Source organism: Mus caroli, unplaced genomic scaffold (assembly GCF_978045245.1).
Source record: "Mus caroli unplaced genomic scaffold, Mus_caroli_1 scaffold_11, whole genome shotgun sequence".
In the NCBI taxonomy this organism is placed as follows: Eukaryota; Metazoa; Chordata; class Mammalia; order Rodentia; family Muridae; genus Mus; species Mus caroli.
The window spans coordinates 57,785,322-57,857,410 of NW_028227266.1; the positions used below are offsets into that span (position 1 = coordinate 57,785,322).

The following is a 72,089-nucleotide window of genomic DNA, read 5'->3' on the forward strand; positions in this document are numbered from 1 at the left end:
TCCTATTTTTAGTAGATGTCAAATTGTAATAAGAAAAACAATCATGTATACACATGTACTAAGTTATTTACTTAGGAAGAGAATGAAATGCAATTGTACCAACTTATCCCCTGACCTGGTAACTGTGGGGAATGTTGTAGGAGAACTTTTTCCCCCCAAATGTGCTCCTTTTTATAGTTAAATTCTTGTAATTTTTACTAAAAAGATAACAGATGAAGCTGGAGCAATGGTACCATGATTAAGAGCACTTGCTGCTCTTCAAAAGAACCAGGTTTGATTCCATTGGTGGTTTGCCATTTTGCTGACACAGCTTATATCAGACTACACTATCTCTCTGATAAGGGTTGTGGACCCTACACTGTCACATGGCAGAGAACCTTTATAACCATCTGTTCACAACCATCTGTAACTCTAGTTCTAGAGGACTTTACACTGTTTGCTGGCCTCTGTGGACTCCTGCACACATGTGCTGCTGTGGTGGTTTGAATATGCTTGGCCCCTGGTATATGGCACTATTAGGAAGTCTGGACTTGTTGGAATAGATGAGGCCTTGTTGGAGGAAGTGTGTCACTGTGTAGACATGGTTTGAGGTCTACTACTTCTCAAGTTCTGCCCAGTGTTTTAGAGATGCTCCTCTTGGCTTGCTGTGGAAGACAGCCAGTTTTTGGCTGCCTACAGATCAAGTTGTGGAACCCTCCATTCTAATAGCACCATATCTGCCTGGATGCTGCCCTGCATCCCACCACTATGATAATGGACTCAACCTCTGAAAGTGTAAGCCAGCCCCAATTAAATGGTGTCCTTTATAAGAGTTGCCTTGGTCGTGGTGTCTCTTCACAGCAATAAAACCCTAACTAAGACACATGCACATACATATACTCAAGTACAGATACACACCAAATAAATATTTTCAAAGGTAGCTGACTTATCATTTATGAAAAATGTGTATTTCCTGTAAGTGTTGTCTTTGTGCTCTCCTGCAGTATTCTATGATTTGGATGGGATGAGCAGGTTTTTGAGGCTTTGCTGTGCTAGAAACTTCCTATGTCAATCATAGGAACATTGAGGTCACCCGAGTTTTAAAACATGAAATTTAGTGTAGGTAATTTGAGCATGGAGCACCCCTTTTTTAACATAACATTTTTTTTTTTGATTCTCTGTGACTTTCACTTCCTGCTCTTTGATGACATTCACTTCCCAGTCCCTCCATGTCTTCCTTCCTGCCAAGAAAATTAAATATAAATATAATAATAATGAAAAGCAAGTCCAATTTTTGTCATTTATAAACTCACTGGAGCATGGTCAACTCTGATGGCAAGCCCCGTATCTAGAACTGAGTCACCCCCCCCTACCCATCCCAGAAGCTATGAATTGTGGTCAGCTACACTTCAGCATTCTCATCACCCTTCTTAAAAGAGTTCCATTCTGTTGCTTCCTGTCTAGGCTGTTAGTTTTGGGTAAGTGTTGAGGTTGGGGTGAGGGCAGGGGTTGTCAGAGAAGCTCCCATATCCCTCCTCAACTGTGCATCTGTGGTCATCCATATCACTTCCTAGGAACCTCTTTCTTCACAGCCAGGGGGCACACAGATCATGGGCCATGGATGCACTCATTAAAGGGGACTCATAAGGACAGGTTGTTACTAAGTTTCTTTGCCCTATGACAGTGTAGCATCCAGAACCCTTAACAGGGTGATAGGGTGGTCTGATTTGGGTTGAATCAGGGAGTGTGAAAAATAGTTCTGTCACAGAGTATCCAAGTTCAGACAGATGTTTTTACATCAAAATCATATGACTAATACAGAATCTTTGTCTTGACTAGTCTTTCTCATCCTAATTATAATTACATAAGTACTAAAAGAGGAAGTAAACCATTTAGAATTGGAACTCCCTGTGTTCAGGACCTAAGAGTTTCTTTTCTCTAAATTGTAGGTGCAGCCAAACAAGAAACGATATCGTATGTATTGTGGAGCTGTTTCCTTAAGACCTATTTAAGATAAGAGTTGTATAAGCATTGAACATCTTTTGTCAGGTGTCTGTTTCTATCATCAGCTGGCAGGGACCATAAAGACTTTCATTTAAAGAAACCCCCATCCTCCCCAGTCCAACCTACAAAGTGATATCCTAAGTAACAAATTGTGAGCATGTGTACTCTGCATGCATTTAGTTGTGATAACCATAGTTTGAAATCTTAAGCACCAGAATGTATCTATATCTATATGTCTTCTAGATAGAAATCCAAATTTTTTGAAACCAATTTCTTTTCTTTTATCATTTCTTTTCTTTCTTCTCTTTTCTTGCTTCTCTTTCTGTCTCTTTCCTTCTTTCTTTCTTTCTCTCTCTCTCTCTCTCTTACTTTTTCTTTCTTTTTAAAGATTTATTTGCTTGTCCTATGTATGTGAGTACACTGTAGCTGTCTCCCGACACACCAGAAGAAGGCAACAGATCCTATTACAGATAGATGTGACCCACCATGTGATTGCTAGGAATTGAAATGAGGACCTATAAAAGAGCAGTCAGTGCTCTTAACTGCTGAGCCATTTCTCCAGTCCCTAAACCCGATTTCCAACATCAATTTTCTCAATAAAGAAAGTACACACTTTCCCTACGTTAGTTCAGATCTCATCACAGCCTTGCATGCTGGCTCTATTTGTTTGTGTATTGCTCCATAGAAGTGACCAAGACACAGAGGTAAGTGAGTTGTCTACTTTCATAGGCCAAGATCACCATTGTGTACACAACATGGGCTCCAGTATCAGTATATGAAATCAAACTTCCACTGACTGCCTTATCATGATTCCATCAGTCAATATAGATGAATTTCAGCCATTAGATGCACCTGGATCAAGTCCAATATGCAGAGATAGAAAAACATAACAAAATCCCACTTAAGCATCCATTTGCCTGGGTGCAGACTTTGCACAAGTGTGAGAGACAGAGAGAACCCACATATGCTGGAAAACAGCTTTTATGGTAAAGTGCATACTTGGGATGTAGGAGGCCCTCAGTGTGAGCTTCAGTGCCACATGAATGAGTTGCAGTACTCATGCCCATTATCTCAGCACCCCAGAGGCAGAAGCAGGGGATCTGGACTCCATGTTTATTTGCAATGCTACAGTTTCTGGGCATCATGGGCTGTCCAATAGTCCATGCCTAACAACAACAAGAACAACAAGAACAACAAGAAAATAGGAAACAAAAATGACAAACAGGGAATGAATGAGCTGACCTGCCTAGTGAGAGCATTCAATGTAAGAATGGAAGATCTAGCAAAGAAGGCAAACTGCATGTGTGTCCCATCTTAATTTCATTTGTTGTAACATCACAGTAAGAACTGGTGACAGACTGTAGGTTGTCATCATGAGCTCAAAGCATCACACAGTTTAAAGCCCAACTCCAATCAATGCAGTTGGAAATGTAGTCACAAGAATTCTTTTAACTGGCCCCATTTAAAGACCAGCTAGACTCTGCTTTAAACATATTTTCTTTTACTGTTAGTCAGACTCCATGTTGATTAGCAAGTAAGAGCAGAGGAATCTCATCCATCCAGTATATGTACCCAGCACTGAAGACATGGCTGCATGTCATACCAAGGTGTGTCTGCATGTCCAGGCATCAGCAAAGGAGGCTTTGAGTTCAGGGGAAGCAAGGGAAGTTCTACCCCTGGGTAGAGAGTGAATGGAAACTCATCTTGTATAGTAGAAGCTGGACTTTACTGAAGAAGAAGTGACCAGGGCATGTGCATACTCAGTGTGAGTGCAGCCACAGCCCTTGCTCTTGGTAGGCCTGACCTGGCTATAGAATAGTTGCTAAGGTAATGATCCCTGAGAGGCAGAATGCACACACTCAGTTTATTGAGCAACAGTTGTCGAGGCATCTTGTCTTGTCAGTTTATGTTGAGGGTTTATTTAGAGTGAATCAGTTAAAAGATAGTGCTATTTCCCTGCCAACCACCAAGTGATAATCTGGTGTCTGAGTCGTTGTGGTAGATATGATCCCAAAGCACTGATAGGCAGCTTGAGGCTGGTGGTGGTGGGAGGTGCACTTATACCCACAAGGCCCCTGGATTGCTTCTTTTGCAAACTCATATTCGGTGTCAGGGATTCAAAAGTAGAACATCCCTCCACATCTTACTTTTTACTTCTGTCAGGCAATAAAGCAAGTGCTCCAGTAGCTTCCAGTGAAATGTAAGCAATGTAATATAATTTTCTTCTGCTAGGGCCCACTGCAGGTAATACTATATGTTCTCCATGATCTGGGAAACATCATGCTGAGTTAAAAATGAGAAGCAAGCAATCACTGTCCTTTTGGCTCAAGGCCACGCAACCAAGCCTTCTGCATGCACCCTGTCTAAACTCGCTGCTGGGTCTTGTCTGTTCGTTTCCCATACTTAACAAATGTCATGAGATTTCTGTGTTGCCAGTGCTTTTAATTAAACCTCTATTATTAGGTATTTTCAGACTCATAAGGCTTATGAAGTGTCCTTCATTTCCAGTGCCCTAGTGCAAAGCTTAAAGGAAGAAGGAATTGTCTAAACCTCATTGCATCCATGTGGTTGTTAAAGTGCTCTAGATACTGGTCATCTGGGTTATACAGTGTTGCCACACTGATTCATGCTGCTTTTCTCCTGGTCCTGACATTACCTATATTGACCATGTGATGTCTACACCAAATGTACACTGATCTCTGTGATGATCCAGAAGGAAGCAATGAGATAAAATATTTAAACTCAGAGCAATGCTTAGCTGCCCTCTGTTATTTTTATGCCATTAAGGTTGAACTTCATTGTTGGGTCTTCATTTCTTTTTCAGGTAAGAAAAAAAGAATGTTGAGGGATGTCCAGCCCTCAGGAGGCAGTGCAGAATTTATAAAGGGGCCTGATGGAGATATAGGAAACTCTAGCAGCAGCAGCAGTGAAGGTACGGTGAAACTCAGTAGCCAGGGAGTTATTTGCTGCCATTGTAAATGGTGTCGGATCCCATCTGTAAAATGATAATACCCATGGGTATTTTCTTTTTAACATGCTTAGAAACACTCATGGAGGGATAGCTGACAGCGTGAAGGTAGTGGTAGGAGATGGCTACATAGCTGAGCTGACAAAGGTCTCTCATTCCTGTTTTTATTTTATTTTTTTTGTAACTGTTTTCATTTCTGGGATTGAGAAGTAGAACATTCATACTCATCTGTTCTTTTCCCCTCTGCATGACATAAACGTAGCAACTAGCATGATATCTGCAGGTTCAAAGTAAGAGATGTAGTGTTCATGAATGTAAAATACCTTGGGTAGGTAAAGAATGCTAAGAAACAACCTCTTGAGACACAAAATCCAACAGTGGATCAAGCTACTGCTGTCTAGTGGATTCCCCTGGCACTTCCCAAACCCTATAGAGCACTTTTGTGGGATGAGTGACTGTAAAGAAAAGACTGACATGATTTGCTTTTGTAGATTCATCAAGCTTAGTGTGAGTTGTTGAGGAACTGTGGCTTCATAGTGCCAAGAATGGAGAAGTGAGGAGCTGCACAAAGTTCACAGAGGTCTGACTCTTATATCGAGTTGCATGCTGGCCGTCCTGCACGCTCAGTTCACAGGGCTCCTCTGTTGATTCTGTGTCATCTCCATGAATAGAGACCTTTCCTACAGTGACCATGTCATACCTGCCATTAGGGTACACAGATGTCTGAGATGGTTCAGGAATAATGCCCGAATCAGAAGGATGTGATTGGAAATAAGTAATGAGATGTATGGTAACATACAGCTTGATCTTTAATTTACTTGTTTGTCTGCTATGCAGCTGACCTCCTTTTGTTGTGCTTGCATTCCAGAACATTCTCTGGCAAGAAGAGCAGTATATAGAAACAGGAGACTGCGTACTCAGAGCATAATATCAGAGTTAACGAGAGTATGTACAGCAGAGAAGTCCCGCGGCACTGCTGATGGTACTGTGGCCACTTGATAATTACTTTGAGTAACCAAATTGTAGTTGTAGATTATGTTGTCATTTCTGTATAAAAAGAATTAAGATTCCTCACACTGTTTTTTCATAGTGACATATTAATCTCCCTAATTCACCAGTAAAACTACAACCAAAAAATGTAAAAATCACATAAAAGTAAACTTCTCTTTCGGTTCTCAGTGAATGATATAACCCAAAAGAAGTTGAGTTTGTTCTCATGTGAGGCAGGGTGGCTTCACAAACTACTAGGATCACCAAGGTGTGGGTCATTTACTGCCTCCATTTGCTTTCTTCCAGATATTCATATGTTCAAAGAAAACACTGAAGATGACTTGGGTAGGGAGAACAGCCTTCAAATCAATGATCTTGGGAGTGGGAGATAATGGCATTCCTGGTGAGATTCAACTCTTCACTGATTTTCTTCCAGATGTAAGTTCTTTTCATAACGCCAGCATCGAGAATGACTCGTCAGGAGAGAGCAGCCTTGGAAGCAGTTATGCTGGTAGTAGTGGTAGGTAATGGCAGTCCTGGCCAAATCCAATGGGAGGGTCTAGGATCATTTGGGTTTTTCCTATTCCTTCTCTTTGGGTATCTACAGATGACTGTCAGTTTGAAGTGTCTTCCAACTGGTTAAGAAGCAATGATAAAACTCTATTATTGAATCATTATAGTTAATTCACCTCCTTATTATGAGGAAATTCCTAAGAAGAAGCATTTTAGTTGACAATGACTTTTATTGTGGCATATAGTTAAAGAGATGATCTCACTGTGGTGGAGAAGATATGGCAGCTGGCAGGGAAGGTATCCTAGCCAGTTCAGGGGCTAGTCAGTCACATCACATTCACAGTCAAGAGGTAGTGAGTTAAGAGAAATGAGACTGGGCTCTAAAGCCTAAAATGTCCTCAGTGACTCACTTTTTTCAGGGAAGATCTACCTATGCTGGAGCCAACCCTTCACAAGAGGCACTGCCAGCTGAGGACCAAGTGTTTGAACACTTGAGGCTATGTGGAACATTTCCCACTCAACCCAAATCACACAGTATAGTTTAAGGCCTTGTGTAAATGGATCCTCTCTTGCCACATAATCTGGACAGAAGGTAGAAAGACAAGGGCCCAGTTTCTTATTTTTTCCCTGCTACAAAGGAAGATAATATACTCCAAGGACAGAGGCATGACCATGACATTTGTCCCAGACTTTAATATAGGTTGTCATTATTTAGGTGTCCTTTCCTGTGTCTTATGTTTTCTCTAGGGATTCTCTGTGTTCTGCCTTTATCAAAGGTACACTGTTCTACTTTGCTTCCCGTTGCTCTGAGACACACAAGAACAAGAGAAACTTGGGGAAGAAAAGATTTATTTCATTGTATTTTAATGTCTTAGACCATCATTGAGACGAGTTAAGGCAGGAACCTTGAGACAGGAAGGTAAACAGAGATCATGGGCAACACTCCTTTCCGACTTGATCTCTGGCTTGCTAAGACACCTTTAATATACTTCTAAAGCCATGCTATTCAAGAATAGCATGCCACTCACATTTGGCTAGGACCTCCTATATCAAGTAGCAATCAAGACAAGCCCCACACAGATTTCTACAGGCCAATCTGATGGAGACAGTTCTCCAATTTAGGCTCCTTCTTTTCAGGTGAGTGAGGCTGACAGTGAAGATTAACCAATACAAGTCACCACTTACAACTTGATACCCAAACACATTGCTGTTAAATTCAAATCATAATCTTCTCTTTCTTGCTTGTCCCCAAGATCTCACATTAATATCATATTACAAAAATTCCCATGGTCTTCAAATAATTCTAACCACTTGAAAGCTCTTGTTCTTCTTAGAAATCCAAAGCCCTTTAGCCATAAGCTCTTCTTTTCTATGTAAAAGAGGTCATATACCTTGTTTTGCTTAGAACGAAGAAACTTAGAATAAAAACACAATATAATCCCCAGAGTCTAAGACACATGCAATGCTCAATATGTATAACTCACTCATCTCCTGAATCCTGGGTAAGTTGTCCCTCTGTGGTTCTATGAGCAGTAGCAGGTCTTGTCTTGTAGACAAGAGAGCTCCACTTCACACCTGATAGTAATCCCAGTAGAGTCTCTGCTGCTGTATGAAACAACTCAGGCCTACACTGTCGGCCCTTCAGCAGGATCTTATAACCTGTAGCCCACCTAGGAAGCTCTGAGGACTCAATGGCTGAAGGCGAGTTCCAGATGCTTCCACAATCCTCAAAATAAACTAGTCAGTTGGATCGCAACAACATAGAGTTTTTCCTGCCACCCATTTCTGTATTAGTTTCTTTTTGGTTTCAATAACAAAACAGCAGCCGCAAAAGGAACTTATGGAAAAAAAGAATGCATCTTGTCTTGCAGTTCCATAGGTAGAACCTTTAATGGTAGGACAATCTGGGGATCAGAAAAGCCAGAACAGGAAGTTGAGAGATCAATTCTTCAACCAGATGTAGAAATTAGAACAGGCCTGCAAGTGGGGGTGAGGCTATCCACTTTTAAAACATACTCCCATTGATGCAGTTTGGTCAGGAAGACTTCCAGACCGTAACATGCTATAACCTTCCTAAAATCCCACCTTCAACTGGGGACCCAAATGTTTAAATACATCTGCTTTTGAGATGCATTTCCTATGGAAACCACCATATTCTGCTGCTGTCCCCACTTTTCCATGGAAAAGTGATGTTGAAGAAGGCATGAAAGTCCCGAGATTCTACTGATGGTATTGAGGGGACCCATTGTTTACATTTTGTGTTAATAATAGTTGTATATTTTCTGGTATCTCCTCTGTGAATAAGATGAAGATATCTTGAAAATTCTTTTGATATGCGAAGTGTTAATTTCCCTAACTTACATGGAGAAGTACAAACATGGGACTTAAAACATTAAAATTACTATTGTGGTGCTCACTGAATGATAAAACCAAAAGGAAAGCTGAAATTGATATTTTGCAATGCATGTGTAATCCACTACAGGTACCAATATGTGACTCACTCTCTCCACTTACTATCTTCTAGATACTGATGATATGGTCGGCAGGGATGCTCCCACCAGCCCAAGTGAAACATCTTTGGACAGCCAAATTTGGGAGAAATATTATAGTGGTAAGTAATGACATTCCTGGTCATCTCAGATGGTCTAGGCACAGTCATGTTATTCTTTCTCCATGGCTTATAGTCAATTTAAGAGTCTTCCAAATAGGCAGAACCAATGATGAGGGTGTGTTGCTAAATCATTCTTTATGCTCTTCTCAATGCTTTGACCAAATATTTTATTATTCATTCTTATTCTTTCACCCTTTGTAATTAGAAAGTGTACTCTTTAGACAAAGAAATGGCCATGCCATCTAGTCCAGAGTTTAATGTAGTTTGTAACTGTCATCTAATAGCTGAGCCAAACTTGTTTCCTTCCCATGTTTCTGTCCTGCTGGTGTATTCATTAATAAGTATTTTTAGTTATTTTCTGTGTCCTACATCTTGTCAAAGGTACCTGTTAGACTTTGCTTTCCGCTAGTATGATAAACATATTGACTAAAAGTACCTTTTAGGAAGAGGCTCATTTCATCTTTGAGTTACAGGACACTACCAAGGAAAGTGAAGTCAGGGGCTCAAACAGCAAGCTGGAGGCAGGAACATAAGCAGAGGTCATGAAGGAATGCTGCTTACTGAGTTGCTTTCTCTGGGTTGCTCAGTCACTATTCTTACAGAAGACTGCTACATCTGCCTAAGGATTAACACTACCCATAGTGCTCTGGACCCTCCAATGTCAAGTAGCAATAAAGAATTTGCCCATAGTCATATTCACAAGCCAATCTGCTGGAAGCAACTCCTCAGGTTTGATTCCATCTTCCTAGGTGTGGGAGTAGATGATGAGGATTAAATGGCACTGTTCATATCAAAATGACACAGAAGCATGCCACTGTTGAATCATCGCCCTGCCTGGCTTTCTATGTAGTCTCATGTTGATATAAAATAGTGTACAGTGTTAAAAGTCCCCAGTCTTCAAATAATGCCAACCATTTAAAAATTCAAGTTGTCCTAAAACTTCCAATCTCTTAACTTCAGTTTCCTGGGAAAACTCAACTTTTAAATGCTCCTAGTTCAAAGAAGCAATAAGAAGGCCACAGCGAAAAGAAAGGAAAACAAAACAAAACTCACAAGAAAATAATACCAGAAGGTCAATATCCAACATGGAGGAAGTACTCCTCCTCTTCTGCTTTTAAAAGCTTTCAGAGTTGTGTTTCGCAGACAAACACCCACAGCACATGTGCCTCCTATTGGAGGCTCATGCCAGCTCCACTCCAAGTTCACTGCTTTCGGTATCCTGTCATCTCCAATATACAGAGGTCTCCCTGGAATTAGCTTGGATTTTCCCCCCATGGCCTTGCTTAGCCTCTCTTTAGGGACTCTGACCCACCCACTTCGTGCCACACCACAGCTTCTTTCCATGTGTGCTTCAATCCTGAAGCGTTTATGCTACCACAGCAAGTAGCACATTAGAAACTGACACATTACCAAGTTTCGGTGCCACTCGAGATTCATGCTTGGCCTCTCTGAGCCAGTGCTTCTGTGTGCTGACTTCAAGGACAAACTTCTTGGAAGATTTCACCTCAGGGTCCATGCTGGTTCTCTATTCATCTGATTTCCCAGCCCTGGCTACCCAAGAGCTATTATCCCTGTAAAGCACAGGGCTCTCTTCCAGAGTCCTAACCCAAACTTCATTCAAGTAGCTCCAAGGAGACTTTGCTGCTCTCTGAAACCCCACAAACCAAGATTTCTTCCTTGTCTTTCTTTTAGCATTATTTTCCAACATCCTACTCATGAGCTTATTCCATTTTAAACACTCAATGGTTCTTTCATGTCAAAGTTCTACATATCCATAATCCTCCATCAAGGAACATGGTCAGGTCTGTCTGTCACATCCATGCCCCAGCTTTCTGGTACCAATTTCTGCTTGGTTCTTTTTTGTTACTGTCATAAAATATCACAATCAAAAACAGAAGAAAAAACCCGTTTTGGCTTTTGTTCCAGTGCTACAGTCTATTTGGGGGGAGGCTTGGAGTAGATGGGGCAGAAAAACAAGCCAAGATCCCATTTTCAACTACATCCAGAAAGCAGAAAAGATTGGATGGAACTGGGGTGAGGCTACAACAAAGTTCAGACCTAATGATGTACTTCGCCAAGTAAGGCTTCAAGTCCACCAAGTACCACCACCTATGGAATCGAATATAGAAATGCATGAACTTTGAGTGACATTTGTTATCCAAAGCACTGTATTCTACCCTTGGCCCATAAGAATGTAAATAGGCATTGAGACATAAGCATGCCAGGGTTAATCAAAGTCATGCCTGTTTTTCTCCAAGATCCCATTTTGGTGTAATATAAAATAGTGTACAATGTTAAAAGTCCCACAGTTTTCAAATAGTGCCAGCCACTTAAAAGTTCAACTTCTCTTTCAAAGTCCATAGAAGCAGTAAGCGGCTTCAGTAGAAGGACATGGACACAGGCATCTGATAGAGAATAGAGCAGCAAAGTCATGCAGCACCACTAATGCATGGGGATGCTGTAGTCAGTTTGTTATTAATAGTGCTTGTGATTATACAACAATTTTGTGAAAAGAATGTGAAAATAATCTTGCAGGTTATTTCTGGCTTACCTTTACAAGTTCAGCTGCACAATGTAAAAGTGTTTAAACTCTTAGTTTAGTTTTGATTGCATGATATGAACAAAGGAGAGCTGACGTGGTTCTTGTGTGAGGCAGTGTGGCTTTTCCTACTATAGGCACCTACCATAGACTCTCTCCACTGGCTGTCTCCCAGATTCCATATGGAAGAGCCTGAAAATTGCTTATGGATGGAGACTAGCCTTCAAGGAAATGACCATGGTAGGGGTAGATATTGGCCTTCGTAGTCAGATCCAGTGAGAAGGTCTGGGTGAAGTAGGGCTATTTCTTTGCTTGAGTGGTTGAGGCAGAGAGAATGGCAATTAAAGGTCTTCCAAGTGGGCAGAGGTGGTGACTGAACCATGGCATATTAGTTGATTTCCTGTTGCTGCCAAACTACCTGACTGAAAGCTTGGTAAGATTCCTGCTTATAGTACAAGGGGATCAGTGCACCACAGTGGAAAAGAGACACAAGGGGCTTTAGCAACTATAGCAGCTCCTTTTGAAATGTAATACTATTAGTCTTTTCAACTTTGTATATATTTATTTTTTTATTTTATTTTATCCAGGGAGCAATGCCATTTTATTTTAGTTTTGATTTTTTTGATTAGATATTTTCTTCATTTACATTTCAAATGCTATCCTGAAAGTTCCCTATACCCTGCCGCCCTCCCCACCCTGCTCCCCAATACATCCACTCCTGCTTCTTGGTCCTGGCATTCCCCTGTACTGAGGCATATGATCTTCAGAAGACCAAGGGCCTCTCCTCCCATTGATGTCCAACTAGGCCATCTTCTGATACATATGCAACTAGAGACACAGTTCTATGGGGTACTGGTTAGTTCATATTGTTGATCCTCCCATAGTGTTGCAGACCCCTTTAGCTCCTTGGGTACTTTCTCTAGCTCCTTGATTAGGGGCCCTGTGTTCCATCCAATAGATGACTGTGAGCCTCCACTTCTGTATCTGCCAGGCACTGGCATAGCCTCACAAGAGACAGCTATATCAGGGTCATGCCAGTAGTATCTTGCTGGCATATCCAACAGTGTCTGTGTTTGGTGGTTGATTATGGTATGGGTCCTCAGATGGGGCAGTCTCTGCATGGTCCTTTCTTCCTGCTCAGCTCCAAACTTTGTCTCTGTAACTCCTTACATGGATATTTTGTTCCTCATTCTAAGGAGGGATGAAGTATCCACACTTTGTTCTTCCTTCCTCTTCAGTTTCATTTGTTTTGCAAATTGTATATTGGGTATTCTAAGTTTCCGGGCTAATATCCACTTATCAGTGAGTGCATATCATGTGAGTTCTTTTGTGATTGGGTTACCTCACTCAGGATGATATCCTCCAGATCCATCCCTTTGCCTAAGAATTTCATGAATTCATTGTTTTTAATAGCTTAGTAGTACTCCATTGTGTAAATATACCACATTTTCTGTATCTATTCCTCTGTTGAGGGACATCGGGTTCTTTCCAGCTTCTGGCTATTATAAGTGAGGCTGCTGTGAACATAGTGGAGCATGTGTTCTTATTACCAGTTGGAACATCTTCTGGGTATATGCCCAGAGGAGGTATTGCTGGATCTTCTGGTAGCACTATGTCCAATTTTCTGAGGAACCGCCAAACTGATTTCCAGAGTGGTTGTACAAGCTTGCAATCCCACCAAGCAATGGAGGAGTGTTCCTCTTTCTCCACATCGTTGCCAGCATTTGCTGTCACTTGAAATTTTGATCTTAGCCATTCTGACTAGTGTGAGGTGGAATCTCAGGCTTGTTTTGATTTGCATTTCCCTGATGATTAAGGATGTTGAACATTGTCTCAGGTGCTTCTCAGCTATTATGTATTACTTCAGTTTCATGGCATCAAATACACTGTGCTAACCTCTGATATCATCAGCCATGGAATTGGTGCACATCCATACAGGCACTCCAGGCACTCAGATAGACATTCAAACAAAACAAAAGAAAACAAAGCCAAACAAAAACAAAAACAAACAAAACAAAAATTTAACCAATATGACTACCTGTCTTGATTTGCAGATTTCATGTAATCCATGAAGGAGAAATGAAATTCTATAAAGTTGTCTTCTGGACCTACATAATACATAGCATGAAGAAGCACACACTGCATTTACACAAACACACAATACAATATTAAGGTCACACATCATTAAAAATTATATACATTTAATGCATGTGGGATCTAGATGCTGGACAATGGAGTTAAAATAGGTCTGACTGATACCTAGAAGGAAGTACCAGCTGTCCTGATGTCAAAGTATTTTGAAGAAGTAGCAGAAACCTATCATTAACATTTATTTCATTGTCTCCTCAATAAAATGTTTTCAGGTAGATTCAGATTCACATTATATATAAGGGCAAAACTTAGGTTCTATTTCTCCAGTTCTTCTCTTAAAATTGTTTTCCAGCCAAGAGGGTGATTTTGCATCAGCGTGACCATATTTATTAATGAACTATGTTCATTCAGCCTGAATGTTTAGACTAAATCCAAAGAATTCTGTCAACATCAAGCCAAGAGCCCCTGTTATGCACTAAGTGGTATTACTATGCAATAGCTAGAGCTATTTTGTGTTCTTCTAGTGGTGTCTGTCGACCGCCAGGTGAACCTTCCCCAAGTCATAGAGACACGTACATCTCTAATGAAGGTAAAATACCTTTTCCCTTTTCCCAAGACACAGAAAGGCAAGGTTTAGGATTCCTTTATATTCTATTTTATGCCAGCAGAGTGATGAATCAGGTAACATACACTGTAGGTATTCAAGAATAATTTCAGTAAGAGGAGGATCTGGAACAGGACCCTGTCATTCTTAATGAAGGACTATATACAAAAATGTCAGTGCCACCTTCTACAGATTGTTTTCAGGGAGCCTTTCTTATGACAGAAGGTTTTTTGTTTAGATTAAAACTAGAGCTGTTTTCACTCTAAAGTTGGCCCATATTACCTGTTAAAAGTTTGTTTCTCTCAAAGTATCCTCTTAACTTTCTTCAGGAGATTTCTAAGACTAAGGCAGTTGGAAAGTATTTCCCCAAAGATTGATGTGGTAAAAGATTTTTACGTCCATGATAAGGATATCGAGGCACTGAGATTTTAAAGCATGAGGTTAGGGTAAATAATCCAGACACAGAGGCACCCCTTAATAAACAGGTATTCATCTTCCAAGAGCAGGCTCTCATAATAGTTCTCTGCTGTATCCCAACAAATCTTTAAGAATCTCCTAGTATAGGACAATGAGGTAAGATTGTCTGATATGGGCTAAATGGGCTGCAGTGTGAAAAATCCTATTTTTATTTAAACTGTACCCATCCTCAGGTGCTTTGTCATAGTATCACACAATGAGACTAATATAGAATCTTTCACTTGGCTACTCTTCCCAGTCCTGTCTACCACTGCTCGAAGTGTCTACAAGAAACATAGACAAACATAACTCAATATGATCTGATCCTAAGAGATTTTTCTCTAAATTGCAGATTCAGTCCAGGAAGCAGAGAGTCCGTATGTATTCTAGAATGTCTTTCTTAAGACACATTGTAGATATGAATTAAGCACTTACTAGACCATTTTCTGAGTGACCTGATAGCCACGAGAAGGGCAAGCATAATTTAGAACACCTGGTCATTTCTTTTAGTAGCCTTTGGATTTTGTATCACAGATTTTGTATCACATTTCTGTCATTTCTTTTAGTAGCCTTTGGATTTTGTATCACAGATCATATTTGCATATGTGTCCTTCCCAAAAATACCTTCATTTTCCAGTCAATTTTGTCAAATAAGTTAATGAAAAAAATTGAGGGTTCACACTTTCCCCACATTAGTTGTACCTCACCACAGATATTCTCGATTTCGTTTCTCAGCATGTATCCTGTTAAAGAAGGACCTACCAGGACATGGGGGCATGTGACCAAGAGTGGTAGCTAGTGAGCACAAGAACAAAATGTTTTTCCAGAAGGGAGGTGTAAAACTGACTTTCCACACTATAAACTGTGCCTTTGATTCTATCAAGGTTTGGGTAGAAATTATGGAGAAACCCTAGCTTTCCTGAATAATTCCAACACACAGTGAACTCTGAACAGTACCTTAGCTGTCTTGGCTGTCAAATCTGAAAGAACATCCATCCATTCATTGTGCTGGAGATACAAGTTTAAAAGCTAGAGAACGCCCAGGTAGGCCCAGTGTGTTTATCTTACAAAAAACTGGGCTACCATGCAGAAGGCATTGGGTTAAATCCTTAGCACTGCATAGCTGGGGAGTTGGTGCACAGTCTTGTAATCCTAGCTCTGTAGTGAGTAATGCATGGTGATCAGTCTGAGGCATTTCCTGGTCAATCCTGGTTGTGCCAGGAAACCCTGTCTGGGAACAGTAAAACAGCCACCAGAAACAAAACAACCCAGAAAAATAAAAGCCTTTCTGCTTCTTGTCAAATTGATTTTGACAATGGGAGACTCTACACCAGAAATCATGGTGGGCAGGTGTGGTGAGTGGGTTTTTACTTTAACATGGCTTATTCTAGACAAATGCTTTAGTGCTATAGATGCTATTAATGTAATTCCAAAAGCCACACATTTCAGACTCATGTCCACTACGTAATAAATATGGTCTCATTATTTGGACCGTACTTCTTTTCATGATGAGTTATACTTTATGCCTGAAGGCTACTTCGCCTCACTGCTGCTATTCCCATCTTGGCTATTATGAGTGTATAGGGAGCCAGTACACTCAGTAGATGTATACATTCACCATCAAATAATGTGATTTCATGTCACTATTTTTTTATATGCCTTGTGACTGTGGGCACATATCTAAGTTGACATCCACTACAGATTGTTGTGGTTAAAGGCAGATAGGAATGTGTGTCTTGTTCAGGATTGAAGTAAGGATAGTAGAGTTTGTAGTTTAGAAACTGAACTTTGTTGAGGAAGAATGCAGATGAGAGGTGCATACTCAGACTTAGTGAAGGCTCTGACCTTCTCTGGGACACTTCTTCATTATGTCTTCACAGACAGTGTGGATGGCAGTAGTCATCTAGAAAGTGATGTACACAGACACATCCATTAAATCACCAAATCACCAGAGTTCTTGTGTTGTTCATTGAGTTTGAAGGCTTATCCAGAATATATCAACTCAAGGGAAATGCTCTCCCCTGACACTATAATATAACAGCTGTGTTAGAATGGCTGGAGTCAGATTCATTGTGGGGTCATTGGATGGTAAGCATGGATTGCAAAAGGAGGCATTGGATCTATCCAAAGTCTGTCTTATCACTTCTCTTGGAGAAAATTGTTAGTATTTAAATTAGGAACTGAAAAAAAAGTAGAACATCTATTCCTCTTCTGAGTTTTTTCTTCAGGGTAGTTATTTCACAGTGGAATGAAGACAGCCTCCTGCCTACTTCTCTATTTGAATGTGATATTATACAGTCTTCACAGGTTATAAAACATCATGGTTAGGTGAAGAATGAAAAGAACAGCCACTGCCTACTGGTCTGAAGCTGGACCCAACCACTGCTGCCCTGCTGACTCTTCAGGCATTGAGCAGATACCAGAGAGCACTCCTTTAGGCCTAGTGGTGTTTTTTCTGGCTTTATGTTCATTTACTTTCTAAGATTCATCAGGCTAAATGTAAGTGCTTGGGCTATAGTGGTCATAGCACCAACAATGCTGTACCCAGAAGTTGTGTAAGTCTCACTAGGTTTACATGGATCTAAATGGATACCTCACACACTGTGTCCCATTGGTACTCTGTAAATACTATGTCATTCCCATGAACTGAGACCTTACCATGCCATACTTGTGTTAAATGTACACCGATATTGTGATATTCTGAAAGTAACACTATTTCAGAAAAGTATGCTTGAAAGTCACTATTGAGATCACATGGTATCCACATACCAGTTGTTAGATTTTCTTGGTTTTGTTTGTTTGGTTTTTTTAAATTCCATTGATCTGACCCTTATTTGTTCTGAATGCATTCCAGTTAATGCTATATTGCGAAGGCTTCGTCTTAGGCCCACTGAGTCCTCCAATATGGTTCTTGAAAGATCAATTGCGGACATCGCAAGAAAGGACTGTGCAATTAATAAAGGTATGGTTGATATTCAATACTTGGTGTGAAGTACGTGCAATACTAATGCTAAGATGGAAGAGGAGACTCTGAGAGCCCCACCAATATGTAAGGAAGTGTAGACTCCTGGAGAGTAAGAGAACAGGAGAAATCATCTTCTTCAAAGATGAACTCCTCCCTCCTACCCCTGACCTCATTGTCGGATAATGAGCGATCAGCTCTGAAAATCATATCCATACAAGTAGCATCACATACACTGAACAGTTTGTATTTACATCCACCTCACAAAAGGATGACCCAGGAAAGGAAAACTAGCAGGAGTGAAAAAGTGTGTGATGGTTATTTTTAAAATGTAAAAATGTCAGTATCTTGCACTCATCAATAATGTATTGTGGATCAAAGGTGAATAATTTAGTGTCATTACATCTTGTGCCTGATAGTACATTAAATTTCTTGAACAATGTGTACATGTCAAGATCCAAATTCTATATGCTATAGTATTTATAGTCTATGTAGAAATATGATAATGTGGCTAGCTGTATATTTCTTACAGTTCGTGGGACCTGAGTGAGAGTTCTCAGATCAATATGAAGGTGAAGGACAGAATCAACTCCACAACTTGTCCTTGACCCCAGACAGAAGCTACATAGCATGCATTCTTATATATACACTTTGGATGTGTATCTCCACACACAGTAATAAATGAGCAAAGTAAAAACATAAGATGATGGTAAATGATGACAGAATCTGTGTATTTTGTTCTGTAGAGGTCGGAAGAGGTTAGGGGAGATCTAGAAGGACTTGAAAGCTTCCAGAAAGGTGATAATAATCTGTCATTCAACACAAGCTTTACTTAGTGTTGACTGTATCCAAGGTGGATTATGTGCCAGGGCTTTTAGAGTCATCTTATTTAGGAGAACAACATTTCTTCTGGAGATCTTGCACTGCTCTCCTTTTTCCAGGCTGTGAGTATGGTTTTATAGAGCTTCAACCATGTTTGTTAATTATACACACTGAGGCAAGACATACAGACTATATCCAGATGTCACTGTCTCTGCCAACATGAAAACCCCTACCCATGACAAGTGATGTCATGAGCTGAAAGTTCTTTCTGCCCCCTAGATTTGAATGGGGAGGAGCAAATGGAGGCAACACCACTGGATACTAAGGTCAGATGGCTTTTCCTTTTTCTTAGAAAGATTACTTTCATGAGACAACTTCTAGTTTAGATGAAATCATGTATAAGAGGCTGACAGGTTATTGTATGGGGAAAGGTCCAGTTTCTTCTGCAACTGTCCTCTTGTCCTTCTGCTGGGTGTCTTTTAAGATTAATACAGGTGGAGTGAGTTTCCGGAATATTGATGTGGCAGAAGATTCTGAGGTCCATTAAAGGACAGCGAGGCAGTTAGAACTTTCAAGGATGAAGTTAGAGTAGATAATTGGGCTGCAGAGGCACTCCTTAGAAGGGATTCATCTCAGAGCACCAGGTTGTCATAATGTTTCCTTGCCATGTTCCAAAGTAGCTTTGAGGGAATTCTTAGCAGGGGAAAAGGGGATGGGTTTGCCTGACCTGGGCTAAATGGGCAAAAGTGTAAAAAACTACTTATTTTCTGCACACAGTACTCTGCCTCAGGTGTTTTCTAAGAGTATCAAGCAAAAGACTAATATAGAACTTTTGACTTTGCTATTCTTTCCAGTCCTGTTTACCACTTCCCTGAGACACTAGGAAAACCAAAAACCTGTGCAAACATCTCATTATGATCTCGGCCTAAGTGTGTTTTCTCTAAATTTCAGGTCCAGACAAGGAAGAACCGATTCTGTACGTATTCTGGAGTGCCTTTCTCAGGACATACTGTAGATAAGATATGTGCTCTTACTCATTGTCTTTGTCAAGTTCTCCACTCTGTATTTCCTTATAAACAGATTTATTTCCATTTTCGAGAAATAATCTTGTTTCCCTTTCCCATTTCCTTTAATCTCTCCCTCAACCTCCAACCGATCCAACTTAGTGCGCTTTTCAATCATTCCTTGGAAAACAGACAGGCAGGAAAAAAAGAATAAAAATAAATAAAACAAAGAAAAAGCATGAGAAATACACACACAACTGCTGAAACACAGAATGAGAAACCATAACATACAAAATATACAAAAAGATTATTAAGATAGAACAAAACAACATGAGACCAAAAAATCTACAAAAATGTCAGTGAGTTATTAATTTTTTTGTTTTTTAGTGTGTGTGCATATGTGTGTGTGTGTGTGTGTGTGTGTGTGTTTGTGTGTGTGTGTGTGTTGGATCTATTGTTGGGCACAGGGCATATCCGAAGTGTGGTTTATATATCCAGTGAGACTCCGTTGCAGAAAGCTAATTTTTCCCTTGTAAGTGGTTGCAGTTGCAGATAGCTTCTTGGTTAGTAACTGGAGCCCATGTCCACTTCCCCTCTAGACCCAGGGACTTGTCTGGTTTGAACCTGTGGATGCTGCCACCATGTCTGTGGGGTCCTATTGGCTTCTTATTCTTTTCAAAGCAACCTAATAGCAATAAGATTGTGAAGTTAGGTAAAACAACAACAGATACACATCCTGGTCATGTGTATGTTGTTCCTGCATTCACCTTAGTGGCCTTGAGATTTCCTGTATCAGAAAATGTCTTTATGTGTTTTCTCCCAAAAGATATGCCAATTACTCCTGCCAATTTTGTCAATGAAAATATCAGAGACTATGCTTTACCTGCATTACTTAGTTAAAAGCTCATCATAGCCATGTATGGTGGGTTCATTTCTCTGTATACCCTGCTATAGAATCACCACCCAGGACAGGAGGTGAGTGTCCAGTACAAGAGCAAAATGTGTTCTCAGTTACTTGGTATAAACGTGACATTTTTAGTCAGAAACTCAACTTATCTCCTCATGGAGACATGAGCTGTTATATTTCAAGGATCCATTCAGATTTCCAGCCCGTACCCAGAAATAATCCCACCTATAGAAAACATGAGCAGTTCCTTGTCTGTTTCAGTGATCAAAACCCACAGGTAGGAGCTGGGGATCAGGTGACAGTCATTCACAACTGTGAATGATGGAAAGCTATGGTGTGCAGGTTTTGTGGTTTTGTTTGTGTTTTTGCTATGTTATTGGAATACCAGACTTTCACTCAGGGCCCTCTGGGTTTGATATTCAATAGTGCATAATGTGGACTGGATGTTCATAGGTTTATTCACCTCCCACTCTAGCAGGGGATCTGGGATTATCAGGAAGTCAATCTCATTTTCAGATACTGTCCTTTCCCAGCCAGGCAAGCCCCAAGACAATACCTGAGAGACCTACTCACTATGGTCCCTTACACTACTTCTTTGGGAGGAATGGTGACGTTTTGTAGGAGGATTTGAAAAGTGGGGCATCCATGTTTGTTTGTTTGTTTATTATGAGCTACTTTGTCACAGAGACATTAACTTCTCAGGTAATGTCTACAGTGCCTTCATGTTATAACTCATGTCATAGAAGGAGGTGTTGAGTGCTTTCCACTCTACTGATGCCTTTCTTCTGTGAAGATAATACTTCTATGTCTGTGAACTATAAAGTGTTACATTGTGTAAATAATGAGAGACACAAGCATAGCTCCTTTCCAGAAGCCAACCAAATACAGTCTGTGGTTCTAACCATCACCATCCAGCTGATTTTCTGGTATCCCCAAACACAAGAGAACACCTTTGTGGTGCCAGTGTTTGCTGTTAGGGACTTTTTCTTCATTTGCCTTTTTAGCTTCCTTAGAGTTAATATGCATTCCTAGGAAGCTGCATTGTTATATTTACAGAGTGTAGAACTGAGCAATTGCACAGAAATCAGTGTGTTCACATGGCTCTGAGAGTGATGGGGATGTAGGCTATCTCACACATTCACACTGCTCTGTTGATACCTGTCTCTCATCCATGTGAGTTGAGACCTCCCCTACACTGACCATGCCACATCTCTATTAAGTGGACACTGACTTCCATAACTTTCCAGAGGTGACATTCTGAATCAGACGAGCATGCCTGCAAATCAGTAATGAGATCAAACGTTAAAGACAGAACAATTTTTTGTTTCTTGTTTGTCTCTAGTAAATCCCATGGACCTAAGGAAATTAGGTCCTTAACTAATTTCTGTTGTTTGTGCATTCCAGTTGCTGCTATGATGAGAAATCTTGGAATTAGCTGCTCTGTCATCAACTGCATAAGACCTGTAACATCGACTGTGATTTTAGCAGAAGAGGCCCATGGCCCTAAACACGGTACTGTGTAAATTTAATCATTACATTTATTATCAATAGTTGTGGATGATATTGTATCCCCACTATAAAAAGAATGAAGGTAACTTGTAGTAGTTTTAGTATGGAAGTTGTTCATGTACCTAGCCCACCAGTAGAAGTACAACCACAGAACTCAAAACCACATTTAGATATCTCTTTTGGTTCTGATTACATGATAAGGAACCAAAGGAAAGCCGAGATGGTTCTTGCGTGAGACATTGTGGGTTCATCTGTGATCTGTGTGAGTCACTCTGTCCCCTGGCTCTCTTTCAGACATAAGTGGCAGTGATACCAACTCCAATTTGTCTAGTCATGACGTCCTGAAAAGCAAAAACCAGGTTTATGGTAGGACATGGCACTGGTTGGATGCTGAGTGAGGGCCTTCCAGACAGACAGACAGATAGACAGACACCATGATGTAACTCTCAGGGGATCATTCTGTTTTGTTGTTTTCCTCCTTGCTGTGCACTAAGAAGAAGTACTGACAGAAGGAAGTGTTTTCTGTCATGTTTGAATCCCTGGCACTCGCAAGGATGGCTGGGAGGCCTTGTTTGTACAAGACCACTTTGTCTAGTTGCATCCACACTGAGGAGGAAACCTAATAAGCAGAAGTTGGCCCAGGCTCCAGAACCTGAAGTTTTGTCCCTTGTACTCTTAACCACTGATCCATCCCTTCAGCCAAGGATGCTCCTTGGAACTCGCTAACTCAGCACAGGCCCCACACCCTAAAGCTTCAGCACTCTCCTGGGGTAGCGTTTCATGCAGACCCAAACCAGAACACACAGAGATTGCCCATGTCATGCCCTATAAGATAGAGACAAGGTAGAAATCCAAGGACCCACTTTCTTTTATTGCCTTTCTGTCACCCTTTTTCCACAAAGGAAGAAAGCAAATTCCAAGTAAAAAGAAATGACTATGTTGTATGGTCAAGTGGTTTTCTGTGTGTGTGTATGTTAGTAAACCAAAACCCATTTTCTCTGCCTCCTTGTCCTCCAATTGCTTTCATTAATGATTATTTTAGTTCTTTCTATCACGCCCCAATTATGGGAATCATGCTTAGGGAATAGGGACTCTATTTTGACAAAGCTCAAATCAGAATGAACATATTTCACACAAGGAAACTTTTTGGAATCTTACAAAAATATTGTCTAGGGACTGGTAAATAGGATGGAAAGACTTATTTGTTGTATAGAAACTCAATCAACAATAAAAGAATATTGATTCATATATCCCTTTTACTATGTTTTTGAGGGCTAAGGGCATCTCATTTGAAAAAATTCTTGCTTTGCAAACCTTCAACAATTGGCTCACATCTAGAGGGAATAGCCCTCATATCTGTGAGGCCTTAATAATGTAAGATGGAAAATTTTCTTTGCCTTACAATACTGGAAATCATAATATACCATGTCAATCCATTGTATGTTCTGAGGTTCATTTCATTCAAAACGAAATCTATGGACCTTAGTTAGGCAAGTGCACCCTTCTGTGGAACAGTGTTGGACTGACTATTAAGAATAGATACTCTTGCCAATGCAGGAGTTATTTTTAAACTTTTATCCAATTCTGCCAAACCTGAATCTGTCTGAAAGTAAAATTAATATTTTCCAGGAAAAGCAGAGATAACTGGTAGAATACCAATCACTGCAGTGCTCTGTCAGAGTACCGACACCCCACTCCTGTGCTCATTAGATCTCACACTAACAGGACAGACACATGTCCTTCAGTTGTGACAGGTGTGCCCCTCATGGAGTCAGCCAGAGATAGTGAGGCACATATCTGAGCTCCTGAAGCTCTTAGGTGAAGTAGCCAACCTGGGAATCAGTATGTGACTCTTAATTCTCAGGTTCTAAACTTGACCTGTGCTCATAATTCAGGCCTTGTGGTCTTTAGCCACTATACCAGATAGATCATCTATCTTATGAGTAAATTTCTGCAGTCTATAGAAATACACATGATAAGGTGAATCCAAAGCAACCTAGCCCAGGGCATATTTTGCTACTGAAATGTCGCATTTCACCATTGTCCTGATGTTCAAATCCCATAGGAATATCCAAATGAGATAGGGATTATGAAGTCTCACCATTTGTGATGCTCACACTGAGTCCTGGGTCACTCCTTTCCCATGCTCTAAAGCTATTTAAGAATGGAGACACCCTTTAGTAATATTCAAAGTCAGAGTAACTGTGACCTTACAAGAGCTCTGTAGCTCTGTGAACTGAATACTCTGGGAGAGTGGCAGTATAATAATAAATAGGTAGTTCAGTGTTAAATGATGGCTCTCCCTTGTGGAGAGTCTCATGGGGAGCTCCCTTATCAATCCTCAGTGGCCCATGGGTGCCACATCACCATACTTCCTCCATTTAGTGTGAGTTGGCTGGATGAACCTGGGCAGCTGCTTCACACAATGAATAGAAGTCATGGCACGGTAAAGGGAAACCAGAGGGAGAAATAAATGATATGCTATGTAGCTAGATTCAGTATGTAATGATATCAGTATGTTGCACCACTCAATAAGACATTGTGGATCAAGGAATGAATACTTGAGTATCATTACATCTCCTGGATGATATATTCATATACCTTGAACAATAGTGTGCGAAAATTACCATCCTATTTGCCAATCCTAGGTTGGCAAGATGGCTGAAACTGGGTAAACATGCTTGCTTTCTAACATTCATGACCTCAGTTTGATTCCAAAAACCCATATAAAAATTGAAGAAAAGAAACAACTCCCCAAAGTTCGTCTCTGACTCACACACATTCTATGATATGTAGATACATACACATCATATGCACACATATGCATAATAATAATAATAATATTAATAATAATAATGAGAATGTAATTTTTCAAAAAGTTTTGCTTATTTTATACATGGATACAGGATATATTAATATTGGTCTGTGATGATTAAAATACATTTTGTGAATACCGAGAAAGTATTGTCATTTTTCTTTTTTTTTTTTTTTTTTTTTCTTTTTTTTTTTTTGTTTTTTCGAGACAGGGTTTCTCTGTGTAGCCCTGGCTGTCCTGGCACTCACTTTGTAGACCAGGCTGGCCTCGAACTCAGAAATCCGCCTGCCTCTGCCTCCCGAGTGCTGGGACTAAAGGCGTGCGCCACCACGCCCGGCGTCATTTTTCTTGACTTAAAAATGGTCTGAAGAAGTAATTGAAATCTGTAATTTAACATAATATTTATTACAGTGTTTAGCAAATTATCCTAGGTTTTTTTTTTTCCACCAATGCCAAAAGCAGCTTGGGATGGAAAGGGTTTATTTAGCTCACACTTCTAGATCACAGTTCATCATACAGGAAACTCATGGCTGGTGCTCAAACAGGAATCAATAGGCAGAAACTGAGGCAGGGACCTAGGAAGACCATGCTTACTTGCTTGCTTTTCCACACGACCAAAGGAGTCTTTAGAAACTGTTGGTTCTATCCAGTCGGACGACCACTATATTTATCTCCAAGCCTGCTAGAGAAATTCATTTTTACAAATTCTCTTTCTCTAAGCCACTTGTGGTACTACAATGTTTGTTGTGTTACACACACACACACACACACACACACATGGCAATGGCAGCATCTGCAGGGCACATCCACATGGTGGCAATGGAGAAGCCATGCCTCCATCACACTGCAAAATACCTTCCTCCTGCCATCTGTCTTTTCATCTAGGCTGCTATCAGAGCAGGCATTCTCATAATGCCGGGTGGATCTTCTGGCATTAAATAAGGCAATCAAGACAATTCTCTAGGTGAGGCTTGCTATTTATGTGATTCTAATTTGTGACAAACAGGCATTAAAATCTACCTTAATACCAAATGTCAACTACCAATTTGATATTGCTTTTATTTCCATTGTTTAGGACAGCCATAGATCTTCCAGTATAGATCACAGCCATAGTCCAGTATACATATCAGTATAAGAACCCTTGACCATGACAAGTGCTGTCATGAGGTGAAAGTTCTTTTCCTTCCTGTAGAAATGGACGATGAACAAACGAAGGCTTCAGGAAGACAGGTAACACCACCATTTACTGAGGTAAGATGGCTTTCTTTTTCCTCAGACAGAGAGGTTACTCTCATGATACTTTAGTTTTGTGACTATCCCATCTCAGTAATAAAACCACTCACACACTATGGGTATTAAGTATTTACATAGGAAGAAGAACTAAGTCACCCATGATATGACACAGCATGATAGGGAAGTATAAGTCATGTCAGGTGCCATAGTTCATGTCAGGGAGGTCTCCTGCCAACTATTTCCCGTTTAGATGAACATAGGTATAAGAAGCTGACAGCCTATTGTATGGGGAAAGTTCCTGTTTCTTCTGCTCTGCAACTGTTGTCTTGCCTTTCTGCTGGGCGTCTTCTAAGATTAACACAGTTGGAGGAGTTTCCACAAATATTGATGTGGCAGAAGATTCTGAGGTCCATTAAAGAACATTGAGGCAGTGAGACTTTCAAGTATAAAGTAGGAGTAGATAATTGGGCTGCAGAGGCACTCCTTATAAGGGATTCATCTCAGAGCACCAGGTTGTCATAATGTTTCCCTCTCATGTTTCCCATGTTTCAAAGTAGCTTTGAGGGAATTCTTAGCAGGGGAAAAGAGGATAGGTTTGCCTGACCTGGGCTAAATGGGCAAAAGTGTAAAGAATTACTTATTTTCTTGATACAGTACCCAACCTCAGGTGTTTCATAAGACTATCATAAAACAGACTAATATAGAATCTATGACATGGCTATTCTTTCCAGTCCTGCTTACCACTTCCCAGAGACACTGGAAAATCAAAGACCTGTGCAAACATAACTGATTATGATCGGGCTCTAAGAGTGTTTTCTCTAAATTTCAGGTCCGGTCACAGAGGTGGAGATGCTGTATGTATTGTGGAATTACTTTCTTAGGACACACTTTAGATAAGAACAGTGTACACACTTGTCTTTGTCTTGTTTTCCACTATTTCAAAGATGTCTTCTGGCAATAAGATTGTGAATTTAGCTTAAAACCACCAATGATACCCCAAGAGAGTCATCATGGTCATTTGTATGTCATTCCCTCATTTACCCTAGTTGCTGTGACATTTGAATTATGTGTTTTCTTCCCAAAGATAACCCAATTGCTCAACCAAATTTTCAGCCAATTTTGTAAATGAACAAAAATGAGAGACCATGCTTTACCTATATTACTTAGTTGAACTCATCATAGCTTGTTTGGTGGAGTCATTTGTCAGCATACCCTGGTACAGAAGAACCAACCATGATTCAGGCATAAAGGTGACATTCCTAGATATAACTTCCATTTATCAAGTCATCAAGACAGGGGTATCCAATATAGAAGAGTCCTACCTCTTCATAAAAAAACCCAAACAAGTCTAGGCTATGCAGAGCTCAAGGAACCCCACAGCTGCTCCAGTGGTAGAGCCCAAAGGTAGTTTCTATGTATCAGGCTGCAGATATTTATGGCTGAAAAAGACAGAGGACGCTCAGGTGTGCTGGGTTTTCTCTTTGTTTTGTTTTGTTTTGTTTTGTTTTGTTTTGTTTTCAGCTCATTTAGTTGAATACCAGACTGTCATGAGCAAGATTTGATGCTCAATTTTGGAGAAACAAGGGTGTTGGCATGTAGGTTTGTAGTCCTACTGTACTAGAAGGGATGTGAGGTAGTAGATTTTACTGTCATCTTCAGCCTTGGTCATTTTCTGATCAGTCTGGGCTGTGCCATGAGACAATGCCCGAAAACGTTAATTATTATTACGACACCACCAGCATCAAAATCAATATCATCAACATCACCAAATGAAGACAAAAACCCCACCTGTTCCTAGCCATATCATTCTGACAATATTATCCTCAACATCAGCAAACTCAGTGAATGCATATCATAATTTGGTTTTCTTTCAACATATCTGAATCCCAAAGAATTGGTGAAGTGCTTTAACATAACTACAAACTATTCCCATGACTCCAAACCCTACACACTGGTGTAGGGATGCTATCCACTAAGAACTCCAGTCAACACTGGTCTCAGTCATTCTTTTAACTTTTCCAGATGAATTAGACTCTGTCCCTCAAAAGCACTTGTGCTCACTTCTGGCCAGTTCCCATACTGAATGATGACTGAGAACTCAGAGAGTCTATGCACTCAGTGGATTATCCAGTCAGCACTGGATATGGTCATTTCTAAAATGACTGTGGTTCAGGGTGTATCTGTGTGTACAGGTGATAGCCCAGGAAGGTTTTAGTTCAGGAGGCAGTCTGTGTGTACCCTGCCATTGTACTGCATGTGGCCACAAGAGTTTTCCTGTGCTAACTGGACTGTGAAGAGGAAGCAGTGACTAGATGTCATAGTTAGGGGGTCTATTGTTGCCATAAAATATCATGACAAAAAAGCAAGTTGGGGAGCAAAGGGTTTATTTGAATTACTCTTCCAGATCATAGTCTATTATTGGAGGAAGTCAGGACAGGAAATCAGGCAGGGCTGGAACATGGAGGCAGGAGTTGATACAGAGGCTGCTTACTGGCTTGCTCAGCCTGCTTCCTTATAGAACCTAGGTGGACCAGGCCAGGGATGTCACCACACACCATGACTGGGCCCTCAGCACCCACCATGTCTAACCTCCCCATGCCCCACTGATCATTAATTGAGGAAATGTCTTACAGCTGGATCTCATGGAGGCATTTTCTCAACAGAGTCTTCTTCTCTGATGATTCTAACTTGTGTCAAATTGATGTCCAAAACCAGAGAAGAGCAAACTTAGGTTTAGTGAAGCTTCTGCTCCTTGTTTGTTTTGTTTAGGTGTCACAGACAGTTTGGAGTGCAGTTGTCACCAGAGTGTGTGAGCACAGGCACAGTTCATTAAATCCTCTGTTTGGTGATGTGGAGGTGTAAGCACGGTGTGACAGCTGAAGGGAAGGGACTTTGTTTACACCCCTCTCATGATACCTAAAATAACTTGGAACATGAGTCTAGTCACTGAGAGAGAGCTGATGGCATGTGGGTGGTGGGGAGGCGTGCCACAGTTTTCCACTCACCAAAGTCACTTACATTGATTCTTTAGGAGGAATTAGTCTCTGTTGTTGTCAGTGAGTTAAAAATACAGTGTCCATCCCTATTTTATTGTTTCATTGGTTTGGGAATTTGGTCTCATGGACATAAAGGTAATAATACAGTGTCCTCAGATTAAAACTCTTAGGTACAGAAAGCCTCCATCACTGAAGGCGGTAGTACTTGTTGTGCATGAGATAAAAGACAATGGTTAGCTAAACAATGAAAAGAAACAACCATTGTCCACTGTTCTGAGGCCATGCAACACTGATCTGTTGATCCAGTCTGGGATTTCTATCTGATTCTTCTAGTATCCAGAAAATACCATAGAGCACTTGTGTAGACCTAGTATTATTCTTTAAGGGTCTCAATTTACTTACATTTTTAGACTCACTAACCATACTGTGAGTGCTTCAGGAAATTGTAGTGTCAGAGTGTTAAGAATGCAGAACTGTGGAACAGCCCCCATTTCACTGTGTTCACATGACTCCTAAAGAGAGTTGTATGCTGATCTCCCTGCTACACTACCGTTCTGTCAACATTACCTTGTGCACATGAATCGAGAGCTTATCCATGTAAGGACTGACCAGTCCTACGTACAGTAAATGATCATTGGTGCCTGCCATCTTCAAGAATTCTGAATCAGATAAGTTCGGTGTTTAAGCACAGCTATTATTAAAAGTTAGGGTTCCTATTTTTTTAATGTAGTTCAGCTGACCTAGCTTTTTGTTGTTGCTGCAAATGCATTTCAGTTTCTGCCATCATGAGAAGACTGGGTTGTGAAAATATACATTCCCAGAAAGAACCTGACACAAAACCCCTCCATTCCGAGGAAAAGGCACGCAGCACTAAAGGTACAGTGGAAGTTCAATCCTTAGTTTGAGTTATTCCTGTGAGTTGTAGGTTTATACTGCATCACCTCTGGGAAAAGAATGTGGCTGTTTTGCAGTATTTTTAAAATGACAAATTTGTCCTCCCAGTACATCTGTAGAACTGCAATCCATGTCTATTGTGGTTCTCACTAGATGACAAATGTTGTTTTCTGAGGCCGAGTGGCATCCCCTACTATAGGCAGTTATGTGTGAGTCAATCTCTCCACTGACCTTCCCGATATCTATGGCGTGGAGCACAACACTGAGGACACTATTTCTAGTGAGAGAAGTAAGCATTCATGCAAGCAGTGGCATTTCTGGTCAGATTCCATGACAGAGTCTAGGAGTAATTGTGTTGATTCTCCTGCTGGGGAGGCAGAGAAAGCCAATTCAGGAGACTCAACAGTGGGCAAAAGATGATAAGAACTTATCATGCAATCATCCTATTTCAGTAGCTTTTAGTTTTTGAGATAATAACCTGACATGAAGCATTTTAATGCAGGAAATGTTTACTCTGGCTTCCAATTCAAGAGGATAATTCTATTATGGTGAGGAAGATATGGACATGCCCCAGAAGTGTGTTAGGAAACTTCAGTCTTCAACAGGGGCCAAATCACCGCACTCCCTCCCTTTAATATCAGTTTTCTGGTCTGAACCTGGACAGATGCTTTACACAGTGAATACAATTGATGCCACTGGGAAAACTTTAAGTGTCTCCACCAAATAAGCTATTACTATACAACAAAGTGCAAATAATTTGGCATCATTACATCCTGTGTTTCATAGTACTCTCCCTTTTCTAGAACAATGTTACTCTATCAGTATTGAACTTGTCTGTTTGGTCTGATGAGCTAGTTCCATTGGTAAAGGTGCTTGCCTTTTATAACTGGGACCTAATGGCCTGAGCTTGCCTCCTGGAACCTACATAGAGGTGAAAGGAGAGAGCCATCTCCTCCAAGTTGTTCTGTGACACATGGTACATGTGTGGCATGTTCTCTAACACAAATTCCATGTACATGCACAAGTATAATGACAATAATAATTGAATATAATGGAAAATTACATATCAATAATGAATGCAGTGTGCTAATCATGATCTGTGGTGGATAAAAAAATCCAGATGTCAAGAAATGTTAATTTTCTTCCCTCTAAAATGGCCTGAAGAAATGATAGAGATCTGTCACTTAATCTTAACATCATTTCAGTTTACCCAATCCAAGTTGAATTATTTTATATTACTTTGAGGGAAATTGCTGTTTTTCCTCATTGATTTTTCAGGTCTTCCTTTGCTTTTCCTTTTCCATCTGTGGGATAGTATAGGAGAAGCCTAACTTTGTTTCTTCAGTATATTCATCATGTCTAAGTGCTAGTGCAAACATATAAGTAGCTGGTTTTCTTTAACCCACAAGCTCCCAAATTATTGAGGCATGGACTATTAGATTTACTTAATAAGCTTTATGGCACAGTAATTGGGAAGTTATTAATCTAATACTCTAAGGTAATCTGGCTACCTCCCAAGCAATATGCCCAAGATACTTCCGTTTTGGTATTGATCTGGCTCTCTCTGCTCCATGTGTTTTCTCATGGTGTCTTCTGGGCTCTCTCCTAGAGACCAATTCTCTCTTCGTCTCTCTTCCACACTCTCTGCTGTGAACAGAAGTCCAGCTCTAGTCTCTCTTCTGCTCAGTTACTGGCTGATTAGGTTTTATTGGGCCAATCAATCTGAGGATAACTGGGGACCAATGTTTATGCAACATCGAGACAGGAGAGTCTTAGAATAAGTATTATAATGCCATATCCAGATTGCAAGAAGTTATAAGGGCTGAGATATCAGCATTTGAATAATACAAGGATAATCATTTTACAATGCACCATAACATTATGTGTAAAGCTAGGTATATAGGCTCAATACATATACTGTTGTCCATCTCAAGCTAAGAACCCTCGGTATATATCAAGCAGTACCATGAGCTCAGGGTCTTTTTGTGTCCTCTAGTGATCTGTGAGCAGAACCAAATGAAGGCTTCACAAGACGATGGTGGCAAATCGTCACTAGTTGTGGTAAGATGGCCTCCTCCTTTTCCTAAGATAGGAAAATTAGTTCCACGATTTCTTTATATATTTACAAATACAGCATTCAAATGATGATGCTGACAACTTAAACAGCAGACATTCCCAGGAAGTAGGGGAATTATGCCAAGTCACCCATGGCATGACACACTGTGAGAGAAGACTGTGAATTGTGTCAGATTCCACAGAGAGTGTCAGAAAGCTCTTCTTCCGGAAAACAGTTACCTGTTTAAAGTAAAAGATGTAGAAGGGCTGACAGGCATATGGTATATGAAATTTTTCTTTTTTTTCTCCATTTATTCTCTTGACTTTCCTCCAGAGATTTCTAAGGTTAGCACACTTGGAATGAGTTTCCCTAAATATTGATCTGGTAAAAGTTTCTGATGCCTATTAAGGGACAATGAGGTAGTAGGTTCTTTAAAGCACGAAGTTTGAGTAGATAACTAGAAGGAAGAACCACTCCTTGGAAGAAATTATTCTCACAAGATCAGACTGTCAACATGTTTCTCTTCCAAGTTTTAAAGTAGCTTTTGTATAGGACAAAGACATAGGTTTGCCTGATCCTGCTTGATAGCTAAAAGTGAGAAAATTCTTGTTTCATTACACAATACCTAGACTCAGGTATTTTGTGACAGCATGAAACAGAACAATACATACTTTTTGTGTAGTAGTTCTCTAGCAAAACAAGAGAACCAAAGACCTGTGCAAACATAACTCAGTATGATCTGGGCTTAAGAGTGTTTCCTCTAAATTGCAGGTCCAACCGAGGAAAAGAAGGTGTTGTAAGTATTCTGGAAGGCTTTCTCAGGACACACTGTAGATAAGAACTGTGCACTTACTCATTGTCTTTGTCTGGTTTCCAGGTGTTTTCAGAGCAACCTGCTGGCAAGGAGGATTTAGAGTAGAGTTTAGAGATCACAACTGCTGTTCTAAGTGACAAATCATGGTCATGAGTCTGTAGTTACCTCTTTCCCCTTAGTTGCCTTGGGATTTTTGTGTATAATGACATGACCATGTGTGTTTTGACTTAACTCTTTAAGCCAATTTACAGTGTCAGTTTTGTGAAGAAAAGAAATCATAGTTCGCCCATTTGCTAAGTTAATTAGTTCAGAGCTTATCCAGCCATGTATGGTAGATCAATTTCTTTTCAAGCCATGCTACAGAAGAACCAGCCAGGACAGGAAGATAAGTCACCAAGGTGGATTGCTAGGGAGTATGAGAGCTAAATATGTTCCCAGATATGTGGGCTAAAGATCACACTTCAGTCTATAACCTCTGGCTCTCATTCTATAAAGATATGTATAGAAAGTATGTAGAATTCTCAGCTTTCCCGCATATACCTAGAAGAAGCCTTACTTCCAGAGAATGTAAATAGTAATGTGGCTTTTCCAGTGGTCAAAAACTGAGGGTATCTTCTATGCTGCAGGTTATAGCAGATACCTCAGTGTCTTAGTCAGGGTTTCTATTCCTGCACAAACATCATGACCAAGAAGCAAGTTGGGGAGGAAAGGGTTTATTCAGCTTACACTTCCATACTGCTGTTCATCACCAAAGGAAGTCACAACTGGAACTCAAGCAGGTCAGAAAGCAGGAGCTGATGCAGAGGCCATGGAGGGATGTTCTTTACTGGCTTGCCTCCCCTGGCTTGCTCAGCCTGCTGTCTTATAGAACCAAGACTACCAGCCCAGAGATGGTCCCATCCACAGGGGGCCTTTCCCCCTTGATCACTAATTGCGAAAATGCCTGCCAGTTGTATCTCATGGAGGCATATCCTCAACTGAAGCTCCTTTCTCTGTGATAACTCCAGCTGTGTCAAATTGACACAAAACTAGCCAATACACTCAGGTATACTGATACAGGGTGTCTTGTCTTGTTCTGTTTTGTTGTGTTCTGTTCTGTTCTGTTTTGCTTTGCCTGTTTTGTTTTAGCTCAGCTATTGGAATACCAGGCTGTCATGTGTGAGGCCTAGGGAACACTCAACACTGCAGAAACTAGGGTGTTAGCACATAGATTTGTAATCCTAGCATTCCAGAAGGAGATTCAGGGTGGCCAAGGATTTAATGTCATCTTCAGTCTCGGGCATTTTCTGAATAGACCAGGTTGTGATACAGACCAATTACCAACTGCACAACAAAAAGAAAAAGTCAACCTCACTGTAAGTCAGAGCCCTCTAACAGTAGGAAACTGTTGGTCAGATGACATGGTGGATGTGTGCCAGGACAGGGTTTCACTTCAGCATGATTGGTTCTAGAGAGAACTGATGAAACACTTCAGCACAATGGAACCCGTTACCTTGAGACCAAAACCCACACAGCTCTGAGCTCCTGCCCACTAAGATCTCCAGTCAGCCCTGATGTTATTGATCTCGTCTCAGCCATTCTTTTGACCATAAATGTCTCAAGTGGATCTAAACCTTGTCCCCCAAAAGTACTCTCACTCAGTGATGGCCAGTCTCCATGTAGGATAGTAAGTAAGACCATGGGGAGCCCAGGCAGTCAATGAATCCACGCAGCCTGCTTTGGAGAGTCATCATTCCTAAGAAGCCCTTTTCCTTAAGGTGTGTTTATATAATGAGGCATTAGGGAAGGAGGACTTTGGTTAAAGAATGAGACTGTGTGTCTTGCTCATCAGTACAGTACAGAAAGAAGATTTTGTAGAGCCGAAACTAGACTCTGAGCAAGGAGGAAGCAAGGTTCGATGCATACTTTGAGCTACTAAAGCCACTGCCTTCTTTTGGGTATATTTAGTCGAGGCTACATAGACAGCACTGAGGGCTATTTTTACCAAGGAAGTAACAATAACCGATTAAATTAGTCCATTAAATCACCAGAATTCTTGGCTTGTCAGTTCAGATTGAGGGCCTAGGCAGGGTTTGTTGATTGAAGGGGGAAGTATCTTTTGGGGGCTCAGACATTGGGTGACAAGTAGGTTAAATTAACTTGGAGTCAGAATCATAATGAGGTCCTCCCCTAGTGTGGTTGCCTGATCTTTAGAAGTTTATACTGAGAGCCCACAGAGAGGGATAACACAGTGGTGAACAAATGCTACACATTTGAGGAACAACCTGGTTCCTCCTATCACTTCTTCAAAAGGAAATAGCTTTTGTTGAAGGCCATTCAAAATCAGGGTTGGAAAAGTGGACCGTGTATCCTTGTTTCTTTTTTCTGTCAGATAACTTGGTCCACACTAGTAAGATAAGTGTTACAGTGTCCTCAGAACAAAGTAGGAAGTAGAGATGGTCCCTTAACAACACCCTTTCCTTTTGGCCATATTATATGTTGTGCACAAACTGGAAAACATCTTGTTATGTGAAGACTAAAAAGAAACTACCTTTGCCTGCTGACCTGGCATGTGGTGTCATACAGACACTGTCTCTGAATCTAACTATGGACTCTGGCTGATTTTTCTGGTCTTTGGCCTTAGAGCTCCTTTTTCAGTGGTAGTGATTCACTTTAGTTCATGTATTCTTTCAGGCTCCTTAGGCTTAATAGGGGTGCTTAGGAAGGTGTAGGGTCATGTAGTTTCAAGAACAGAGAAGTGAGGAATTGCTCAAGTTCCACTGTGTTCACATGGCTCTTAATGTCATTTGGATGCTGCCCATCTTGCATAATCAGTAAAATGCTCTTTTGTCCATCTCATGTCATCCACATGGATTGAGATATCATCTCCACTGACCATGTTATATGGGTTTAAGGGTTCACTGATGTCCAGAAATGACATTGGGAATCAAACAAATGTGCTTGCAAGTCAGTAATGAGATCAAACGTTTAACTACAGAGCAATGGACAGCCTTCCTTTTATGTGATTCAACTAACCTGTTTTTGTTGTGAATGCATTCCAGTTTCTGCTCTCTTGAATAGACTGGGCCTCAGAAGGGCCCAGGATCATGAATACAGTGGCACACCTCTGAAAAAGAGTGTGCTTAGAGGTGAAAAGACCTGTGGCACCACAAAAGGTACTGTGAAAATTCAATAATGTTTGAATTCTTAAAATTAATCCATTAACTTTTCATGTGTTTTGCCTGCATGTATGTGTGTGTAGGGGAAAGACTCTGAGCCCTGGGTCTCTCACTCTTATATACTATCAATTCCCATCCACTCACAGCAGGCCACATCACCTCACCAGGTACGCAGCTTCAGCTAATCAGGGCAGCAGGGGCATATCTCCACCAAAATGGCTTCGCCAGTAACCTGGTACACCAGCGCAGCTCTCACGATGTTTGTGGCTTATATTCAGATGTATGAGGAAGTCAGGTGCAAGTCATAAGACTTAGCTGCAGTCTCTGGCGCCTTTGGAACTGCTGCCACACCCGCTCCCCACATCTCCCCCTTTTTTCTTTTTTGGCAGAGAGAATGTCTTAGATTGCCCCCTGCAGCAATGTCCCTTACCCATCCTTGGGAGACAAACAGCATTGGTTTGATCCCTGTCTTAGGTTGGTGACATGCCCAGGGAGTCTTATCTGTCACTGACTACTTCTCTATCATGCCAAGCCACACTTGGGGAGATTGTGTTTTGCTTGTGGCAGGTGCATCAAAAGGCCAGGATGTTGATTAATCTATGGCCAGATCTTAATTGCTGCAAGCAAGCCTCATGGGTGAAGGTAAAGGTCTGATCCCCAGTGTGCAAGCATAGGGGCCTTACACAAAACCATCCCTTGGGCTCATCACCCAGAGAGGTCTTGGCCAGCTCCCGTGTCGTTTTTCCTGGGGGAAGGAAACTAGGACACTGAACCTTCATGCAATCAGACATGCCTTCCACAGGATGCCAACAGCAAGCTATCCTCTGTGCAGTGCTTAGCCTCACAACCCATGGCATAATGCAGCATAATTTCTTTTAGAGTGGCAAACCGAATCTGAGGAGATTGTCCCGCCTCCACTGCAGCAAAAGCTTACGCTACCATGGCGAAAGTGCAGACCTGCACATGCTGCACCTAACACATGTGCCAAACACACAACACACACACTATTACAAGCATACATCCCAGGGCTCTCATCCCCGCTCATCAGCCCTGAAGCAAGGGATAGACAGTTTGTAAACAAAGTAACTTGAAAAGGCAAAGGTACAAAGCAAGGCATCCTAGTCACAACAGCCAAATGATATAACGAATTATCACTACTACAATTAACATTATTCTTCTAAACAATAAACACAAAAGGAGATCACATACAAACAGGCATAGCCAGAAAAGAAACATTCCTTCCTCCAGCAAATTGAAATACAGAAGTTTCAAACTCATTAGAACCATTCCAATAAAATTTGCATTACCCCAGGCTCCTCCTGCCACCTGGCTTAAGGGGGGAAAGATCAGTGCAACTACCATTCACCCCACATAACAACCATACATAAGGGGCACTGCCCAAGGTGGAAGGGAATCAGGAACACTCCTACAAAAAGGAAAGGGGGGCCCATCTAGGTTGAGAGGGTATAGTGCCATTGCCCTTGGATATACTGGCAGGCCACACCCCTCGAATCCAGGTAACATTAATTTTAGTAGATACAGCTGAACACAATCACTCATCTGTGAAATATTTTGAATCATCTGAAAATACAACAATCCCTTTAGCTGAAGCAACATAGAAAAAAGGCAATTGTAGTGAAGCATTAGATGTAAATAATTGAGGAAACACTTGAATGCGTCAATGACATGGGTTTCAGGAACACAGCCCCAACATAGATCTTCAGTTCTCACTAGCCGGAGCATTCCCAGCCACAGGATCATCCACGTCCTCACAGCTCCACCTGCCCTGAATTGCTCTGGTCAGCCACTCTGGGACCTGCAGCTGTTGTTGATGATCCTGAGGAAACACAAACAGACCCTCTCTCCCAAACCAATTGAGAGAGCTCCTCTCTTAACCTGATTCAGCGCCTCATTGTCTCTCTGGAGTTCTGTAACACTGTCAACACCGGTGGGCAATGATTTCCACACCCTTATGGCAATCTGATTCACCTGCTCAAGCACCTGCACTGGATATCCTGTCTGTTATTGTGCAAAGCGACCTTGACTAAGCAGCATATCTCGATCTCATGCTGGATTTCCTGCAGCAACGTTAGCCACTGCCTGTTCATTTGTAAATTCAATAAGGAAGGCTTTCTAATCTAAATACTGCCCAGGTGAAAGGCATGCCTTTACCAAGCCTGCCCAATCGGACGGCGTCATGCAGTGTCTATTCAAGGCCTCTACTTGAGCCACAGTATAGGAGGCAGTTAAGCCGTATGTCCGCACAGACTCAGCCAAATTCCTGATTACTTTGAAATCTAGAGGCTCATGATATCTCTGCCCTGCTTGGTCGATGAAAATAGGACATCCCAGCAAGGAGAATCTAACCTCTCTCCAAACCTCCAGACAGAAGGTCTGCTTATAGGCAGCTGCCAAGGAGGAATAGGGAGGGGGTGCAGAAGTCAATTTGCCTTCCTCCTCCGCCTCGGCTCTTTTGTTTTGTCCTTTCTGTCCACCGGATAACACTGTGTCTCCTTTTTCTTTTTTCTTTTTAAGCCCTTCTCCTCTTCTGATATACTTTCTTGTTGCTCTGTAAGGATTTTCTGATCTGTCTTGACTGCCTGACAATTCAAACAGTAACAGAGTCCATATATCAGAACAAACAAGACCAATATTATCAGACCTACCCACAAAGGGTCAATGGGAGAAAAAAGCATAACTACACAGCGAGGATCTGTTGATCACTACACTAAGGTTATCATAGTTCCTTAACTTGTCCCAAAACCATGAATCTTAATTTGTCCCAAAGCTGGGAACCTTAACTTGTCCCAAAGCCGGGAACCTTATCGTTACTGCCGAGAGGAAACAGGACGTCTCCCGTTTTCCTTCTGTCCCTAGGAGAGCTCTGAAATAGCTTATTTTCACTTTTCTCTTCTTATATTTCTTATTTTACTTATATTTCTGCACATGCCTTCTTTTTCATTTCTCTCTGTTTCTGATATGCTTCCCTGGTACTCCTGCAAAAGTTGCTACCCTTATCAAGGCAAGCGACAATTACCGGACCTACTGCGTAAGAAAGCATACCTCTCAGAGACTCACATTAATTTCTTTTTACTTACCGGTACCACTGTTCCCCAGCTGAAGAGTTCTGAATCCACGCAGTTGAATCCTTCTCAACAGTCTGTGTTGCGGGAACACTTCATTAACTGCTCCTTCCCCGTGATGCAGTTCTGAATCCTCCCTGTAACAGGGGGTCTTTGCTCGAGCCTGAAGATGTTACTTCCCGGGTTTCCTCACCATTTGTGTAGGCGAAAGACTCCGAGCCCTGGGTCTCTCACTCTTATATACTATCAGTTCCCATCCACTCACAGCAGGCCACATCACCTCACCAGGTACGCAGCTTCAGCTAATCAGGGCAGCAGGGGCATATCTCCACCAAAATGGCTTCGCCAGTAACCTGGTACACCTGTGCAGCTCTCACGATGTTTGTGGCTTATATTCAGATGTATGAGGAAGTCAGGTGCAAGTCATAAGACTTAGCTGCAGTCCCTGGCACCTTTGGAACTGCCGCCACACCCACTCCCCACATATGTGGGTGCACTACATGTTCTGTCCTACCAGTGGAGGGGAGAGAGGACATGAAACCCTCCCAAATTGGAGGAACAAATGGTCATGAAGAACCATGGTATTGTAGAAATAGTTAATCTCAATCCAGGACTTCTACATGGCCTTTGACCATTCAGTTCCTGGAGGAAAGAAACACAACTTTTATATTCATAATAAGCCTCGATCACCACTACATCTATGCAGATATCCACCCATCCTGCCATTAGAATCTATTTCCGCATCTATAAGCCCAAGTTATACCTTGCCATGTTCCATCTGGGCAGCTCATATCTTCAATAGTCTACCACCATGGCTGTGTTTCCATGATCTACATACCCCATGGGAGCTTCTCCCTCTCTCTACCCCTTCTTCCTGTCCTTGTGGTTCTACTCTGACCCCAAGGCTGGGGAACCCCAAGGCCTGCCTATATCAATTCTGCCCATATGTCTATAAGCTTTATCTATTGGCTATATGCTATAGTTTATAGGGTGCAGGCATCTTTACCCACCAATCAGGAACAACTTGGAGGGCAAGGTCTCATAGTGTCACTTGGGTCTATGTTCAGATTCTTTTTTTTTTTTTTTTTGGCCAATAACTATTTTTAATAGTGTTCTATAGTTCTAGATACCAAGAAAATGCAAATTAAAGCAAATCTGACAATAAATACTAAGAACCCTTATTCTCAGTTGGCAGGGGTAGAAGTTAAGAATGTAGTAAATCTTTTTGTTTAAGTTTTTGACGAATACAATCTTTTTACAATATCCGCAGAAAGCGATGTCTTGGTTTATTAATGTACATGGTGTTGCTGTTGTTTGTTGTCTCTTTTCCTCAGTTATGTCATACAGTTAGCCAAATTAAATAAGATTAGTTTTCCTCAATCTTTCATAGCTTTGCACTTCATCTTTTGGCACCCAGTTCAAGATCTTTTGACAACTATTCGTTTCACACCAAGCTAAATGTCTCCCTAAAGGCTACCAATCTAGCCTGTAGGCATATTTCTTTTTTTTTTTTTCACTGTTTTTTTTATTACATATTTTCCTCAATTACATTTCCAATGCTATCCCAAAAGTCCCCCATACCGCCCCCCACTTCCCTACCCTCCCATTCCCATTCTTTTGGCCCTGGCATTCCCCTATATTGGGGCATATAAAGTTTGCAAGTCCAATGGGCCTCTCTTTCCAGTGATGGCCGACTAGGCCATCTTTCGATACATATGCAGCTAGAGACAAGAGCTCCGGGGTACTGGTTAGTTCATCATGTTGTTCCAACTATAGGGTTGCAGATCCCTTTAGCTCCTTGGGTACTTTCTCTAGCTTCTCCATTGGGAGCCCTGTGATCCATCCAATAGCTGACTGTGAGCTGGACCTGGAGGGCATCATCTTGAGTGAGGTAACACAATCACAAAGGAACTCACACAATATGTATTCACTGATAAGTGGATATTAGCCCAAAACTTAGGATACCCAAGATATAAGATACAATTTGCTAAACGCATGAAACTCAAGAAGAATGAAGACCAAAATGTGGACACTGTGCCCCTTCTTAGAATTGGGAACAAAACACCCAGGGAAGGAGTTACAGAGACAAAGTTCGGAGCTGTGATGAAAGGATGGACCATCTATGTTCAGATTCTTATGTCCTTCAGGTAACTGGTCCTCAGAGGGCAGTATTTAGCAGTATAATACATAGCAAAAGTCCAAACTTCAACACCATGGAAGTGTTGGGAATTAAACCTTAGTCCTTTGGAAGAGCAGTGCTCTCATCTCTAGAGCCATCTCTCAAGTACCTAGTTTACTATTGACAGGAGCTGTGTAAGTAAGATTGTAGCACCTCTGTCAAAAGAATTAAGATGTTTTACAGTATTTTTAATATGGAAGGTATTACTCTGTGCCAGTAGTAGGTGGGTATTGTGGTCCTCAGTGAATGATATGACCCAAAGGATGTTGAACTTGTTTTTATGTGAGGCAGTGTGGCTTCACCTACTACAGTCACCAAGGTAAAAGTCACTCACTGTCTCCGTTGACTTTCTTCCAGACGTTGATATGTTTGAAGACAGCACTGATGATGATTTGGGTAAGAAGAACAGCCTCTAAAGCTTGACCTTGATTGTAGTAGTTACTGGTATTCATGGTCACATCCAACTCTTCCCTTCCCTTTCTTCCAGATATTGATTATTTGGATGATGACGAGGTTGAGAATGAGTTGGGTAAGGAGAACAGCCTTCAAAGAGATGGTCTTGGTAGTCCATTGCTGGCCAGATCCAGTTATCCACTGAATTTCTTCCAGAAATCCCCAACATATATGAGGATAACAGGGAGAATGACTTGGGCAGTGTCACCAGTGTGCACACCTTTGAACTTGATACTGGTAGGTAATGGTGTTCCTGGTCACATATTATGAACAGTGTCCTAGTGTGGGGTTAACTTCTTTGAACAGGCACCATGACCAGGGCAATTCTTATAAAAACAACATTTATTTAGGGCTTTCTTACAGGTTCAGAGGTTCAGTCCAGTATCATCAAGGCAAGAGCCTGGCTCTGTCCAGGCAGGCATTGTGCAGCAGGACGTGAGAGTTCTACATCTTCTCCCAGGGTAAACAGGAAAAGACTAGCTCCCTGGCAGCTAGGAAGAGGGTTTTAAAGCCCACATCTACAGTGACACTCTAACTCCAACAAGGCCACACCTACAAAGAGTGTCACTTCCTGGGCCAAACATATTCAAACCACTACAAACTGCCTAGCTATCATTAGGTCATTCCTTCTGCTTAGAGGGTAGAGGAAGAAAGAACATCAATTCAAGGGTCTTCCAAATGGACAGAAGTGATGACCAGAATCTAATACTGGATCGCTGTGTTTTAATTCTTTTCATTGCTCTGCCAAAATAAGTTGGCAAGAAACAATTAAATGGAGGAAGGATTTTTTGTGGCTTGTTGTTATAGTGAATCACTGAATCATGTTAAAGAAGACATGCAAGCTAACAGGGAAGAGGAATTTGTAGGTACAGGTTCTAGCTGGTCACATTGTAATCACAATCCATAATCAGAAGGCAGAGAGTAAACAGACGTGCAGCCTGCTTCAAAGCCTAATGGTCCTCCATAGTGGTTCACTTCATCCAAGGAGGCTCCATCTTTAAGAATTCTAAGCTCATCCCAAAAAGGCACTCCTGGCTCCATAGTACATGTTTAAACACACAAAGCTCTGAGGCATTTGACATTCAGACTAGAACCCATAATATTTAAGTCTATGGCCTTGTATGAATTAACCACATCAGGTCATGAATGTGAAATCTAAACAAAAATGACACAGTTCCTAAATTATTCTTCATCTGTTATCTTTTTACCCAGAAAGGAATATAATGCCCAAAGCAAGAAGACAATGTCATTCTTCTGTTTGATGTAATTTAGTTCCTTAAATGAAAGCTCATTTTCTCCCATGTCCTTGTGCTGACGTTTTTCAGTATTCCATACTTTAGTCATTTCTATGGGTCACGTTTTGCTGAAGCCATAAGGTATAGAGATTCCAGAGGGAAGGAATCTACATTACAAACACTGTGGGGATTTGGTCTTTATATGTAATGTCATAGCCAATGAAGGTGAAAAATGTTATGTAAAACTATTAGACATTTACCCAAAAAGCAATTGTTTCTCTCTCTCTTTATGCCCCTGTGTGTTTGTGTGGGTAGCTCAGGAGATACAGAGCTTTACTTGAAGAACAAACACTTTCCTCTGAGTTGGCTGATGGCTAAACAGAAGCTCATATTTATGAGACAATAATAATGGAAGATGGTAGAGTTTCCACGTGTAACTAAAGTAGGCATTTTAATATATAATTTCAATGGACCCAGTCTATCTGAGTTCTCACTGAAACAAAGAAATCTGTAACATATAGAATAGTGGTGACTTATGTTAGGAATAGACACCAAGTACCCACTCAGGACAAGTTAGGAACTATTTTTAAGCTTTTGTTTATAACTATCCAACACAAGTACATGTGAAATTAAAATGAGACCCTTCCCAGCCTGCAAGGTTAGGTTCCAGAAGAACAACTATTTGAGAGAGTATTATCTGGTGGGTTTGCCTGTCTACATACCCAAGTTATTTGGTCTGTGACAACACAATTTGCGAATACCTGACCTTCCTCAGCATTTACCCCACATGATTCGTGTTCACCAAGGAACAGCACTCTAGCATGTCTTCTTCAGTTAGGCATATCCCCTGGGTGGAGTCAAGGAGACACAGTGATGGATGGACTCAGGCTTGTGATTGTCTTAGGTGAAAAGGCCAAGGTGGAAGTACCACATATAGTTCCAGATTCTGTGGTTAGCATTAGCCTGTGGGCTCATTAACCACCATACAAGGGTTCTGTATTATATGTATGCTTGCAGATCTCTGAAGCCTATAGAAGTCCATGAAAAGGTAGAGTCTGAGGTAACATAGCTTAGGTAGGGATTGCTACAGGAATTCTGATTTTCAACATTGTGGTGATGTGAAAGGCATAAAGAACCAATGCTGATATGGAGTGTGGAGGCCAACATCCTGTGAGAACCAAATCACTCCTCATCCCTGCCCTAAAGCCATCTAGAAATGTGAACATCCTTTAGTGATATGTAAAGGCAGTATAGGTGTCACCTAGAAGTTGTGAGGCTGTGTGAGCTACACACAATGAGACAGAAGCAGATAACCACTCAGAGCAGGGCATAAGTGCTTAAATTGTTGTATACTGGTATTTTGAAAATTCTATGTATGTTCCATGACAGACGAAAACTGGTGTTGATATTGTGGGAACTAGTATGCCTTCACCTGGCACAGGCAGGTATGAGAGAGCTGGCCTCCATTCTTTATTTCCCATAAAGCAGTTCGAGGAGGTTGGGATATAACTACCCTTGAGAGGCAGGAAGAGATTGAGCTAAAGTCAAAGCATCCCTGTGTAATGCAGCAAGAAGGCCCAGCAACAGCCAGGTCACTCCTTGTGCTTCAGAGGCAAGGGAGCAGAGAAGGTGGTGAGATATGTGGAGGTTCGTGAGCTTTTCCTTTTCAAGGTATAACGTGAGCAGTGCAGTCTGTGCGTTCTACTGTGTCTGCTGTGTGCTCTGCCATTTAAACACAGTCTGTGCCGGCACACCCGCTTCCTCCTGTCTCCTTCGTTGTGTATCATAAAGATCTAGTCAAGTGTGTCCATAATAGTTTGACTTTGGGAAACTGACCTGTGACAGAGGGAACCCACCTAGTGGGGACACAACTCTCTCCTGGACACTTGGCACAAACCTGGAGACGTGAGTCTTACGGATTGGACCATCAGTCCAAGGCAAGGAGACCTCACTGTGCTCTGTCCATACATGGAGAAGCACATGCAGCTTTCTTTCTGTCCTTTTGGTCCTTGTAGCCCCATTTTATAAGACACACGTAGAGCCAGAGCAGAGCACTCTTGCCTTTGCTCACTGTAGCATCTGGTAGGTGAGCACAGAGCTTGCACCTCATTGACACCCAGTGCTCTGCGAACTTGAGGGGCTTGTGGAGGTTCCATGCAAGGGGGTTAGGGGATGGTCTGTTCATTGGGGAAGTCATGAGGGATATGGCCTTTGGGTCCCATTCAGCCTGTTTCTCAAATAATCTTTCTTAGGATTATAATTTTTCTTAAGTTCATAAGATGAAGAGGACTGTGGAGTCCTCCCCACAACCATAGTAGGTATTTAACAGAGCTAAAACACATGGACACTTCGCCACCACCTCTCCTTGAAACTGAGGCCACAGACTCACACATGCCGAGTCCTCAACTATCCTACCACCATCTTCTACTATCCCATTGTCGTGGCTGCCTGAGACCACTAGCTGTCCCTTGGTGTCTGTGGAGCTTCTGTGTCTTCCTCTTGAGAAAATCTCTGAGGTGTTTCTTGAGTCCTGTAGGCAGTAGTTTGTAAGCTGAGTGTGATTTCCTCCATTGTCTTCCCAGAGCCTTTGCAGTAATGTCATAGGCTTTGCTTCTCATAAAGAGTGATGACCACAATCTCTCATTGTCCATGCACTTAGTCTGTACTGTGTGTCCTGCCTAGCCCCCAGAGCCTGACAACCTGCAATCACCTTTCTCTGATTATCTCTTACTCTGAGTCTCCTCTTCCTTCTGCTTTCTTAGGCTATGGTGGCACTGGGTTCTCTGCCTGGCAGTCCAAAGAGACTCTGGGATCTTTTTCACTGGCTCCCTTGTCCTGACGTTTTGTCCCTATTCTCTTTGCTTCCTTGACCTAAAGTAAAACTCTACTCTGTGTTTCCTCAGACAGAGAAGTGAGTGTTTTATTAATAGTTCTTCACTTACCTGCTATCTGTCTGTCAGAGTACCTTGTGCCTCATGAATCATGGCCCTACCTGACTCCCTGACAAAGGTGTTCACATAGACTTGAGCCTAACAGTGTAAAGATAGAACTGAGCACTTCATAGAAATATTCCTAGGGAGACAGCCATTTGAGACTTGGTATGTCACCTCAGTTGCTCCTTTCACTGGGGAGCAGTTATGAAGTTTGCTGATGACCAGCTGTTCAAGCAGGAGAACTGCACCAAGAGGGAAGAGTTCAATTCCCTGAGAATTGTAATTCCCAGCTTGAGAATAGACCCAGAGAAAGAATCAAAACCAGCAGAAATGTTCCCCATACATGGGGAGAGCAGGAAAGAAGACATCTTGATCCATCCAGGGCACTGTGAGAAAACCTTGGTCACAAACTCATCTCTGTCTCTTCTGCTTCCCGTTTCAGATTCATATTCTGAGGAGATAAAGACTGTTCCCGTTGGGCCTCCAAACAGGAGGACAAGGATGTGGAGAAGAGACCGTTCCTAACTGGGAGAGATGGCCTAGCCTGTAAAGGCCAGGGTCACAAAAATATTATCGGAAGTGACTGTTCATCATGTATTTCCTAGGATCCTGGAAGTGGCACCAGTATTTTTCTTTTTTTTTTTTTTTTCCTTTTCTTTTTTTTTTTTTTTCACGGCATCCAAAATTTATTCTTTGGTTCTTGTACAGTATTTCTGGTATAATGAAATAAAGTTCCAATATTTCTTCAAGTAAGTGACCAGCACAGACTTTAAAAAAGAACATAAGTTGTGATACCTATATGCACCTAAAATGTAAAAATTTCCATTTATTTATTTATTTATTTTGTCTTGCTCACCCAGAATTATTTTAATTAGGTATTTTCTTCATTTACATTTCCAATTCTATCCCCAAATTCCCCCATACCCTCCCCACTCCCACTCCCTGGTGTACCCCTGTACTTAGGCATATAAAGTTTGCAAAACCAATGGGCCTCTCTTTCCAAAGATGGCTGACTAGGCCATCTTCTGATACATATGCAGCTAGAAACACCAGCTCTGGAAGGTGGGGGGGGGGGTACTGGTTAATTCGTATTGTTGTTCCATCTATAGGGTTGCAGACCCCTTTAGCTCCTTGGGTATTTTCTCTAGCTCCATGGCCCTGTGATCCATCCAATAGCTGATTGTGAGCATTCACTTCTATGTTTGCTAGGCCTCAGCATAGCCTCACAAGAGACAGCTATATCTGGGTCCTTTCAGCAAAATCTTGCTAGTGTATGTAATGGTGTTAGTGTTTGGAGGCTGATTATAGGATGGATCCTCGGGTATGGCAGTCTCTAGATGGTCCATCCTTTCATCTCAACTCCAAACTTTGTCTCTGTAACTCCTTCCATGGGTGTTTTGTTCCCAATATTAAGAAGGGGCAAAGTGTTCACATTTTGGTCTTTGTTCTTCTTGAGTTTCATGTGTTTTGCAGATTGTATCTTATATCTTGGGTATTCTAAATTTCTGGGCTAATATCCACTTATCAGTGAGAACATATCATTTGCGTTCTTTTGTGATCCATTTGCCTAGGAATTTCATAAATTCATTCTTTTTAATAGCTGAGTAGTACTCCATTGTGTAAATGTACCACATTTTCTGTATCCATTCCTCTGATGAGGGACATCTGGGTTCTTTCTAGCTTCTGGCTATTATAAATAAGGCTGCTATGAACATAGTGGAGCATGTGTCCGGCTTACCATTTGGAACATCTTCTGGATATATGCCCAAGAGAGGTATTGCTGGATCCTCCAGTAGTACTATGTCCGATTTTCTGAGTAACCGTCAGACTGATTTCCAGAGTGGTTGTACAAGCTTGCAATCCCACCAGCAATGGAGGAGTGTTCCTCTTTCTCCACATCCTCGCCAGCATCTGCTGTCACCTGAATTTTTGATCTTAGCCATTCTGACTGGTGTGAGGTGGAATCTCAGGGTTTTTTTGAGTTGCATTTCTCTGATGATTAAGGATGTTGAACATATTTTCAGGTGCTTCTCTGCCATTCGGTATTCCTCAGGTGAGAAATCTTTGTTCAGTTCTGAGCCCCATTTTTTAATGGGGTTATTTGATTTTCTGGAGTCCAGCTTCTTGAGCTCTTTGTATATTTTGGATATTAGTCCCCTATCTGATTTAGGATAGGTAAAGATCCTTTCCCAATCTGTTGGTGGCCTTTTTGTCTTATTGACGGTGTCATTTGCCCTACAGAAGATTTGCAATTTTATGAGGTGCCATTTGTCTATTCTCGATCTACAGCACAAGCCATTGCTGTTCTATTCAGGAATTTTTCCCCTGTGCCCATATCTTCGAGGCTTTTCCCCACTTTCTCCTCTATAAGTTTCAGTGTCTCTGGTTTTATGTGGAGTTCCTTAATCCACTTAGATTTGACCTTAGTACAAGCAGATAGGAATGGATCAATTCGCCTTCTTCTACATGATAACCACCAGTTCTGCCAGCACCATTTGTTGAAAATGCTGTCTTTCTTCTATTGGATGGTTTTAGCTCCCTTGTCAAAGATCAAGTGACCATAGGTGTATGGGTTCATATCTGGGTCTTCAGTTCTATTCCATTGGTCTACTTGTCTGTCTCTATACCAGTACCATGCAGTTTTTTTTTTTTTATCACAATTACTCTGTAGTACAGCTTTAGGTTGGGCCTGGTGATTCCCCCAGAGGTTCTTTTATCCTTGAGAAGAGTTTTTGCTATCCTAGTTTTTTTGTTATTCCAGATGAATTTGCTGATTGCCCTTTCTAATTGTTGAGAATTGAGTTGGAATTTTGATGGGGATTGCATTGAATGTGTAGATTGCTTTTGACAATATAGCCATTTTTACTATATTGATCCTGCTAATCCATGAGCATGGGAGATCTTTCCATCTTCTGAGATCTTCTTTAATTTCTTTCTTCAGAGACTTGAAATTCTTTTTTTTAAAAAATATTTTTTATTATGTATTTTCCTCAATTACATTTCTAATGCTATCCCAAAAGTCCCCCATACCCTCCCCCCCCCACCCCTCTACCCACCCATTCCCACTTTTTGGCCCTGGTGTTCCCTGTACTGGAGCATATAAAGTTGCATGTCCAATGGGCCTCTCTTTCCAGTGATGGCCGACTAGGCCATCTTTTGATACATATGCAGCTAGAGTCAAGAGCTCTGGGGTACTGGTTAGTTCATAATGTTGTTGAACCTACAGGGTTGCAGATCTCTTTAGCTCCTTGGATACTTTCTCTAGCTCCTCCATTGGGGGCCCTGTGATCCAACCAATAGCTGACTGTGAGCATCCACTTCTGTGTTTGCTAGGCCCCGGCATAGTCTCACAAGAGACAGCTATATCTGGGTCCTTTCAGCAAACACTTGCTAGTATATGCAATGGTGTCATTGTTTGGAGGCTAATTATGGGATGGATCCCTGGATATGGCAGTCTCTAGATGGTCCATCCTTTTGTCTCAACTCCAAACTTTGTCTCTGTAACTCCTTCCATGGGTGATTGTTCCCAATTCTAAGAAGGGGCAAAGTGTCCATACTTTGGTCTTTGTTCTTCTTTAGTTTCATGTGTTTTGCAAATTGTATCTTATATTTCAGGTATACTAAGTTTCTGGGCTAATATCCATTTATCAGTGAGTACATATCATTTGAGTTCTTTTGTGATTGTGTTACCTCACTCAGGATGATGCCCTCCAGGTCCAACCATTTGTCTAGGAATTTCATAAATTCATTCCTTTTAATAGTTGAGTAGTACTCCATTGTGTAAATGTACCACATTTTTTGTATCCATTCCTCTGTTGAGGGGCATCTGGGTTCTTTCCAGCTTCTGGCTATTATAAATAAGGCTGCTATGAACATAGTGGAGCATGTGTCCTGCTTACCAGTTGGAACATCTTCTGGATATATGCCCAGGAGAGGTATTGTGGGATCCTCTGGTAGTACTATGTCCAATTTTCTGAGGAACCGCCAGACTGATTTCCAGAGTGGTGGTACAAGCTTGCAATCCCACCAACAATGGAGGAGTGTTCCTCTTTCTCCACATCCTCGCCAGCATCTGCTGTCACCTGAATTTTTGATCTTAGCAATTCTGACTGGTGTGAGATGGAATCTCAGGGTTGTTTTGATTTGCATTTCTCTGATGATTAAGGATGTTGAACATTTTTTCAGGTGCTTCTCTGCCATTCGGTATTCCTCTGGTGAGAATTCTTTGTTTAGCTCTGAGCCCCATTTTTTAATGGGGTTATTTGATTTTCTGGAGTCCACCTTCTTGAGTTCTTTATATATATTGGATATTTGTGGGCAGCCATATGTGCTGTTGCAGGGTGGCGCTGGCTACTGCTGGCCACCACACATACATAGGCAGTAAAGGTTCTTTTGCCAAGATGAGGTTTTGAGAATTAACCAGAATTAACCAATCGGATGAGAGACAAGTTAACCAATCAGATGAGAGAGACATTAACCAATCAGATGAGAGACAAGTTAACCAATCAGATGTAGGCATGCAAATGAGGTGGTAAGCATAACCCAAGCACAACCAATCCGGGTGTGAGACATGCCTCTCCTAGGCCTATATAAGCAGCACCAGTTCTGGGCTTGGGGTCTCTTCGCCTCCCAATCAAGTAATCAAGCTCTCCCAATAAACGTGTGCGGAAGGACCCTGTTGTGGCGTCTGCTTTGCTGGTGAGCCAGGGTGCGCACAAGAGATATTAGTCCCCTATCTGATTTAGGATAGGTAAAGATCTTTTCCCAATCTGTTGGTGGCCTTTTTGTCTTATTGACGGTGTCTTTTGCCCTACAGAAGATTTGCAATTTTATGAGGTGCCATTTGTCGATGCTCAATCTTACAGCATAAGCCATTGCTGTTCTATTCAGGAATTTTTCCCCTGTGCCCATATCTTCGAGGCTTTCCCACACTTTCTCCTCTATAAGTTTCAGTGTCTCTGGTTTTATGTGGAGTTCCTTGATCCACTTAGATTTGACCATAGTACAAGGAGATAGGAATGGATCAATTCGCATTCTTCTACATGATAACCACCAGTTCTGCCAGCACCATTTGTTGAAAATGCTGTCTTTCTTCTATTGGATGGTTTTAGCTCCCTTGTCAAAGATCAAGTGACCATAGGTGTGTGGTTCATTTCTGGGTCTTCAATTCTATTCCATTGGCCTACTTGTCTGTCATTATACCAGTACCATGCAGTTTTTATCATAATTGCTCTGTAGTAAAGCTTTAGACCAGGCATGGTGATTCCACCAGAGGTTCTTTTATCCTTGAGAAGAGTTTATGCTATCCTAGTTTTTTTTTTTTTATTCCAGATGAATTTGCAGATTGCTCTTTCTAATTCGTTGAAGAATTGAGTTGGAATTTTGATGGGGATTGCACTGAATGTGTAAATTGCTTTTGGCAAGATAGCCATTTTTACTATATTGATCCTGCCAATCCATGAGCATGGGAGATCTTTCCATCTTCTGAGATCTTCTTTAGTTTCTTTCTTCAGAGACTTGAAGTTCTTATCATACAGATCTTTCACTTCTGTAGTTAGAGTCATGCCAAGGTATTTTATATTATTTGTGACCATTGTGAAGGGTGTTTTCCTAATTTCTTTCTCAGCCTGTTTATCCTTTGTGTACAGAAAGGCCATTGACTTGTTTGAGTTAATTTTATATCCAGCTACTTCACTGAAGGTGTTTATCAGTTTTAGGAGTTCTCTGGTGGAATTTTTAGGGTTACTTATATATACTATCATATAGTCTGCAAAAAGTGATATTTTGATTTCTTCCTTTCCAATTTGTATCCCCTTGATCTCCTTTTGTTGTCGATTTTCTCTGGCTAGGACTTCAAGTACTATGTTGAATAGGTAGGGAGAAAGTGGGCAGCATTGTCTAGTCCCTGATTTTAGAGGGATTGCTTCCAGCTTCTCACCATTTACTTGGATGTTGGATACTGGTTTGCTGTAGATTGCTTTTTATCATGTTTAGGTATGGGCCTTCAATTCCTGATCTTTCCAAGACTTTTATCATGAATGGGTATTGGATTTTGTCAAATGCTTTCTCTTCATCTAACGAGATGATCATGTGGTTTTTGTCTTTGTGTTTGTTTATGTAGTGGATTATGTTGATGGATTTGCATATATTAAACCATCCCTGCCTCCCTGGAATGAAACCTACCTGGTCAGGATGGATGATTGTTTTGATGTGTTCTTGGATTCGGTGAGCGAGAATTTTATTGAGCATTTTAACATCGATATTCATAAGGGAAATTGGTCTGAAGTCCTCTATCTTAGTTGGGTCATTTTGTGGTTTTGGTATCAGAGTTATTGTGGCTTCATAAAATGAATTGGGTAGAGTACCTTCTGCTTCTATTTTGTGAAATAGTTTGTGAAGAACTGGAATTAGATCTTCTTTGAAGGTCTGATAGAACTCTGCACTAAACCCATCTGGTCCTGGGCTTTTTTTGGTTGGGAGACTATTAATGACTGTTTCTATTACTTAAGGGGATTTAGGACTGTTTAGATCATTATCCTGATCCTGATTTAACTTTGGTACCTGGTATCTGTGTAGAAACTTGTCCATTTCATCCAGGTTTTCCAGTTTTGTTGAGTATAGCCTTTTGTAGAAGGATCTGATGGTGTTTTGGATTTCTTCAGGATCTGTTGTTATGTCTCCCTTTTCATTTCTGATTTTGTTAATTAGGATGCTGTCCTTGTGCCCTCTAGTGATTCTGGCTAAGGGTTTATCTATCTTGTTGATTTTCTCAAGAACCAGCTCCTTGTTTGGTTGATTCTTTGAATAGTTCTTCTTGTTTCCACTTGGTTGAATTCGCCCCTGAGTTTGATTATTTCCTGCCATCTACTCCTTTTGGTTGAATTTGCTTCCTTTTGTTCTAGAGCTTTTAGGTGTGTTGTCAAGCTGCTAGTGTGTGCTCTCTCTACTTTCTATTTGGAGGCACTCAGAGCTATGAGTTTTCCTCTTAAAAATGCTTTCATTGTGTCCCATAAGTTTGGATATATTGTGGCTACATTTTCATTGAACTCTAAAAAGTCTTTAATATCTTTCTTTATTCCTTCCTTGACCAAGGTATCATTGAGAAGAATGTTGTTGTTTCCACGTGAATGTTGGCTTTCTAATATGTATGTTGTTTTTGAAGATCAGCCTTAGTCCATGATGATCTGATAGGATGCATGGGACAATTTCAATATTTTTGTATCTGTTGAGGACTGTTTTGTTACCAATTATATGGTCAATTTTGGAAAAGGTACCATGAGGTGCTGAGAAGAAGATATATCCTTTTGTTTTAGGATAAAATGTTGTGTAGATATCTGTTAAATCCATTTGTTTCATAACTTCTGTTAGTTTCATCGTGTCCCTGTTTAGTTTCTTTTTCCATGATTTGTCCATTGATGAAAGTGGTGTGTTGAAGTCTCCCACTATTATTGTGTGAGGTGCAATGTGTGCTTTGAGCTTTACTAAAGTTTCTTTAATGAATGTGGCTGCCCTTGTATTTGGAGCATAGATATTCAGAATTGAGAGTTCCTCTTGGAAGATTTTACCTTTGATTTGTATGAAGTGTCCCTCCTTGTCTTTTTTGATAACTTTGGGGTGGAAGTCGATTTTATTAGATATCAGAATGGCTACTCCAGATTGTTTCTTCAGACCATTTGCTTGGAAAATTATTTTCCAGCCTTTCATTCTGAGGTAGTGTGTGTCTTTTTCCCTGAGATGGGTTTCAGCAAAATGTTGGGTGCTGTTTTTGTAGCCAGTCTGTTATTCTAGGTCTTTATTGGGGAATTGAGTCCATTGATACTAAGATTCCTAGGCAAATGGTTGGACCTGGAGGGCATTATCCTGAGTGAGGTAACCCAATCACAGAAGAACTCAAATGATATGCACTCACTGATAAGTGGATATTAGCCCAGAAACTTAGAATACCCAAGATATAAGTTACAATTTGCAAAACACATGAAACTCAAGAAGATCAAGACCAAAATGTGGACACTTTGCCCCTTCTTAGAATTGGGAACAAAACACTCATGGAAGGAGTTACAAAGTCTAGAGCTGTGACGAAAGGATGGACCATCTAGAGACTGCCATATCCGGGGATCCATCCCATAATCAGCTTCCAAACACTGACACCATTGCATACACTAGCAAGATTTTGCTGAAAGGACCCAGATATAGCTGTCTCTTGTGAGACTATGCCGGGGCCTAGCAAACACAGAAGTGGATGCTCACAGTCACCTATTGGATGGATCACAGGGCTCCCAATGGAGGAGCTAGAGAAAGTACCCAAGGATCTAAAGGGGTCTGCAACCCTATAGGTGGAACAACATTATGATCTAACCAATACCCCGGAGCTCTTGACTCTAGCTGCATATGTATCAAAAGATGGCCTGGTTGGCCATCACTGGAAAGAGAGGCCCATTGGACTTGCAAACTTTATATGCCCCATTACAGGGGAACGCCTGGGCCAAAAAGTGGGAGTGGGTGGGTAGGGGAGTGGGGGGGAGGGTATGGGGGACTTTTGGGATAGCATTGGAAATGTAATTGAGGAAAATACCTAATTAAAGAAAAAAAACAAAGAGGCGAATTGGACATGCAAACTTTATATGCCCAGTACAGGGGAACGCCTGGGCCAAAAAGTGGGAGTGGGTGGATAGGGGAGTGTGGGGGAGGGTATGGGGAACTTTTGGGATAGCATTGGAAATGTAATTGAGGAAAATACCTAATAAAAATATTAAATAAAATAAAATAAAATAAATCAGAAAAAAAGAATAGTAATTGTTGCTTTCCATTATTTTTGTCGTTAGAGTTGGCATTCTGTTCTTGTGGCTGTCTTCTTTTAGGTTTGTTGAAGGATTACTTTCTTGCTTTTCCTAGGGCGTGATTTCCATCCTTGTATTGTTTTTTTTCTGTTATTATCCTTTGAAGGGCTGGATTCATGCAAAGATAATGTGTGAATTTGGTTTTATCATGGAATACTTTGGTTTCTCCATCTACGGTAATTGTAAGTTTGGTTGGGTATAGTAGCCTGGGCTGGCATTTGTGTTCTCTTAGTGTCTGTATAACATCTGTCCAGGATCTTCTGGCTTTCATAGTCTCTGGTGAAAAGTCTGGTGTAATTCTGATAGGCCTGCCTTCATATGTTACTTAACCCTTTTCCCTTACTGCTTTTAATATTCTATCTTTATTTAGTGCATTTGTTGTTCTGATTATTATGTGTCAGGAGGAATTTCTTTTCTGGTTCAGTCTATTTGGAGTTCTGTAGGTTTCTTGTATGTTCATCAGCATCTCTTTCTATAGGTTTGGGAAGTTTTCTTCTATAATTTTGTTGAAGATATTTGTTGGCCCTTTGAGTTGAAAATCTTAATTCTCATCTACTCCTATTATCCATAGGTTTGGTCTTCTCATTGTGTCCTGGATTTCCTGTATATTTTGAGTTAGGATCTTTTTGCATTTTGCATTTTCTTTGATTTTTGTGCAGATGTTCTCTATGGAATCTTATGCACCTGAGATTCTCTCTTCCATCTCTTGTATTCTGTTGCTGATGCTCACATCTATGGTTCCAGATTTCTTTCCTAGGTTTTCTATCTCCAGCGTTGCCTCACTTTGGGTTTTATTTATTGTGTCTACTTCCCTTTTTAGATCTAGTATGCTTTTGTTCATTTCCATCATCTGTTTGGATGTGTTTTACTGTTTTTCTATAAGGACTTGCAACTCTTTAGCAGTGTTCTCCTGTATTTTTAAGTGAGTTATTACAGACCTTCTTGATGTCCTCTACCATCATCATGAGATATGCTTTTAAATCTGGATCTAGCTTTTCGGGTGTGTTGGGTAATCTCTGGAGTTAGTTATTATAGTTGTCTCTGGTTAGAGATTGTTCCTCTCATGATTCTGTTAGCCTCTATCAGAAGACCTGGGAGAGTAACTCTCTCCTCTGAATTTCAGTGGTCAGAGCACTCTCTGCACGCAAGCTCTCCTCTTACAGGGTAGCTGCACAGATATCTGGCGTTCGGACCTCCCTCCTGGCCGAAGATGAAGGCCTGAAACAGGACCTGTCCCAGAAGCTGTGTTACTTCGGCCTGCCACAGAAGCTGTTAGCTTCTGTAGTCCACACTCTCACCTGTACAGACTAGTCTCGGGGGATCTGGGAACCAAGATTGCTCCCCCAGGTGCTCCAGCAAAGCCCTCCCGGGCAGGGCAGACACCTCTCCTCTGGCAGGGAAGGTGCCCGGATGTCTGGAGCCCGAAACAGGGTCTATCTCAGAAGCTGTCCTCTAGAGACCTTAAGGGTGTCCGCTGACTCTGCGCCCAGGTAACTCATTGCTGGTGCTGACCGGAAGGGACTTGTGACCCTGGTCAGGCCGGGTTTCCTGCTTTCCTAATGCTGTCTCAGGTCCCGCGTGATTGGATTGGAACAGAAGTTGTGTTCTACTCACCGGTGGTCCTAAGATTGCATGAAGAGTCCTCTGGGGGATCTTCGGGGTGTCCACCAACTCCCCGCCCAAGGTGACCCGGTGCTGGAGCTGACTGGAAGGGCCAGTATTTTTCATTATCAAACGTTAATCTCACCTTGCTCTCTCATAGCCCGTCAGTCCACATGATGAGATATTCCTGTTTTGAGAACTATTAGGTAATGAGTCACTCACACACCTTTGTGATACCATGTATGGCTTGCTGTTAATAGAGAAACTGCAGCATAGCTTGAGACAGTTGGGTTGTAGAACTGTTTGTACATCAGGACTGCCAGCATTTGGAGCTACCTGGAAAGCTGCTGTCCCAGATGCAGTGTTTCACATGCACAGAACAGTGCACCTCTCCCATTCACAATATATGTGTGCCCAGGCTCCAGATAGAAAACAATCACCTCTTTTCCATGCTGCCAACAATTACTGGGTACCAATTCTGGCACAAGCACCGTGTGCAGCTTGTCTACCACCCTGGTGGAAGAAAAAGCTTCAGAAATGCACTCTGCATACTGCATGGCACACATATGAAGCTGCTGCCATGCTGCTAAACAGCTTCCTTGACCTTCTGGGCATGAAATGGAAGGACTGTTTGCCAGCAGCTTGGTAAGCATGGGGCATCCCTATAGCCACTCGAGATATTTATGAAGTTATGGGTAACAAGTGTGTGGGCTGTGTGGATGAATAAAATTTAGGAGGGCTGCTTGACTCTATGACCTTAAACTGGGTAAAGGTGGGGTTTCCCAGGACATTATGGCTCCCCTCACCCTCGAGACTTGGTAACATCAAGTGTAAATTCTCTCCTGGAGTCCTACTTCCTGAACTTAATACCTTCTGTCTTATGTAGGTGTCTTTATGGCCCTCGGCCAGGCTGTTTTCTGCATCTGAAATTTTCACTTCCATGTTTCCCTGCTTCTTAGTTTTAGTCCCAAATAACTCATTGCATGCTGGCTCTTGGTTTCAGGGCCTCCCACTGTGTCCTCATCACTGTCCACAGGCCTCAGCTTACTTTCTGCCTGTGGTCTTTCCAATCCTGGGGCAGCATCCCTGTTCACCTCTGCTTACCTAGGATGTGGCAGAGCTCCACCCTCCTTCCCACACATAGCTGAAGTTTGAATGTACATTTCTCTGTCTCTTTACTCTTGTATGCATGGGAATGATGCCCTGAGGAGTATGTTTCTCTTTTCCTTTCAATGATGCACTGTTGTGGCTTTCTGGCTCGGCTTTTCTCCTTCTCCTTAGACAACAGTGTCTCACTAAATAACTCAAATCAGCCTGAAACTCATGCTGTTCCTCCTCCCCAGGACTTGGTAAGCATGGGGCATCCCTGTACTGACAGATGTGTGTCATGAAATTCAGCCTTGTAGCTTACTTTTTTCATATTTTTTGTTTTAATCTTTTATTATTTAATATTATTGGAATATTCTATGGTGGGGAATCTCATGCCACCTCAATTACCTAACTAGGAATTAGTAAGGTGGTTTGGTCCTTTCCGTTTGGGGGAATTGGTTGTATGACCCTTAGCCTATGGACTTTGTTGCCTGCAGCCCCACATTACAACCATCTAGACTCTGACTAACCGTTCCCAGCATGATGTAATCCAGTACCCTTCCCAACTGGATGCTTTGAGATGGGTTTCTTGTAGTTCAGAATGTAGAACTTCTCAGGTAAAGTACTAGCATGGAACTTGAGGTCAGGCTCTCCCATATTGCTGGTCCCACATTTTCATTTGGGTGAAGCTGAAATGCCAGCATTAGTGTTCTACTGAGTGTGGGTAGCTCATGGTCACCTGGGGACTCAGCTGATCTCATCTTTATGGCCTTACTCTCTGGGACCTGGAGAGGTCAGGTCCCTTTCCTTGGGCTGCCTGCTCACTGGGAATCTGAGCCTGAGTGTTGAGTTGCCTGCCTGTGTTTGGATTTGAAGACCATATTCCCTGCCTGGCTTACGGATGTGTCTAGAGTGTTGCCCTTCACCTCTTCTGAATCTCTGTGCTTCCCTTCCTGCCTTCTGACACGTCCTCTATTCTAGAACAGTTTTGGTGCCAATGTCTTCATTGTGCTTGCTCCTTGCCCAGGGTTTCATGTCAGGACGATGATGGATGGCTTCCAGAGTATGACTGTCGTCTTTCTCCATGTCTCATTTTAACCTACTGGGTGGTAGGGCATTGGAGCCAGCCATTGCTTCTTGGTTTTCAGGACTCTGTTCCTCTTGCTACCATTCCCAAGCAGCTTACCCTGAGTTGTTTCCTTATCAGATGGAGCTTGGTGGCCCTTGGAAAGGAGTGTGTCTTTTCAGCAAGCTCCCAATGAGGAGCCTCTCTGTTCCCATGTGAGGAAAGGCTGTCTGTGATGGTGCGGTATTGTGGGTGTCATCTGATGGTTTTGAGTAAGCAGAGCTACCTTGCTTGGGGGCTTTGAGCTGGAACTTTGACATGTAAAGATTCTGATAACTCTGTTCCTTTTCTAGGTGTCTATGACATTGAAGACAGAATGTCCTCATCAGAAAACAATATTACAGATGAGCCAGAAAGCCACACTCTGGCTCAGAAGATGCCAACACTGAAAACTGGAAGGCAGGATGAAGAAAGAATCGACTACTTTCCTGGAGAAAACAGTGAAGCACCGGGGTATGGGTTACATGTTCCCTCACCTCCCTCTTCCAGCACCAGCCTGAGTGCTCCCATACTGAAGGTTCACCAGCAGTGCTTGTTGGAGCTTACTGGGCCAGTGCCTCAGCACCATCTGTTTGGTGCCAGGAGGCTTCAGGACCACACTGGCCTTCCCCTCAGTTTCAGCTCCTCAGCATCCAGAGCCACCTTTAGTGTGGCTGCTCCAGAGCTGTAGTAGATCCTGGATTTATGCCCTTGAATCTGTGTTTAGAGCACCTATGCTTTTTATTATTTTTCAAATAAAAGTAAATTTATTTAAAACTTGGCCAAAGTTAGAGACAGAAACATTCTTAGCCTCTCTCTTGCCTTCTTTGTAGTTGTGTAACAACGCCAGGTAAGCTATCTACCTCGATGTTCAGCTCATATGTATTGGTTTCTTTTTTTTCTGTAATATTTATATAATATGGGAATTTCACATCATGACCCCCAAGCACCCTCACATTCCAGTACTTCCAGGTCCACCACTCCTCTTGGGACTTTCCCCTCATCCCGCACCCAAAAAAAGTAGAAAAATTCACAATTTGTGTTCCCCATATATTCACTAAAGCATGGTCAAACTCCCCGTGGTCACCTCCTTAAGGAAAACTCAGTCCTCTCCTACTCGAACCCTGACCAGGAACCATAAAATGACAATTACCCCTTAGAAATTCTTAAGTGAAATTCAAAGCAATTGCCTTGCACTAAATATTTCCCTCAAATGAAACACATATCTGTCCAAAAAGTCAAATGTAATGAGAGCTTCCTCCCCTATTTTTGGCAATTCACATTTATGGCCCCCTGCCACTTTCCCTGGTCCATCTTTGGCTCTAAAGTCAGTAGTTGTTAGACAGAGTATCTTTCCTACTTTGTTCCCTATAGCCATAGGGTGTCCTATGTAATCTACACATCCCAGCAGATCTGATATTATTAATGACACACCTTATATACTCAAACATACCTCAGAAGGTATAGTATTTGGAAGAAGATAAAGTGTATGGTAGTCTTAATTGTGAGCCTTATATTCAAGCTGTAGCTCCCTCCCTAGGCTCCTCCCTTTAGCCCTGTGCTTTTATTAAGCCCCAAGAATCTAATCCTATAGCTTTTAAACACAGGTGCTTGAAGCTTTAGTGAATCTAATTAGCAGGAAAATAGGTGATAAAGAAGGCGGTAGAAGATGACAAAAGATGGCAATAAGAGAACAAAGAAAGAAAGCGATACAATGTAGCTTAAGCAAGACATCTCATCCTCAGTAGTAATTACTAATCACACTTGATATATAACTGACCAGAGTGTGCTGTGTATAGTGTGTGCATGCATGCCTGGGTGTGTTTGCATGTGTGTGTGTGTGTGTGTGTGTGTGTGTGTGTGCTCCATTGATGATGCTGTAGCAAAAAACCTGAGCCAGGAATATGTTTTTATATTTATAAAGGACTGAAATGTATGTCTTGTAGTTCTGGAAGAAGAGCAGTCTAAAGTTAAGGGTGCCAGCAGAATTAGTATCCAGGGAGGACTGTTCTGCCTCCAAGATGGCACAATGCGGGAGAGCCAGGCATGCTGAGTCCTCACAGGTACACAATAGCTTTCACTGGGCAGAACCTCAAGACTCAATACCTTATAAAGTGCCACCTTTTAAAACACAATGCTGCTTAGGGAATTGAATTTCCATGTGAATTTGGGAAGGGGAGGGACATTTGAGCCATTTCAGACAGATAAGCCTCATACTAAAATAGATGACAGCTGGTGATAACAGGATGTTAGGAAGCTAGTATCCATGCAGGGGAACATGGACCAGACTGACCTGAGAGGCCTAGAAACACTCCGCCCATTCTCAGTACATGTCCACATTGCTTTTGAAAACAATTCTTATTTATTCTCTTTGAAAATTTCATAGGTGCATGTTATGTATTTTGATCGTATTCATCCCCTGTTATCTTATGACCTTACTACTTCCTGTGGACCTCCTCTTTTCCCAACGTAGTCGTCCTCCTTTCGTGTTTTCTTCTTCTTTTTTAAATAACCCATTGAGCTGAGTTAGGACTGCTTGACTGCATGTGTGGAGGGTAATTTATTTCATCATGAACAATTTAGCAATACAATTTACCTTACACTTCTCAAGGCAAAATGGCTCTTAACCCCCAACAGCCATTAACAGTCAATAGCTCCCCACCTGGAGGGAAAGGATTCATGCCCTCCTCAGGCTGGGAAATATCCACATTTCATCCCTGAACATCTCTGTACAAACTCAATTTTGCTTAACACATTTCTCCTCACCTTCTGTCTTCCCCATTGTGGTTTTCTGGTTCTTACCACAAATACTATTACAACTGGATCTATCTGGTTGGTTTTGTTTGTTTGTTTGTGTTTTGTTTCTCAGCCCCGGGGATTGGATTGAGAGCCTTATGTGCTCGCCAGGAGAGCATTCTGTCCTTGAATTGTACCTCCAGTCATTTCTGATTTGTTTTGTTTTTGATTTTGAGAGAGTTTTGCTAAATTGTCCAGGCTGATCTCGAACTGGATTTATGGCAGAGCTAGGTCTTGGTCTTTTGAGTCTGGACGCACCTGAACTCTGGGAGTGTGTCATCTATTTTAGAATTGCACAGAACACTTTTAGATTGCTCCAAAAGTATGACTTCCCGTCTTTACTCAGAGTTTACTTATCAAGTGAGAGCTATCTCACCTGTCCTGACTAAACACACTCTCACCTGCTCTCCACTTAATAGGAGAGAGGCATCAGAACTGGAAGTGGAAATATGGAAAGTACATTATACCAGGGGGCTGGACCTCAGAATCTTGTTGTTCATGCCTTCCTTTATTTCTCATTGCATAAATCAATGGGACTATTATGATATTGTATTGTGCTCACACACTGTCAATTAATCATGTCCAGATACTGTTCTTCTATCCTCAAAACTATTCAGTAACCATCTCCTCCAAATCGTAACCTACCTTCCAAGAAGGAAGGAGACTCCAAGGACTCAGGAAGCTGGGAAGCAATTTCAAGGCCCCTCCTCGAGGTTATATGATAACAGCAGTTGCTGGAGGAGAGGAGACTGGGAGGGCAGAAGCTCCCACGGATGCAACTTTTGTGAGTTGTCCCCATGTTGGGTAGAATTTTTGGTTACCTGTGCTCCTGTAAGTAAGCCTAAGAAATGATGTGCATCACCAAGCTGGACTCAGAAGGAGTTGTTTCTTAGGTCTCACATTGGTGCTCTGGCTGGAATGTATAGAGATCTGCTCATGTCTCCCCAGGAAAGCTCACATAGCATCCACCATTTCCACACCTTTCTCAGATCTAGCAATTGCTTTTCTACTTTTAGTCAGATCCTTCATTTTTCCTTTTTATAGTTTCCACATGTAAGGAAGAATACATGAAATTTGTTAATCTGTATGTCTGGCTTATTTCACTTAAGACAACTCCCACCATCTCATCCTATTTGCTAAATATGATAAGATTTTATTTTTCTTTATGGATGACTAATACTCAACTCCCTCAATTTTATTTATCCATTCATCTGCTGACCAACACAAGGCTAATTTCCACAATAGCACCTTACTAAACATGGACTCCCAAGTATATTCTATTGTATTTTTACTTCATTTTTTTTTATGTATGGCCAGCAGTGAACAGCTGGACAATATGGTAGTTTTTAGGGTTTTTTTGGGGGGAGGGGGACATTCATGCTGCTTTTCAAAGTGGTTAGACTAATTTATACTCATTGTCTACATCCTCCCCAGTATTAATTAATTAATTAGCTAATTAATTACTAATAGCTATTCTTAAGTGTGGTGAGACCTTATCTCATCCTGAATTATAGTTTTTAGTACTTTTAAAACGTTTATTTTTATTATATATATATGAATGTTTTGCCTATATGCATGTATCTGTCTAATGCCCACAGAAGCCAGAAGGCAGCATTGGATCCCCTGGAAATTGAGTTACAGATGATCGTGAGCCAACTTGTGGGTGCTAGGGGACATGAGAATTCTACATCTTCATCTGAAGGCCAGTAGGAGAAGACTAGCTCCCACGTGGTTGGGAGGAGGGGCTCATTGCCCACTTCCCCTCTGACATACTTCCTCCAACAAGGCCACACCTACTTTAACAGGGCTACACCCACTCCAACAAGGCCATACCTACTCCAACAATGCCACATCCACTTAAGTCCACATCCACTCAAGGCCACACCTATGAATAGTGCCACTCCCTGGGTCAAGCAGATTTAAACCACCACAAGTGGGCTAGGGGAGGGAAAGGGTAGGTATTATTTGTCACCACATTTCTGTTTGAAATATTGAGGTTTTAGAATTTGACAATAGTAGCATACCACAGAGCAATGAGAGTGTGCTTATTGCCTCCAAAACTGTGCACATAAGATAGTTAAAGTTCTTTATGCATCTTTAAGCACAATAAGAAAATTAAATTAAAAATTAATTTGAAAATTTAAACAACTAGGGGTGGAGAGATGGCTCAGTGTTTGGGAGCACTTGCTGTTCTTACAGAGAACCTGGGTTCCATTCCTGGTACCCAAATAGAGGCTCACAACTGTCTGTAACTCCAGTTTCAGGAGATTCAGTGCCCTCTTCTGGCTTCCATGGACACAGGCAAGCATATCGTAAACTTATATACATTCATGCAAGACACCTATACATATGAAATAAAGATAAGTAATTCTGTTTTAAAAAAATAGTAAAGAGGAGTAAGTTGTTCAGTGGGTTTAATACACACACACACACACATATGTTTCCTTTACTGGTTACCTCTGGCTGCTATAAGAAGTTAAAAGAAGGTTACTACCTTAAACTGCATGGTGTGTGTGTGTAGATGGGGTGGGGATGTGGAGTATATAGCAAACTTCAACTTCGGGCACACTAGGCTGAAGTGTCTTGTTATTAAGCCTCACTCCCAGATCTTTGTTCTGTTTTGCTTTGTTTTTTCATTATTATTTACATTCATTTCATGTCTCCTGTTTGCACACTCATTACTGAACACAATTAGAATGCAAACAAATGTACAAACACCATAATGAGCAGTATCAGCTAAAAGAACTAGTGGTATCTAAGCAGATTAATGGAAGCAGTGAGGAAAATGACGGTACAGGATTGTAGCCTGCACATTTTCCTTCTTTATCAAAAGAAAATGCTCAGAGGCACCATAATGGTAACACTTAGAGGAAACACCTAAGGTGGAGTACTTGACCACTATGAGGTCAGTCTGTCATGAGAGTTGTGTGGGAAGTCAGTAGTGCAGGCAGTATTTTGGCCAACCTCTGCTCGTGTCAGCTGAACATCCCCTGTAAAGAAAAGCAAAAGGAAACAAAGCCACACATTGACCTTTTATGTAAGCTTGGTGCAAGCTCTGCATTGTTTTGATTTCATGGTTCAAAAAGTTATTCGTGTTAAAAGTTGAGGTTGTATAATGTTAAATTTTCTAAAGGATGCATGTGTCTTTGTAGGTGAATAATTTTTCACTGTAGTTAATAATCACATTCATGTTTACCTATTTGCTGTATTTGTCTATATTATCCTAGGTGACTTGAGGAGACATTATGGGAAATGGTAGAGCAAAATCCTCAAATGAGGAGGCTCATAAAATCCAGTCCCTCTCAAAGGCATCAAGAATCAAAGGGCACTAACTTGCCTCAGTGACAGGTGACAGTAATACTTACATCCTAACAGGATTGTCTTCTGCTGATGTCAGTCCCTTAGTTACCTACTCTTACCTTCTTCTTCTAAAATGGCAACAACCACACTAGAGATATGTAACAGTACCAAGTGTTTCTGCTTCAGAGTTGTGCAAAAACTGTCCCGATCTTGCCCAAGTGACTAAGTATCTGAATGGTTACCCATGGGCAGCATTAAGCCTGATATCTACATTGCATATGAAGAAATGAAATTCAGCTCAGTTATGAAGAGTAATGTTACCAAGAGGGTCATACACCGAGTAATCGGCCAAGTTCCATCCTTTAGTGACTTCAATAAAATGTCACTAACCACTTACCCCTAAGCCTCCATTTTCCTTAACAATGCCATAGAACAGTGTTAGTGTCTCATGATTACAAATTAAGCCAATTTTCTATCTCAATACAGCTGTATGTGCATCAAGCAGTGTTTTATTCTGGTACGAACACTTTAAAGCCTTCATGTCATAATTTGGTAATTAACACCACCATGAAACACAATGCTTTGCTAGACATATAAATTGTATTTGCATTACAATTATAAAACCTGGCTTTTGCTGGTAACCTTAACAGTCACAGATGGTTCAACCAGCTCCCAACAAGGTTGTTCAGTGGTCCTTACTCTGCAGCATTCATGGGCCTACACCATAGTGTGGACAGCAACTTTCAAGTCTGCTGTCTGGTGCGAGTGGTCATTATTTGTCTCTCTCAGTGCATCACCATCCACCATCAGCTTCCCCCAACGTCAGTTGGTGCCATGCTCGTCTGCTGCATGGATGGACTGTGGGACTTCTGAACAGGAAGCAGTTTTGGAAAGCAGAGCACTGCTGCACTGGTGTGGTGAATGTTTCAGCCCATCCTTTTCTACCTCAGGAAGGGTGTTCACAGCTGGGAAGTGGGCGTGGCAACCCCTGGAATGGTGACTACAGGAAATTCTCATACTTTCTAAGTAAGAAGAATGACTGCAGTGGGAGACTGCTACAGATTGCAAGTTGTCACTCAGGGATGGCACATCAAACTCACTTAAGTGTGTGCTTTGTGGCTGTAACAACTGTCATCCATGTCCTCTCCGGTCTCATTGATCTTCATGTTACCCTTTTCCCTCAGTTTACCACTTTTTGACTTTTTTCCTCTTGTTGCTTCCTTGGACCACTCGGTAGCACTGGATTTACCTTCAGGCAAGCCACTGTATGACCTGCCCATGTGGCCTTGGGCAGCACCACTGTCATCCACACTGCTGCTTCCATGGCTGTGTTGGAACTTGAATGGCTTTGATTCAATATCCACTTGCACTTCCATACTGTTCCCTTCTCTGTCCAGAGGGATGTAGGAGTTCAGAATGGATCCTGCCATTGCTTTGGTGCTGCCGTTATTACAAATTCTTCCCAAACTCACTGTGCCAGATTCTCTACTGAGACTACACCTTTCTTTCTGTAACTCTGCTTAAACTTGCAAATTGCTGAAACAGTTCATCATGGCACTTCCTGACAGACTGCCTTTGATACTAGCTCCAGCTAAGGCTATGGTACTGACTGTCTCACTCAGGTTGTTGCCAATAGTGCCTATTCCATCCATGTGGCTTCCACTTGCACTCAAACTGCCAGTCAGGCCGCTGACACTTCCCTCTCCTATGCTAGTGTTGTGCTTTGCTTCTGCTACTGATGTTGTATCTGTGGCTGTGTTAGTCTCACCTACGTTTATGTCATTCTCATCATCAAACTCAATCCTTACTCCTTTCCCATTTCCTGCAGACACTCCACAATCTCTGTTTCTGCAGAGGGAAATTGGGACCACACCATAGACATAAGCTAGCATGGTAGGAACACCAATGCCTATAATCACTGCAGCTACCACTGGAGAGACGATTACAGACAGGGCAACACCACTTGCTATAGCCAGATTCCACTTGTGTTTTGAAACATCTCTGCCTTCATAGCAATCATGAATCTTGAGGCCCACATACACAGGAATGCCAATGATCATGGCAGGAAGGGCAATGCTGGCTATGAGAGCAATCCCTACGGGAGCACCAACAAGGGTTCCCAGCTGCCACAGGATTTTCTACTTTCGGCTCCAGGGTTTCTTCCCCCGTAAACTACAACCCGAGGGACTTAGATAATGTAAATTGGAGATTTCTTTCATGCACAACCAACAAAACTCACAACCACACACAGCATATGTCATATGATTGCAACTCCCATCCTCAATCTTGATTATATAAGCAGCACATTGTGGACATGGCTTTATGTCATCAGCTGCTGCTCTAGGTTCCTGTCTGTAACTAATAGGTGAAAAGCGTATAGTTCTTAAGCATAAACGCTGGGCTCTTTCCCAGAGAGCAGCCTCACAGGTCTGTTTGGGATGCCAGATCTGTTCACAGTGGTAGCAAAACTCTGTTCCACAGCCTTTTCGCCCACAAGTTAATTGTGGACACCGGGCACATCCAAATGCTATCACAGCGTATCCACAGTCTGCAGCCGGACACCACCTACAGTCAGGATCTGCAACGAGCCACTGTCGAAGCATAAATTCTTCATATTTTCCCATGAAGACATCATCACTTAATATCAAGCGAATGTCATGGGGATTAAACCGTTCCTTGCATTCTGGACAACTGATGTTAACTCGACTTTCAGAGATTTCTATCCTTAGGTATTGTCGTAAGCAATCCACACAAGATCTAAGATGACATGTCATGATATCAGGAAATCTGTCTTGAGAAAGCCATAAAAGGCACAAAGGACAGTCCTTAAAGTCTCCAGTTTGTTTGCTGATGGAAGTCAGTCCATTGTCAGAAGAGGTATTTGTTGAGAAAATGGAGTTCTTATGAGCACACATTTCAGAATGTATCCTCTCAATACTTGCCATTGCTTCCACCCCACCACTGAGCTCCCTTGATTTTCGTTTGCTGTCCATCTTCCTCCGAAAAAGAGAGCCTATTGAAATTCTTCTCTGTTTGGGTGCCTTTTTGACAGAAGGCAAGCTCACAGATGAAGCAGGTTGAAGATCTCTCTCTGAACCCATTTGCTGATATAAACTCATGTCTAAAATGCTCATCAGAACTGAGTCAGAGTCATTTTAAAACTAAAACTTATTTCTTGTTCTTGCATTCAGATGAAGTCATGATGTAAAAAAGATCCCATTGGCTTCTTCAGAGAACTTGAAAAAGTTCAAGAGAAGACTCATTCGTCTTCAGGGGCATTGGGCGAGCAGGTCCATCCTGCGGAAGCAGAAAAGGAGGAAGAACTGAGGAGGACAGGCCTTCAGCATGCCCCGCGCGGAACCTTCTCAGCTAGGGCGAGAGCTACTGGTGAACGGTTGCCAGTGAACAAGAGAGGGAGAGCGAGCAGCTGCTTTCCGGAACTCCACTCAGTGACTCCTTCGGGATTGACCTTCGCAGCCCGGAACCAACACAGGAAGTGCCAGTCTCCAGATCTCTGTTTTTATAGTCCTAGATTTGAGAAGTCTGAATCAATTTCCCTGAGTCAGAATTAGCAATTCGGCAAGGCTGTATCCCCTCTGGTAGCTTTCGGGAAGAATCTGTCTTCCTGTGGTTTACAGCTTCCAGAGATTCATTTCTCATAGCCCTGTGTGACTAAGAACCATTCCTCAGTATTTCATGCATGCAATATTGATTCTTACTTCAACTCTCACCATTGATTGAGTTAAAAAAAAATCCTATTTTCTGTATCAATCTCCCCTTGCCTTCTGCTAGACTCACAGTTAAGCATTATGTAGAGAATCATGAATTTCTACTGTCTTACATTGTAACATTCACAGGTTCTAGGGACTGGGATACCTTTGGAGGTCATTATTCAGCCAACTACCATTCTTTTCTGTCTCGGCTATTTTCAGTTCTTACCATTTTTAAAGGCCCTTTTGGCCTCTAAACCAATGCTGTACAGTGGAACTATAACATTAAGTCTATGTGTGCGATTTTAATTTATCCAGGAGCCATAATAATAAGGTAGAAAGATGCTGAGTCAGTGAACAGTGAGGTTGATCCCTAGCACGTAAGTTAAAAATGGAGCATCGCTCACACATAAAAGCTGGCTGTGGTGACCTATACCTGCAATCCCAATTCTGGAGTGGCAGAGACAGAAGGACCTGTGGGACTTGCTGGCCAGGCAGTCTAACCAAATATGCAACCTTTAGGTTCAGTGAGAGCCTCTCTCAAAAATTAGGTGGAGAGCAGTTGAAGAAGATAGCTGAATTCAATCTCTAGGGCGCGCGCGTACACACACACACACACACACACACACACACACAATCACACACAAGTGTGCACATGTGAGGACTTAAAAAGAAAATAGAAACAGGAAATTTAATTTTATTCATAGAGTACATTTAATCTAATATATCCAAAACACCATCAATGACCTTGATATGAAATCTATTGTGGAAAAAAAAAAAAGAAAGAAATCTATTGTGGCGGTGTACTTTTTGTCCCAAGGCTTTGAAATCGGTATGTAGTTTGCTTTTGGTGTAATTATTAATTCAGATGAACCACATTTCTACTCTGTTGTGTTCTGGTACAGCACAATAGAGTTATGAAATTATAAGGAACTAGGGCTGATGGGAGCACACTCACAGCTCCTATTTTAGTGGCTATTTTCATCATCTCTGGCAATCTATTCTGACTATATCCACCGTTAAGATAATAAATGCTGGCTCAAATTCTTCTTGGTGTTCTGAGGCTGCCTCGTGAGGGATTGATATACACCCGAAGAACCAGACAGGACCAGGATTGACATTAGGTTAGGAGTGAACTAGATTCATCATGAGAACACAATCCACTATAGGTCTGAACGGAAGAAATTAAATTTAAGGCATTGTTATATCAGCTTATGGTAGAGCAAAAAAGCCAAAAACAGACAAGGAGACACATCTCAGACCAGTGCCTGCAAGGAGCCTGTGCTCCTTAGGAATGGAGAGACAGCAGGCAGGTGAAGGTGCCATTATCTGAGTTGTAAACTGGCATTGCTAGAAAACTAGTGCTGCGGGTGAGAAATGGATACAATGGGAGAACAGAGGGGCTACTAGACATGCTGCTGTGGAGGGAAGGAAAGACGGAGGGAGGGAGGGACGGAGGGAGGGAGGGACAGAGGGAAGGAGGCAGGGAGGGAGGTAGGCGAGAGGGAGGATGCAAGGGAGAGAAGTACTCTGAGTCCCTGCATTGGCCAAACCCATCTGGAAGGCATTTGGAAAGGGGGCCTGAAAAATGTAGTTTCTTGAGTTAGGAAAAAGCACAGGGGAAAAAATATTAGAGAAGCAATTCCTGAGGAATGGGCAGTTAAGTCTGTGAGCCACATCTTTTATAATTCAAAATGTCAGATAGCTAATGTCCTATGGAATGGAATTGATGGACACACAACTTGCCTGCCCTCTCGGCCTCCAAAAGGACAGTTCTAAAGCTTCTTACCCATTTCACGCAGGGTTCTCCGTAAGACTGTGCTGCAGTTGCCCACAATTGTCACATCCTTGTTACCTACTTTATCTCTGACCCCCTTTCCTCTTGTCTTGCCACAAGGCTCACCTTCCACACCAAACTTGAACCCAAGCCCCTTTCTTCAAGCAAGAATTTAGAACGAGCCAGAGGCAAAGGTCTCTAAATCAGAGGAGCCTAAGGATATTGGAGAGAGAAAATTAAGATTTTGTTTTGGTTTTAGACAAGCTCTCACTATCTATTTAGCTATGGCTGGTCTTGCTCTGTGGTGAAAAGCCTAGCCCAACCCACAGAGATCTGTCTGACACTGCCCCCAGACTGCTAAAATTCAATGCCAACCTGAAATAAGTTTCCTTAGTTGGTGATCTGGCATTTTAGCTTCCAGGATCTGCATGTTGTGTTTGTAGTGTATGGGAATCAGCGCCATCTGTTGGTCACCGGTTCAAAACAGCTACTTCATCTTGTAGGACAGCACTTAGGCTTCTGGAGCCTTGTCTTTCTAGTGATGTTCAACTTACAGCTTCCACCAATCATTATGGTATGTGGTAGGGCTAGACAATCCCAAGAGCATGAACTTGTTTCTCTTGCTTTCGAATACAATTCTTGGTGGAAGTAAACATTGCATGAGATGTAATGATAGTGATGCATAGGATCATGACATCCTCTAGGTCCACTATGTTGATGCAACAGAATCATTGTAGATGAAGGAAGAATAGAAAGTACCGATACCAGCAAGGGAAAAATCCCTGTCATATCACTTATAGGAGAGGCCCAACATAATCAATGGACCCTCAATGTATCGAGAAGTGGTACCAGATCAGGGTCTTGATGTGGGCAAGCTCAGATTTGTACCTCAATGAAAGATGTCCATATGTTGACACCATTTATGTTGAGTAGTTTTATGTCAACTTAACAGAGACTAGAGTCAAAAGAAACACTTGTGTGGGGTCTTACTGGGGCCTTGCTCTTGGCAAGTAACCATTCTACCACTGACTCGTACCACCAATGCCCTGCCAGTATCTAGTGGACAGTTGTGCAGCAGGGTCTGCAGGCAGTCACTTTGCTATGAATTACACCTGTATCTTCCCTCTTCATCTCATCTGGTGAGTCAGGTGCATCGTGAAGACACATTCTGTGCTTCATTCTCACTGTTTTAGCGTGGCCCAGGGTTGAGCTGATCCTCATAGTCTTCAATGGCTCCCCTTTAATGAGATGGACAAGATTTCCTTAACATATGTCTCATTTCTTCTTGTATTTTTCTCCTTCACCTTGGGAACCTGACATGTGAATGTGCTTTCTAGACTGATTGTATTTTGAACTAACATATTCATTGTAACTATATCATGAGTAAGTATATATAGTACTTATATGGGAAAATGTGTATACATATTCATACAAATATACATCTTAGAGCAGCAGGCCTTTAACACTCTGTGTAGGCATAGCTAGAGAAGTGTGTTTTTCCCCTTGTACCTATTCAATTATTGCCCTATACACTGATAGCTAGCATTATTGTGGCCCATCTCTATTAACACCATATTTATAACCTATGGATTTGGTTTTTATGGTGGAATTTTGATTTTTTAAGCCCCTGAGATGAAGTCTGTTATTTTTCTAGACACATGCGATATATATATATATATATATATATACACACACATACACACACACACACACTCATATATATATATATATATGAATGATGGCCCTGTGTCCTGTAATAGGAAATACCAGAAAGAGTTCCTTTTCAGATTTATAAACACAGCACATATATGCTATTTCACTTACATTTATTTTAGAAAGGGTTACATTTAGTCTTTTAGCTCGTTTTCTTTTTTTAAATTTAATTTAAATTGTAATTCATGTTCACACTCCATTTTCCATTCTCCACCCCTCCCCATGCACCCCCAACTGCTCCACAATCCACACCTCATCCCTGCCCCACTACATCTCCACGTGGATTCCCCCACTCAGCACCACACCTGACCTCTAAACTTCCTGGGGCCTCCAGTCTCTTGAGGATTAGGTG

At 41.6% G+C, this 72,089-nt stretch overlaps 1 protein-coding gene, 1 long non-coding RNA gene and 1 pseudogene across 2 annotated transcripts; 2 read left to right on the forward strand and 1 right to left on the reverse strand.

Moving 5' to 3' along the window:
• Nucleotides 1-6,268: 6,268 nt before the first annotated feature.
• LOC147002036 (uncharacterized) lies at nucleotides 6,269-35,942 on the forward strand. Its single transcript, XM_085828315.1, has 13 exons — nucleotides 6,269-6,286; nucleotides 6,378-6,461; nucleotides 8,979-9,065; nucleotides 14,220-14,284; nucleotides 15,108-15,132; nucleotides 17,610-17,717; nucleotides 21,855-21,962; nucleotides 25,967-26,025; nucleotides 26,837-26,861; nucleotides 29,778-29,879; nucleotides 31,894-31,958; nucleotides 32,725-32,749; nucleotides 35,809-35,942. Exons 3-13 carry the CDS (start codon nucleotides 8,990-8,992, stop codon nucleotides 35,940-35,942), a joined length of 792 nt encoding a protein of 263 aa, XP_085684441.1. The 5' UTR covers nucleotides 6,269-6,286; nucleotides 6,378-6,461; nucleotides 8,979-8,989.
• A 5,604-nt stretch (nucleotides 35,943-41,546) lies between these two features.
• Nucleotides 41,547-46,337, forward strand: LOC147002037 (uncharacterized). The gene is made up of 4 exons (XR_015044537.1): nucleotides 41,547-41,583; nucleotides 41,675-41,716; nucleotides 41,797-41,877; nucleotides 46,251-46,337. It is a non-coding gene; the product is annotated as an uncharacterized LOC147002037 (long non-coding RNA).
• An 18,917-nt stretch (nucleotides 46,338-65,254) lies between these two features.
• LOC147002038 (E3 ubiquitin-protein ligase RNF19A pseudogene) lies at nucleotides 65,255-67,786 on the reverse strand (annotated as a pseudogene).
• Nucleotides 67,787-72,089: the final 4,303 nt, after the last annotated feature.

Excerpts from the sequence above, each read along its gene's own strand:
- LOC147002036 (XM_085828315.1), top strand. The coding sequence starts at position 8,990 with ATGGTCGGCAGGGATGCTCCCACCAGCCCAAGTGAAACATCTTTGGAC. Across the intron at positions 17,718-21,854 it reads GGACTGTGCAATTAATAAAG|TTGCTGCTATGATGAGAAAT; the intron begins GTATGGTTGATA and ends TGTGCATTCCAG. Across the intron at positions 26,026-26,836 it reads TAACACCACCATTTACTGAG|GTCCGGTCACAGAGGTGGAG; the intron begins GTAAGATGGCTT and ends TCTAAATTTCAG.